Raw genomic sequence first — 72,089 nt, 5'->3', positions numbered from 1 at the left:
TAAGCGAGCCAGTAGCGAGTACTCGCTAGGCCTTCGCTAGGCGAAGCAGGGGCGAATGAGACAGTGGCTGTTTCATTTTTTTGCTGTTCTATCTTATGTTTGTCTAATCATGAGTTATTATAATTCTGCATCATGTGGTCTGAGTTCATGATTGTTGTGTTTATTTTATGGTGCAACTTTCAATTATATTTTATCTCGATGCTCTAATCCGTGTGTTGAATTGTGTAAAGGTTTACATGTTTCCAAGGAAATGGCCGGCTAGGCATTCCACCTTATGGGTGGGATACCCTTATGGAGATTCAATCTGAATTATTCAATTGGTTTTAATGTATTAATTTTATGGCAAAGATCCACCCTAATGGCTTAATTGTTCTTAATGTATTGGTTTTAATATGAACCTAATTACCTACTTGATGACGGCTACCTAATTAATTGTAAAACCTTGTCTTTAAATAAATGATCTCAGACCTCTCTTTGTTACCCTACGACTACGGTATTACGGTCATGTCCCGCGAACGTGGGGATGCACTTAGCAAAGACCCTTCGGTTAGATCATCATAAAATAAATCATGGTCCCTCGGATGTTGCCTTCGAAAATACGATTTTGTCCCTCGATGACCCTTCGGAGTAGCCTACAGTTAAATGATGATAGTCTCTTCGAATGCTAAGGTATCCTCACAACTGTTGCCTTCGATGACCGATCAATGACCCTTCGACGACCCTTCTACATCCAAAGGATAAAACTACTTACTTCTCAATAGTAAGGACAGTTTTACCCTCATAAGGATAGGAAATGCCCGGAAAGACCTCGGACAGGTATGACCCTTAATTGCTCATTCATAACCTAAAATACTTTTCACACCTCACACTTTTCAAAACATCCTTTTTTAGAAAATCACCACTTAGCATACATCCGTACTAGGATCATTGCCGAGTTATATTTTTCTGAACAACGTTCAAAACTAAACGAGATAACCACTTTGTATACATTCATACGAGAATCATTACAAAGTTAAATTCTCCTCTTCAAAACATTTCCTACACATTTCCCAACCACTTTTTCAAACTAGGAAAACATAAATGATTGAGCAATTAAGAGCCCATGGATAACCATGGATACAAATGGTGCTAACACCTTCCCTTTGTATAATGTACCTCCCGAACCTAATAATCTAAATTTAGGTCTTTCCTGTTCTTTTCCACCTTTCCTTATGGGATAAAAGAAAAGTCGGTGGCGACTCTTGCTAACCGCGACATTGCGATTAAAAATACATAAAGTCAGTTCACCGTATGACAGAACTGGCGACTCTGCTGGGGAATACAAAGAGAGGTCACCTAAAAAAAAATCATTTATGTTTTTTAATTGTTCCTTCTTTCATGGGTATTTTTGAGTGAAAGATCGTACACCCGGATCTAGTGTACCTTAGGCAAGTAGCAATAGATCATCGCGACTATCCGGCGTATACTGGAATGGTTAAAATGATGGCTACGGTTAATGTGACACTTTGGATGTCCTGATGTTCCTCATGTTTACTTGAGGAGAAATTTGGCATTCGCGTGGTGTCATCAAAGCATTAACCAGACCTTTAGAACCCTAATTGACTCATCCTAGCCAGTAGAAAGTAGTGAGATGACTGACTTCGGTTCCGACTGGGGTTGGTTGAGACTCGATACTACACTCTTTGAGATTGGACTTTAGGGAAGCTTTGGTCAACCACTTGGTGTTGCACTGAAGTGGACTTAAAGGAAGGTCAATGATTTGAGATCCTTCTAGAACCCGGTTACTATTCTAGGACAGGTTGAACCAACCAAACTTCAGTGGGGAGGGTACTTACCTATGGAACTCATGCAAGCCTTAAAACCTAGGAATGATTGTTGTGTGACTTGCTTGTGCTTGTTATTTACATAACATCATAACATCATAACATCATAACAGCATAGCATTGTACTAACCATTTCAAGGACTTTAAACCTTGAAAACATTTCATACATTGCATAGCATAACATCACATTGCATAACAGGTACTCTAAAGGGATCAATGTTCTCACGGTTTTCCTCCAAACAGAAAAATGGACCTCGAACAAACTGTCAAAGATCTCCAGGCTCAGAATGCTCAATTCCAGGAGATGATCTTGAACTTATCCAAGGGGCAGGAGGAACTGAAGGCTCTCTTGCTCGAGAAGAAAAAAGACAAGAAACCTGTGAGTTACATTAACCAGGGAAGAAGGCTTAGAGGACAGGCCGCAGGAGTCGAGATTAGAATTCCGAAGGATCAAGAAGAGGAAACAGAGACAGATTCAGAAGATGAGAATGTTGATCTCTTCAACCCTGAGGACGACGATGAAGATTATGAAAATGAACAGTACTCTCCAAAAGATGATAAATATAAGTTGCTGGAAGAACGCATGCTAGCTATGGAGGGTCAGAAGGTGCCCGGTCTGGATTTCGAAAGCTTGGGTCTAGTCTCTGATGTGGTCATTCCCCGCAAATTCAAGGTCCCCGCTTTCACTAAATACGATGGGGCATCTTGTCCTCAGATGCATCTGAGAGCTTACGTGAGAAAGATTCAGCCGTATACCACTGACAGGAAACTATGGATCCATTTCTTCCAGGAGAGTCTGTCTGGCACATAGTTAGAATGGTACTATCAGCTCGAGAGCTCTGACATCCACACCTGGACTGATTTAGCGATAGCTTTCTACAAGCATTACCAGTATAATTCTGAATTAGCACCTACTCGGCTACAGTTGCAGAATATGACTATGGGATCTAAAGAAAGTTTCAAAGAATATGCTCAGAAATGGAGAGATTTGGCTGGCAGAGTCAAACCCCCTATGACTGATCGAGAATTAGTAGACATGTTCATGAGCACACTGACTGGCCCATTCTACAGCCATCTATTGAGGAGTTCCTCATTGGGTTTCACTGAACTTATATTAACAGGTGAACATGTTGAAAGCGACATTCGAAGTGGAAAGATACAGGCGGCTACCCCTGATCCTCCGGAGACTCCTAATGTCATCATTGCTCCTCTGCCAAATCATGACAAGACTGTTAATGCTATAGAAGATGCTGATAGCGATTATGACTTGGATAGCTGGATTTTCCCAACGATTGGTGACGGACTCAATAATTGGAAGGCTGAAGACACTATCCCGATTTCCTTTAGTCAGGAGTAATTGTTATTGCTGTTTTAGCATTTTACGACATTGTGTCTATGCCCGGGGCACAATAGCTAACTTTTCAAGGGTTTTGTCATTTTCATAAGCATATTCACATTCAATGAATCAATGGACTTTTAGCATTCAAATATTGCGCTCTTTATCTTTCCTGTCATTTTTTTAAAACAAAGCTATGTATTCTTGCACACACTCACATAACAATTTGCCGATCCATATCCACTCTGGATCCTGTTGGTAATAACTCTTCTACTGTTTATTATGACTTTGAAAATCCGATCTACCAAGCCGAGGATGGAAGTGAGGAAGATTGTGAAGTACCTGGAAAGCTTGCCAGACTACTGCAAGAAGAAAAGACTATTCAGCCGCAGGGGGCATCGATCGAAATCGTAAATCTGGACCACGTCGCCCGATTTAGCTCCCATTTGACCGCTACTTACAAATCCATCTTCAAATTACTGAGGCAAAATCAAGAAGTGTCTCCAAGACCCTCCAATTCTGATGCCACCGGTTGAAAGAAGACCTCTAATCATGTATCTGACCGTGTTAGAAAATTCAATGGGGTGTGTGTTGGGGCAACATGACGAGTCTGGTCGAAAAGAGCATGCAATATACTACCTTAGCAAATAGGTACCGACTGTGAAACAAGATACTCACAGCTCGAGAAAGCTTGCTGTGCTTTGGCTTGGGCTGCTCGCCGACTAAGACAGTATATGTTGAATCATACCGCTTTATTGATTTCTAAGATGGATCTTATCAAATACACATTTGAGAAACCTGCTGTCTCCTGAAAGAGCTATCACTGATAATGGTGCTAATTTGAACAACAAGATGATTACTGAACTTTGCACGCATTTCAAAATAAAACACCATAACTCTTCTCCATACCGGCCAAAGATGAACGGCGCCGTGGAAGCTGCTAATAAGAATATCAAGAAGATCATACAAAAGATGACAGTAACATACAAAGACTGGCATGAGATGTTACCGTTTGCTCTCCATGGTTATCGCACTTCAGTGCGCACTTCGACAGGGGCAACTCCTTTCTCCTTAGTCTACGGAATGGAAGCCGTCTTACCAGTGGAAGTTCAGATTCCCTCTCTAAGGATCATGAAAGAGGCGGGCTTAGATGAAGATGAATGGATTCAAACTCGACTCGATCAAATAAACTTGATTGATGAGAAGAGACTTGCGGCTGTTTGTCATGGGCAGATATACCAGAAGCGCATGACCCAGGCATTTAACAAAAAGGTCAAGAGACAGATGTATCAAATTGGTAACTTGGTAATAAAGCGTATCATTCTACCACAAGGCGATCCCAGAGGCAAATGGACTCCCACATACGAAGGGCCATTTGTAGTTAAGAAGGTATTCTCGGGTGGAGCCATGATACTTGCTACGATGGATGGCGAAGATTTCCCGCATCCCGTGAACGCAGACATAGTTAAAAAATACTACGCATAAAAGAGATCCGCTAGGTCGACATACCTAGGCAAAAGTAAGGGCATCCCGGCGAACCAAAAGGGTTCGGGCAAAAATTAGGGATAAACATATAAAAACGTACACCCGGCAAGTCGAAAACTTGAAAAGGCAGCTTGGGCAAAAAAGGGTATCCTGGTGGACTGAAAACCTGAAAAGGAGGTCCAGGCAAAAATTAGGGATTAAAGCGTATGACTATGTCCCGTTCTCCGTCAGCTTCAACCAAGCTCAAAGGACTGAACAAGCCAATCACTTCCATCCGACGGCAAGGGAGATGAGATACTTGAAGACATAATGGCAGTAGTGGAATTAGAATCGATAGGACTTTTTCGGCATAGCTTTCTCTTTGTTTGCCTGACAATTTCCTCTTACTAGGATTTCTGTCTCCTTGTACACAAATTGCCTGTTTATAGGCCCTCTTTCAAAATCAATACAATTTTATTTCCAAAAAAAAAAGATGCTTTTGTTTTCACTTTTTCTGTTTTGTTTGCGTAAACATCCATTGATTTAATTTGAATTGATTTATGCATTTGAATATGATCAATGTTTACAAATAACTGCATGCCTAGAATGGTAATAGCAATTACTATACGACTTCAGGATCGAGGAGAAGGTCTAACCATGCTTTCCAATGCTATTCCCCGGCAAAGTCGGTTATTCCCCAGAAGAAATCGGTATCACAAGACAGACTGATCATCTTCCATCCCCAGCCAGGCTCTGTTGAATGTTTCCATCGTCAGACAGAAATCAAGTATCCCCCAACTAAGAAAAGACCATCAATACAGATACCTCCGACCAGAAGACTGGGATGTATTTCCCCAGTAGAGTCCCCTGGAAGAACGTTTCAGGCGCATAGTGCATCCATTACATCATTTCACATCACATACCTGCATACGATGTTCACGTTTATTTCACTCCGCATCATATACTTTACATCATTTCATAGCAGGCGCATGCATACATTATTTGCATTTATTAGCATAAAACATCTCATGCATCGTGACGTGGCATGAAGCTAACTTTGTTTTTCAGGTTAACTATCCTCCTGATACAGTCAAAACAAAGGTCCATTCAGGCGGACATCTTTATCAATTACATTCAGGATTCAACTACATCTTTCAGATATACTCCATGTCAGCATTCATTCTGACATCCTCCTAACGATGGCATCTATAAGCCCATCCCAGACATTTATTGCAAATACAACATATACAAATACTATCAGATATAGCCTAGCGTACGGTTCATTCTGATTCAGCTCAACATATGACTCTTTCAACTCAGATGCGATCTAACGTACGATCCATTCTGACCTTCAACAACTCCAATACGGTCTAGCATACGACCCATTTGGACCTTCAAGGCCTCAAATGCTACCTAGCGTACGGTACATTCTGAAGTGTAGTCTGGCGTATGACTACCCCCTTCATCATCAGGTACAGCCTAACGGACGGCTCAGTCTACAACTCAGATACGATCTAGCATACGATCCATTCTGATCCTTCACCCCCAGTAACGATACAGCCTAACGGACGGCTCATTCTTCTACTCATATACGATCTAGCTTGCGATCCGGTCTGACCTTTATTTCATCAGATGCGGCCTAACGAATGGCTCATTCTGCTGCTAAGATGCTACCTAGCGTATGGTACATTCTGACGGGGTCTAGCATACGACTACCCTTTCATCCTCAGACGCGGCGTGATAGACGGCTCATTCCGCAACTCCAATGCGGCCTAACATACGACCCCTTTGGATCTTCAACTCGGATACGATCTAGCGTACGATCTATTCTAATTCCACCTTCCTCAGATACAGCCTAATGGATGGCTCATTCTGCAACTCAGATACGATCTAACGCACGATCTATGCTGATCTCTCATCCCCGATGGAGTCACCCGCCTAACAGACGGCTCATCCTGCAATTCAGATACGATCTAGCGTACAATCCATTCTGATCCCTTATCCCCAGCAGTATATAACACACTCTGACTCCCCCGCGAAGTCGACAGCCTAATAGGCGACCCACTATACGGTCTAACGTACGACCCGGTATGACACCCATGTCTTCAGATATCGTCTAATGTACGACGCACTCTGAAGCTCTCATCATCAAACTTCCTGGATGGCATCTTTAAGCCCATCTCCATCAAGACTAATTGACAAATGCAAATTTTTGGGGCATTCTAGTGTTCAATAATCTTCCACCTCCAGACCACGAATGGCATACTTGCCATCCTAACTCTCTCGGTTCAAGAATATTGAACAGGGGCAGCTGTCATACCCCAAAATTCGCCCACTAATCTTATAAAGATACTCTGACTTATTCTGCAAGGCACTAGTCTTCAAGGGACAAAAGCCCAGCTCACAACAGGCCCAATCCAGAAAATGGCCCAAACTGGCCTGCTCGCTAGGCGAGCAATTCCTTCGCCTAGCGAACCCCTCGTTATGACACTCGCCCCAGCGAAGCACCAGATCCAGTAAAAGCCCAAAATAGCTTGCTCGCTAGGCGAGCAACTCCTTCGCCTAGCGAAGCTTGCGAATATCAGAATTTCTGGGCTTCATTCTGAGCCCATTAGGTCACAACAAGAGCATTATAAATAGCCAAGCTTCAGTCATGAAAAAGGACGGGGGAGGACGGACGAGAACAGACGAAGAAGAAAAGCGGAGACGGAAACGAATGTGAAAAGGAGAGCTCTAGCAAGCAAACCCTGATACTCATTGGAGGCAAACCTTGAAGGAACTCGGCGGCACCAAGTTCTACTTCTGCCCAATTCAATCCGATTTGCTGATTCAAAGTCACAACTCAGCTGCTAACAGGTTTACATTGCTATCATTGTCTTATGTTCTTAATTCGCATATGACTTTATGATTAGATTTATGAAATACCTTAAGCTTGGCATGTGAACTTTAGTATATACCATGCATACCTTAAATGATTAATCATATAATTGCAGTAATGAGATCCATAAGGCATAAAATTGGTTGAGATTGTACTGATATCATATTCAGAAACCAGCAGCCGCTCGCTAGCACATCGCTAAGCGAGCCAGTAGCGAGTACTCGCTAGGCCTTCGCTAGGCGAAGCAGGGGCGAATGAGACAGTGGCTGTTTCATTTTTTTGCTGTTCTATCTTATGTTTGTCTAATCATGAGTTATTATAATTCTGCATCATGTGGTCTGAGTTCATGATTGTTGTGTTTATTTTATGGTGCAACTTTCAATTATATTTTATCTCGATGCTCTAATCCGTGTGTTGAATTGTGTAAAGGTTTACATGTTTCCAAGGAAATGGCCGGCTAGGCATTCCACCTTATGGGTGGGATACCCTTATGGAGATTCAATCTGAATTATTCAATTGGTTTTAATGTATTAATTTTATGGCAAAGATCCACCCTAATGTCTTAATTGTTCTTAATGTATTGGTTTTAATATGAACCTAATTACCTACTTGATGACGGCTACCTAATTAATTGTAAAACCTTGTCTTTAAATAAATGATCTCAGACCTCTCTTTGTTACCCTACGACTACGGTATTACGGTCATGTCCCGCGAACGTGGGGATGCACTTAGCAAAGACCCTTCGGTTAGATCATCATAAAATAAATCATGGTCCCTCGGATGTTGCCTTCGAAAATACGATTTTGTCCCTCGATGACCCTTCGGAGTAGCCTACGGTTAAATGATGATAGTCCCTTCGAATGCTAAGGTATCCTCACAACTGTTGCCTTCGATGACCGATCAATGACCCTTCGACGACCCTTCTACATCCAAAGGATAAAACTACTTACTTCTCAATAGTAAGGACAGTTTTACCCTCATAAGGATAGGAAATGCCCGGAAAGACCTCGGACAGGTATGACCCTTAATTGCTCATTCATAACCTAAAATACTTTTCACACCTCACACTTTTCAAAACATCCTTTTTTAGAAAATCACCACTTAGCATACATCCGTACTAGGATCATTGCCGAGTTATATTTTTCTGAACAACGTTCAAAACTAAACGAGATAACCACTTTGTATACATTCATACGAGAATCATTACAAAGTTAAATTCTCCTCTTCAAAACATTTCCTACACATTTCCCAACCACTTTTTCAAACTAGGAAAACATAAATGATTGAGCAATTAAGAGCCCATGGATAACCATGGATACAAAGGGTGCTAACACCTTCCCTTTGTATAATGTACCTCCCGAACCTAAGAATCTAAATTTAGGTCTTTCCTGTTCTTTTCCACCTTTCCTTATGGGATAAAAGAAAAGTCGGTGGCGACTCTTGCTAACCGCGACATTGCGATTAAAAATACATAAAGTCAGTTCACCGTATGACATTGATCAATGCTTGTATAGAAGCATGATAGGTAGTCTACTATACCTAACTGCAAGTAGACCTGACATTTCCTATGCAGTTGGAGTGTGTGCTAGATACCAAGCAGATCCCAAGGTGAGCCACTTGAATCAAGTCAAAAGGATTCTCAAGTATATCAATGGGACTTGTGACTATGGTATGCTATACTCTCATGGCGCTGAGCCTGTCCTATCTGGGTATTGTGATGCTGATTGGGATGGGAGTGCTGATGACAGAAAAAGCACATCAGGAGGATGTTTCTTCTTAGGAAACAATCTCATATCATGGTTCAGCAAGAAGCAGAACTGTGTATCTTTGTTCATTGCAGAGGCTGAATACATAGCAGCTGGAAGCAGTTGTTCCCAACTGGTGTGGATGAAACAGATGCTTACTGAGTACAATGTCTTTCAAAATGTCATGACATTGTTTTGTGATAATCTCAGTGCCATCAATATTTCCAAGAATCCCATCCAACACAGCAGGACCAAACACATTGACATTAGACATCACTTCATCAGAGATCTGGTGGAAGACAAAGTGATTACCTTGGAACATGTAGCCACTGAACTTCAACTGGCTGACATATTTACAAAGGCTCTGGATGCTACTCAGTTTGAAAACTTAAGGGGCAAATTGGGAATATGCCTCTCTGAGGACTTATAGCAACCAATGATGTTTGGGATGTATTGTTTAATATCTCAACCTATTAAACAATTGAAAGTGTGCTATGACTGGACAACAGTTCACAACTATGTTACTCGCTGCAAGTGTAGTAACAAGATGTTAAGGGGATATCCTAACATAGGTCGGCTTATGTGCCTGCTGGACTTCAAGAAAGTGTTCATGCAGGAGTGGTTCAAGATGTCAGACTCAAAGTCATGGCATTTGATATGGGTGTAAAGCAAGAATGTGTGACTACTTGATCAAATCTGTGAAGCAAGATCAAGTGGGTGATGTCTTGATTGAAACTATGAAGTAAAATCAAGTTTGTATAATTCTGTTTATGTTATGTTGGTCTGTAATTTAAAGTGTTGCTTTGGCAACATTTTTGACAAAAAGGGGGAGTATCACCTGTGATGCCCCAGGACAACAGATTGTTTTGCTAAACAGATATTCAGGACAGATATTCAAGATCCTCTAATCCAGAGGTTGTGCTGCAGCTGATGTTCCACTTCCATGAGTGTGAGTGTGTTTATGTGTGCTGCAATTAGAAGTTTTTATTTAACTTCTGTATGTGTGCTGATATGTGAAGTTTTTATTTAACTTCCATGTGTGTGAGTGTGCTGCTACTCTGAGTGTATTAGTTAGGTTAATTTCCTGCTAGATGTGAGATTTCCGCTGCTATGGACTCTGTTGTGAGACCAAAGTGTTTTAGCCAAAAATTTGCCAAAGGGGGAGTTTGTAGATGTTTAATTGGCTGCATTGTATGGTAAAACACTAGCTGGATTCTAATGTCTTGACTGATGTCATGACATGCTGTGGAGATGTTTGTTTGACTGCATTGTATGTTAGAATATCTAGCTGTACTCTGATGTCTTGGCTGATGTCATGACATTCTGAGAAGTATACTGCAGGTTTAGCTAATACATGATTTATTAAATGTCAAACTGGATGTTATGACATTCATCCATGTCAGCAGATACTGAGGAATAGAACAGTTGGTGTTTTGCTATAACTCAGTATTTATTTTCAGTTTGTCTATCAAGGAAATAACAGACCTGACATAAGGCCTACTGTCTGAATGTCAAACTGGATGTTATGACATTCATCATTGACAGCATATACTGAACAATAGGCAGATTGGTTTTCTGCTACATTTCAGTATGCAGCTCAGTCTGCTTATCAAGAGGATAACAGACCTGATGTAAGGCTCTATGTGTGAATGTCAAATTGGATGCTTTGACATTTATTAATGTACGCTGATACTGAAGTATGGACAGATTGGTCCTGTACAGTACAACAAGTTTGTACAGTCTGTTTTCAGGAAAAACAGACTTAGCATATGGTCTATGTTTTGGACGTCAAACTGAATGTTGTGACATTTATTCCTGACAGCGTATGCTAAATTGTAGGTTGTTTAGTTTTTCTGTTTCAGCATTTTTCTCAGGCTATTCTTCAGGAAGTCAACAGCTGAGCTAAAATCCAGGAAACCAACAACTAAGCTACAATAAATGAACCTAACAAATAGCCTATTTGTTAGTAACCTAGTTGTGGAATTTATGTTAACTCGCTTGGCCTTAAATTCAGGAAATACAAGTACAAGGCCCAAGTGCTGCAATATAAAAGGATGGCAATCCTTCTTTCAGAACTCGGGGATTTTAGGCGTGAAGATTTTGTGTGTCCATCATACTTCACTGCTGTATTTTTGTGTGTCTTGTATTAGGTGTAACTTGTAAGCCAAGCTATTATCACTGAGATGATTGCATTGGTATAGGGTGTTCATTGAGTTGTAAGTGTTGTGTCACTCTAAGCTTTTAAGCGTGAGTGCTGTGTATCTTGATTAAAGCTGTTAAGCACAATCAAGAGTTGTTTGAAGTGTGACTTCACAATTGTCTTTAATCTTAATTAAAGGTTGTAATCACTGAGGTGATTGAGGGGGAGTGAGTAGGAACTCTGATCTTAGTGTAAGATTGAAATTGCATTGGGTAGGTATTAAGTGATAGGGTTAAACAGTTGGTTTAAGGTCTGAATTAATACTACTAATAGTGGATTTCCTCCCTGGCTTGGTAGCCCCCAGACGTAGGTCATGTTGGACCGAACTGGGTAAACAATTACTTGTGTTATTTACTGCACTTACTTTTTAAGTTCTGCATAATTCTTGTCTGCGCAGAATTGGATGTCATAACAACCCGTATCGAAAGTCTGATAACTAGAATTTCAGCAGATTCAAACATTTTTTGAAATTCTTCAGACCTTGCAACATTAAATGGAATAAAATTATTGTAAAAAAAAGAGCAATATCCTTACATGCCCCATCCCTCAAATTCTGCTTATAGTTACCGTTGATTGTGGTTTGTTTTAGTGTATCAGTGATTCCTCTTTTGAACATATCCTTAAGTGCTATTTGTATCCGACTTTTCCTTTTTCCACTTAAATAACCAGCAACTTCAAGATCATCATTGGCAACAACACTACCACCTTCAATGCTAATTTCTTGTGATTTTTGCAGCAAGTTCGTTTGTAATTTGTAAACCTTATCCAACATTTTACTCTTGACGTCATCTGGAATAACTAAACATGGCTTAACATTTTTTTTGGTTCCGTTAAAATGATGCTTCAAACGATAAACACCTCCTGTAACTTCACCCTCACAGAATTTACACTTGACTCTTCTAGAAATTGGGTCAAGTAAAACACAATACTCCCATGCTAGATCAATTTTCATTTCACGATAATTTTATGCAGGAGGAGTGGGAGCAGAAGCACCACTTTCAACTGTTGATGAAACATTCTGTTTATTTGAAACCATAGGTTGAAGAACGGTGGTAGGAAGGTGAACACAAAGGGAGAAGAATGATGGTAGGAAGAAGGTGAACACAGAGGGAGAAGAACGAAGATGAAGAAGGAGAAGAATTGATATGATGATGATGGAAAGTTGCAGAGAGATATCGTTAAAGGAGGAGGAGGAAGAGTAAAGAGACAGTCCTTTTGTCTTTTGGTGGTTTAGGGGTAAGACTTAAAGAGTGAGAGCTTAATTAAAAAATGGGGTCACTTAAAAAAAACGACCTGGTAAAAAGCCCAACAAAACAGGCCCAGGTGCCCAACACTATATTTTTTACGATCTTACTATGAAAAACTCGATCTTGACTACTAAGATACACAAAAAATATTTTTTCAAGATCATAGCACTAAAAGATAAGTTCGGCACGTAAGATCTTACGATCCAACACTCGATCTTGACTACATTGCTTATGAGTCAAATATGCAATTGACTCACATCCCTTAAACGCATACCAGAATTCAATCACATAATGAAAGTGGAAATGTATCTGAGTTTTCCATTAAAATTGTGGAAGGTTTGCAGGTATGTGATCTTTCGATTTGTAGAGTTTCTTAGGATTTTTTAAATCTCTTCTGATGGGGATGAAGAGAGAATATCGATAAACCGTGTATTTCTATATAGTCTACAAATGGATACCGTAACCTATATAAATAATACTAGGGTTATTTCTTAGTTTTCAATATTCTAATTTGATCCCTCATCAAATTAGATATTTACTTATGATATCTACTCAATAACCTTACCTTTCTTGACAATTATGATTTTAGCGACAAACTTATTTAATATTAATTAGACCCCATAACACTTTAATTGTTACATTTGCGACTCAAAATTCTAACACTAACTCCTAAAAAATTGTATGAAGACTTAGCAAAAGAAAGATAATAAGCATTATCAACGTCCCAGAACGCCTCAGAAAAACACTCAAGTACTTCAATTTCCAAAGACCATTATGATAGAACCTACAGAAAGGCATTTGAAACACGAGAGCATTTAAGGTACGAGTTTCCAATGACGTCAACGACACCTCTTGGTTTTCTATTAAAGTCGGGTGACGGCCGGAGGGAAAGGACAAATGCTACAAAGCCCTTGCACAGCAAAGCAGATGCAAGAGTTTGAAGACAAATTTTCCTGACTGACCAGAAGTAGGCATGACAACGGGACGTGGATGAGTTTTGTCCCCGTACCCAAACCTGAATCCTAGTTAAATACTTGTTCCCCACCCTAAACTGGACGAAGATAAATAATTAAACTCAAAACTCATCCCAAATGAGTTCGAGTATCTCCATTCCATCTAATTCCCGCATTAGAATCAATTTTTTAAATTGAAATGATCAATTTTCCCCAAACAAATAATTTGTCATGAACTCTAACAAACATAAGAAATTAAAACAATCATAAATTTTTTTAAATATAAATTCCAAATATTTCAAATAATAAAATACAACTCAAAATATCAATATATTAATCAAATAATTAATATTATAAATTATCAAAATAAAATATTTCAAATTATCAACGTAACGGATTCGGGGTGGATACTAGTATTTCTATCTTTTAAAATCAGGGAAAATCCAAATCCATACCAGAACCCAGTCAAAGCATATTTTCTCCGTCAAACTCGGGGTGGGTTCGGACGAGTACCCGCGCGTACAAATTTCGTTGCCATGTCTAACCAGAAGGCACAACAATCGCGACCCATAAAATACAAAACCCCCTAGTCACTTGCAGAGTAGGAGTGTTACTCTGGGTTAGTCCGCAAGCGATCTGAAGTCAGGATCCATCCAGCGGCTCCTCGTATCCGACGTCTGAAGATCAACCACTAGTTATAACTGTTCTATTATATAAGAGAGAAGCACATCATTTTTCAGATACAATTCAAAGTCAAATTTCATTCACTCATCTTACTCACATACTGATTTGAGCGTTGAAGTGTTATCTTTGTAAGTCAGCCCTTCTCTTAGTATCAAAATTTATCACATAGATGTGGGTTTTTAGTAAACTAGATGTGGGTTTTTAAAATGACAATCATATTATATCCACAATTATGTTATACCATAACTGGCTCCTATTTATGGAATAACATAATTGTTTAACGTTTATACATGTATACAACTCATGGAAAGGACTCTACAACCTTTAGTATCTTAACCCTGCTCGTACCATAATGCCTACCAGCATTTATATGTCATTGCTCAACTACCCAACATAATAATACTGTCTAATAGTAGTATCTTGCTGTATGCCACAAGCCTACAAGTTAAAAATTCAAAGTTAAAAGTAGAATTTATTCTTACATGTTAATTAGGTGCACTTATACAATTATCAAAATCTTCATGAACAATTTTAGATAGTTATGTTATCTAAGGAAAGCTAAGATCATATTGTGTTATACTCCAATGTACACGAAAATTCTTTAAGCTCCAGGGCCAATAAGAATCTCTTCAGAGCTGTAGGATGTCATACCCACCATGGCTTGTCTATTAGATCCTTGGAGAACATGTACCTGAATCTAGAACTCTGAGGCCGCCATTCTATGATTTGAGATGATTTTTTGTTGGACTTACGATCAAGGCATTTCTGTATCGAATCATGCAGTTTCTTGTCAACATTTTCCATGATCCATCCAAGGATATCATCAATGGTGATTGATGCTTCTCTGGAAAATCTTTCCACCAATTTAGGGAGAAAAACTTTACTAGACTTCTTTACAACTACATTTGCCTGTAGAAACTCTCTCTTGGCAGCATTCAGCTCTTCTATTAGATTTGAAGCTGAGTAAACTTTTAGCTGCAACATTGCATCAACTACTTATTGATCAACTATTAAAATTAAGAATAAAGCCCTACATAACCAACATTCACATATCGTGGTATATTCAAACTACAAAGAAGTAAATGGGAGAAAAATTTACCATAGGATCTGATATTGATCCGGTGCAAAGGGCAAAGATGACAAGAGGCTGGGAATCAGTAATACTCAATTTTGAGTTGATGAGTTGTTTTTCTTCACCACTTTTCTTCCTAAGGGCAGCAGACACAATGCTTTCAAGCCACTGTGTTTGATAAAAACACAAACGATAATCAGATGAAACACTGAGATGAGATGTAATTTTATCATCAAACTATGTTAGATTTTTTGCTTCAAATGCTTTTAAAGAAAAAGGGAAGTGTAATATAGTATCAATAAGTGGAATTAATGTCGTAATGAAGGTCTAAGCATCCCACTCAAATAATAGACTAATGTCTTCCTGCAGCAACATAGTATTGTTAACAGCAGAAACAAATCATGGGAAGTATCAGTAATTTGTAAGCCTTGGCAGCCCAAAACAGAAAATTATATTTAGAGGTTGGGCTATTTAGACCGATCAATATGTTCCACCATTAGACTTTCGTGCATCCATATATGAACCTGACAACACTTCGCATATGTGTATATGTGTGAATATGTATGTATGTATATACATTTATAGGTGCCATGTTTTTAACATTAAGAACAAGTGAGTACCCGTCCAAGGCGAGGTGTCCGGAAGCAAAATATTGCTTGCTCTATGGTATTTGCACTTATAGTATGACCGCCAATGTTGTAAGCAGCCTGCACTACACAACTGCAATCGTTAATTCATTTTGACGTGTGATGAATCGATATAATTGTATTCTTAAACAAAGATGCTATCAAGAATAAAACTGTATATATGAGAAAAGTGTATGATTATGACATCAGATGTCAAAGCAAGTTATCTTGGAGCACAGGTTAAATGTCCTACAAGTAATTTATAGATGATACAAGCGCAAATGGATTTTTCTTTTCTTTTTGTACACTGGTACAGATGAAGGTGTTGGTTGTTGTTTATGTAAATACAACAGTGTTTGCAATCCATCCAACTGATAGAAAAATTCAACACATAACTGTCGCAACCTGAAAAAATACAGTGCGAAAAAAGACAACCGGCGAAGAAAAAAGACAGGAGAGTCGCCACCGTGCGTTATTTATCCCAAAGGAGGGAAAGGAAACGCTCGAAGTAAACCTGAAAATAGGAAAGAAAAAGACAAGGTCTCGCAACCAAATCTTGGGTTCGGGAGTCGGTTATGCGAAGGGAAGGTATTAGCACCCCTACGCATCCGTAGTACTCTACGGGATCCACTTATGCGGTTTCTGTTTAAAGGGTATGGTTTTGCCTAATGTGCTATTTACTAAAAAGGTTAAGAGAAATGACTCGCGCGGATGTCGCATCCACTGCATACGTATCTCATCTGAATATGAGAATCAGAGTCTTCGTAGCTCGGCTGACCTATGGGTTGGGGGTAATTGTGCTCGCTAAGACGTCGCGTCTTATGCCTACGTATCTCATCTGGAATGAGAATCAGAGCAAGCCGTAGTTCGACTAACTACGGGGTTATGGATTATGTTACGGGGTGAACGACGTTACTACGCAATCTACCGGATGCTCGACCTTTGGAGACTTACTCGCCTGTAGTAGAAGGAGTAAACGTGTTGCTTTGGGTTTTAGGTTTTGTTTGCGTTGTAGGAACGCGCATGCAAAGAGGAAGTCCTAGGCGGAGGAACAGTGCTACCTAAATTGGCATGCAAACGGGAGGCTATGCGAAGCCTCGCATCCTATGGGGAAACAATCACATCACACAAAACATATATCTTGAAATAGAAAAAATGCCACCAAGGGGCTCAAACATTGCCTCCTATCGAGGTCTTCCAGCTAAGAAACCGTAGAAATAAAAGGGAAGAAGTAAAATACCACACGGATCAAGATCCGAAGTTACAGCAATTAAAGGATAAGCAACCCTGAGATTCTCCCAAGCTGATGCCATCAAAGAAAACCAATCAGTACGGGAAATCGGAATAAACCTCCGGAGGGTATCCCTGCGAGAATATGTGAGCCCTCACAAAAACTCAACAAAAGGGGTTAGGCAAACAGGATTGAAATCAAAAGATAACAAGGCCATGGCAACACAAAGAACAGGTTAGAACAAAACGGAATAAAGCAGATACTGTCACATTCGCGACTGCTTCGCCTAGCGAAAGCCTAGCGAAGCTTCGCTGCGTGCTCGCCTAGCGAAGCGGCTAGCGAGCACCTGCGGGATTTGGATTTCCCATTGGTACCTGCACGATGTTAAAGATTCCAGATCCTATGGCATTCACCTCATAAACGAAACTGTTAAACAGTCAAGGCATAAATCACATATTCATACACAAATATAACCCTGAGGGCCAAGCCTGAGGTTACCTCATATATTCAGTATTCAACCCGAGGCATAGAGTAATAGGAACAGAGGCATACCTGATGAGAGACCTGTTAAAATTGGAAGGCAAGGCCGGATTGGCGAAGTAACGTTTAGGGTTTGCGTGAGGCGGAATGAACTTCTCAGGGCTGCCCGAAGGTTGCTGCAGAGTAGTTCCTAGGTTTGAAACTCCACGTGAACTCCAAGTCTATTTCTCAGGGAATTTCCAAGTGTCTGAAACCCTACTGAAACTCTTATATTTATAGCTGATTTTCGTGGACTTGTGGGCTTGGAATGAGGGAGACCCAAGTCCAAAATAATTTGTTATATTTTAATTATTTATTTAATTTTTTTTTTTTTTTTTTTTTTTTGAAAAACTGAAGGGTAAATTTTGGGGTATTACAGCTGCCCCTATTCAATCAACTGGAGACCCGGAAGGAAGATGACAGCTGCTTTCGTGCTTTCGAGGTATCAAGGGATTGAATACAATAAAAGCCCAAAAAATTTGCACTGAAGTGAAATGAAGTAACAATGTCTGTCAGAATCGGCAAAGAGGTGGTCTTGAAAGAAGAATCCGTCTGGTACGGTGAGAGTCAGTCTGAATAAAGAATGCTAACTTGCATACCAAAATAAATGGTAACACAGAAATAACCATGGCCGGAATGTCGCTCATCAGTCTGAATACTGGAAAGGACTTCGATCTGAATATCGGAAAACTGACCTGAATGCCACTTCGGTCTGGATACCGGAAAACTGGCCTGAACGCCACTTCGGTCTGGATACCGGAAAACTGGCCTGAACGCCACTTCGGTCTGGACACCGGAAAACTGGCCTGAACGCCACTTCGGTCTGGATACCGGAAAACTGGCCTGAATGCCACTTCGGTCTGGACACCGGAAAACTGGCCTGAACGCCACTTCGGTCTGGATACCGGAAAACTGGCCTGAACGCCACTTCGGTCTGGATACCGGAAAACTGGCCTGAACGCCACTTCGGTCTGGATACCGGAAAACTGGCCTGAACGCCACTTCGGTCTGGATACCGGAAAACTGGCCTGAACGCCACTTCGGTCTGGACACCGGAAAACTGGCCTGAACGCCACTTCGGTCTGGATACCGGAAAACTTCATGCCTGTCAGCATCGGCAGAAATAGGGAACGATAATAGAGGCGGCGCCTGGGCCAATGACACAAAGTTAAGTCATGAACAATCTTCAGTCTGAGTACTGGAAACAACTTCTAGCTTATCACTTGGGATACCGAGAATGTTTTATGTTTACATGCATATGTTTGAATTTTTCAATGGCGTAATGCTCCATGAAAATGGAAATGCTACGCGATTTGGAAGGATGCAATGCAATATGATTCTACATGCAGGGATGCGAAATGCTGGGTAGAATGCCAAGCCGAGGCAAGGGGATCTGCTGGGGAAACGATCACCATCTTCTGGGCTCTGGCAAGGCTGTTGGAGATGCACAGCGCAAAGAACTCTGTGGGGAGATGACTAGCCATGCGGTGTTCTGGCCATACCGAGACTCTGATCGGGGAAAGAATGGCATTGGAAGCCTGCTGCTGAGGAAAGCTACAATGGTTTTGGCAACCACGATTTGCGAGAGATGACTCAGCAGGGGGAGCAAACACTGATACGGTACCGAGGTTCTGCTTCAAGAAAAGAACCCATGGATCTGGCATTGGGACTATCGATCTGGCATCGAACTCTAAGGAGCAGCCACTTCTGCTGGAAAGATACAGTCTGGCGCTGTCAACTCCGCTGGGGATATATAGTCTGGCACTGTCAACTCTACTGGGGAGTGTATGTCCTGAAACAACCGCTTGGGGAAGTACGGTGGTGAGAAACTGCTGGGGATTGAAGAATCCAACACTCTGATCAGCTCTGCAGGGATAAGACACCGAATTTGTCTGTTGGCGACTTCACTGGGGAAGATATTCACGATCATCTGCAAGGGGATTTTAAGGAAATGCCCCGAGGGTATCTGTTCTGAATAGACGATCCAAAGCACTTAAAATTTACAGCAATTTTAAATGTTTATTGAGCATGTACCTGTAAAGCCCTTATGTGTCATGATGCAATGTTTATCAAAAATTCGGACGTCATTTTTGCAAACAAAACAGTAAAATGAAAATGAAAACAGAGATATACTGAATAACATGATTTTATTGATTGAATGGCCTCTGAATAGGCATTTACATTAAGAGGCAATCCCTGGAAAGAGGTAATCGCACAATAGATAAAACAAAAATTAATCTAATGGCAATGTGAAGTGGATTTCTATTGGGTTCCAATTCGGCTATGACTTGCCCGTCTTCAAGATCCTCCAGATGATCAGCTTTCTGAAAGAGTGATTGGATTGTTTCCTATCCTTCAAAAATTTCCAGTCATTGGCACGAGATGAGATTCAGAGCTACTCAGAACGCAGTCATTCGCTTAATCCCTAACTTTTGCCTGGATCGCCCTTTTCGGGTTTTCGATCCACCGGGATACCCATTTTTGCCTAAGTTGCCTTTTCAGGTTTTCAACTTACCGGGTGTACAATCTTTTTTTATTTTTTGATCCCTAATTTTTGCCCGAACCTTTCCATTTTCTTGGTTCGCCGGGATGCCCATTTTTGCCTGGACTATTCTTTTTACTGTCCAGCGGGTCTATTTTATGCGAAGTATTTTTTAACTGCGTCTGAGTTCACAGGGGAAGCGAAGTCTTCGCCCTCCATAGTTGCAAGCATTAGGGCCCCACCATCAAAAACCTTGGTGACAATATACGGTCCATCATAGTTAGGAGTCCACTTGCCCCTGTGATCTGTCTGAGGAGGAAGGATCCTTTTCAACACTAAATCTCCGACTTGGAAACAACGAGGACGCACCTTCTGATCAAAAGCTCTCTTCATCCGACTCTGATACAACTGCCCATGACAAATGGCTGCCATTCGCTTCTCTTCGATAAGACTCAACTCATTGAACCTTGTCCGAATCCATTCAGCTTCGTCTAGCTTGACATCCAACAAGACTCTTAGGGAAGGAATCTCCACTTCAACAGGTAGGACTGCTTCCATACCATACACAAGGGAGTAGGGGGTTGCCCCGGTCGATGTACGTACTGAAGTACGGTACCCATGCAAGGCGAAAGGTAGCATCTCATGCCAATCTCTGTACGTGACGACCATCTTCTGCACAATCTTCTTTATGTTCTTATTTGCCGCCTCAACAGCGCCATTCATCTTAGGGCGGTAAGGGGAAGAATTGTGATGCTGAATGTTGAAGTTCTGACACAACTCCTTCATCATTTTGTTGTTGAGATTAGAACCATTATCAGTAATGATTCTTTCGGGAATCCCATAGCGACAAATAATTTCTTTCTTGATGAAACGGGCAACCACATGTCTGGTGACATTCGCGAACGACGCTGCCTCGACCCATTTGGTGAAATAGTCGATGGCAACAAGGATGAAGCGATGCCCATTGGAAGCAGTCGGCTCAATCTTTCCAATCATGTCAATACCCCACATGGCAAACGGCCACGGCGAAGACATCACATTCAGAGGATTCGGCGGTACATGCACCTTATCAGCATAAATCTGGCATTTATGACACTTCCGAGCATACTTGAAACAATCTGATTCCATGGTCATCCAATAATAACCCGCTCTCAACAATTTCTTAGCCATCGCATGTCCACCGGCATGAGTACCGAAGGAACCTTCATGAACTTCCTGCATTAACATGTCCGCCTCGTGTCTGTCCACACATCTGAGCAAAACCATGTCGAAGTTCCTCTTATACAACACATCGTCTTTGTTCAAGAAGAAACTGCCTGCCAATCTTCTCAAAGTCTTTCTGTCATTGTTGGATGCCCCTGCAGGGTACTCTTGATTCTTCAGAAAGCACTTGATATCGTGATACCAGGGCTTGTCATCGACTACCAGTTCAGCAGCAAACACATACGCGGCCCTGTCAAGGCGCATCACATCGATCCTGGGAGCATGGTTCCAACGAATTACCTTGATCATGGAGGATAGAGTAGCAAGTGCGTCTGCCATCTGGTTCTCATCACGAGGTATATGATACAATTTTACCGTTGTGAAGAAAGTCAACAGTCTTCTCGTGTAATCTCTGTAGGGGACCAGAGTGGGCTGGAGAGTATTCCAATCACCATTCACTTGATTAATCACCAGAGCTGAATCTCCGAAGATGTCCAGAGTCTTGATTCTCAGATCAATGGCTTGCTCAATGCCCAAGATACAGGCCTCGTACTCAGCTTCATTATTTGTGCACTCAAAAGTCAAACGAGCGGTGAAAGGTATGTGGGCACCTTTCGGAGTTGTAATGACAGCACCAATTCCATTTCCTCTAGTATTGACAGCCCCATCAAACAACAAAGTCCACTTTTCGTTTGGATCAGGTCCCTCCTCAACAACTGGCTCTTCACAGTCTTTCATCTTGAGGAACATGATGTCTTCATCAGGGAATTCAAACTTCATTGGCTCATAATCATCAATCGGTTGCTCGGCAAGGTAGTCTGACAGAATACTCCCTTTGATGGCCTTCTGTGACGTGTACTGAATATCATACTCTGTTAAAATCATTTGCCAACGAGCGACCCTTCCGGTGAGAGCTGGCTTCTCGAATATGTATTTCACTGGATCCATCTTAGAAATCAACAAGGTAGTATGGTTCAACATATACTGCCTCAGTCGGCGAGCAACCCAGGCCAAAGCACAGCAAGTTTTCTCAAGCTGCGAATATTTGATTTCACAGTCGGTAAACTTTTTGCTAAGGTAGTATATGGCATGCTCTTTTCGACCAGACTCGTCATGCTGTCCCAATACACACCCCATCGAGTTCTCAGTCACTGATAGGTACATTATCAGAGGTCTCCCAGGAACTGGAGGTATAAGGATCGGAGGTTTCTGTAGATACTCTTTTATCTTCTCGAAAGCCCTTTGACAATCTTCATTCCACCTGATAGCCTGATCTTTCCTCAGCAATTTGAAAATTGGCTCACACGTGGTTGTTAGGTGAGAGATGAACCTTGCAATGTAGTTCAACCTCCCTAAGAAACTACGGACTTGCTTCTCTGTTCTTGGCTCAGGCATTTCCTGTATTGCTTTTACTTTGTCGGGATCCACCTCAATCCCTTTTCCGCTAACAATAAAACCCAGCAATTTTCCCGATCTCACCCCGAAAGTGCACTTGTTCGGATTAAGCCTCAGCTTGAATTTCCTCAAACGCTCAAATAATTTCTGCAAATTCACCAAATGTTCTTCTTCTGTCTGAGATTTGGCAATCATATCATCCACATAAACCTCGATTTCATGATGAATCATATCATGGAACAGAGTTACCATAGCTCGTTGATATGTTGCTCCGGCATTTTTCAGACCAAACGGCATCACCTTGTAGCAGAAGGTGCCCCACGGGGTTATGAAAGTTGTCTTTTCCATGTCTTCTGGTGCCATCTTGATTTGGTTATAGCCAGAAAAGCCGTCCATGAAGGAGAATACCGAGAACTGAGCTGTATTATCCACCAAAACGTCGATGTGAGGTAATGGGAAATCATCTTTAGGGCTAGCTCTGTTCAGATCCCGATAGTCGACACACATCCGTACCTTTCCATCCTTCTTAGGTACTGGGACGATGTTTGCAACCCATGGCGGATAATTGGTGACTGCTAGAAACCCTGCATCCAACTGCTTTTGCACTTCTTCCTTTATCTTGACAGCCATCTCTGGTCTTGTTCTTCTGAGCTTCTGCTTGACCGGAGGACAACCTTCTTTGAGAGGCAAGCGGTGTACCACGATGTCTGTGTCCAGCCCAGGCATGTCCTGATAAGACCAGGCGAAGATGTCAATGTATTCTTGCAGCAATTTAATCAGCCCTTTCTTCACATTGTCTTCTAAAGCAGCCCCTATCTTGATTTCTCTCTTGGCGTCTTCGGTGCCGAGATTAATCACTTCAACAAACTCTTGATGCGGTTGAATAACCCTTTCCTCTTGTTTCAACAACCTGGCAAGTTCTTCAGGGAGTTCACAATCTTCATCATCCTCTTCTTCAGCTTGAAAGATTGGATTTTCAAAGTCGAAGCGAGCCATAGCAGAACCGTTATCAATAGGATCCGGTGATGTGCATCTGCATGAGTGATGGTATGTGCTTATGAGTGTGAAAAAAAATATGGAAACTAAACAAAACATTGCCATTTTTTTTTATTATTATTTTTTTTTTCTTTGAAAAACTGCAAAAATAGAAAGACAAGGAACGAAATATTTGAATGCAAAAATACGTCCTTTATTTATGATAAAAATGCAAGTGTCACATAGATGGGCCCTACAATGAGTCATTACGCCCTGGGCGGAACGTAAGACTTGGATATGCATGAATAAACAAAGAAAATTACTCTTCGAGAAGAGTGACTTGAACAATCTCTTCAGAAGACCAATTGTTGATGACTTCACCCGGGATCCTCGGACGCACCCAGTTGTTGATGTCGCAGTCACTATCCCCATCTTCTTCGTTGACTGCAGAGACTTGACCATACTGAATGATGCCAGCACTAGAGAAAGTGATCGGCCCCTGAAGAGTCTGAAGTGCTGAAGTTGTAGAAGTCAGAGTTGGCTGGTACCCAATCCCGAACTTATCCTCTTTCACTGGTAATTCCAACAGACGCCCCCAACCAGAAGCAACACCTGAATCCACCACGGCCCGTGCCTGCTTAAAGGATGAGATAGAGGCACCCGCTTTAACCTCTTCCACCGGAGCTGCATCCTTGATTTGAACTGACTCAAAAGCCTGACATAGAGTCTCATGAATTTCACCTCCTACTTCTACATACTTGAATGTAGACAGGTTACTGACCAGGATGTCCTCCTCACCACAGACGGTGATAATTCGTCCGTTGACCGGAAACTTAACCTTCTGATGTAGAGTTGAAGAGACTGCCCCAGCATTATGGATCCAAGGCCGACCCAGCAGGCAACTGTAGGAAGGACTGATATCCATCACGTAGAAGACAGTGTTGAAGGTTTGTGATCCAATCAGAATTGGCAATTCCACCTCTCCAAACACCGATCTCTTAGAACCATCGAAGGCTCTCACCATAAGATCTGAAGGTTTCAAGACCAAACCCTCTACTTCTAACCTCGACAGGGCCCTCTTGGGTAGCACATTGAGAGAGGAACCTGTATCCACCAGAACATGAGATAACATGGTGTCTCTGCATTCCAATGAGATGTGCAGAGCCTTGTTATGATTGCGTCCAGCTGGTGTTAAGTCAGAATCAGTAAAACCCAACCCGTTGCTTGTATGGACATTGGCAACGATCCCTTCTAGTTGGTTCACTGAGATCTCCTGAGGTACATATGCAGCATTAAGAACCTTCAGAAGTGCCTCCCTGTGTGCCTCCGAACACAATAGGAGTGAGAGAATGGATATCTTGGACGGAGTCTGAATCAACTGATCGACTACCTTGTAATCGCTTTTCTTTATGATTCTTAGAAACTCGTCCACGTCCTTTGCAAAAGTGGGCTCAGAACCATCTTGGGGTGCAGAGGTACCCTCATTCACGACTTGCTTGCCTTTGGTTTTCGCCACAGCATCAGCATTATCAGCTTGGGTAACCGGTGGTGAGAGCAATCTACCACTCCTGGTGAATCGCCAGATTCCACCAACATTATCCACTGCGGGACCTTCAAGTTCAGGCTTCTGACCCTCTTCTACTTTTAGTGGCCGTTCCACCTTATGATCGTGCGTATACACGCTCCCCCCATAATGCCATGGAATGGCCCTTTCACTGGTGAAGGGTAAAGGACCAGGGGTTGTGATGGTCATAGTAGGTCGTCGCATTGGTGGCGCGGGTTGCGCTTCTGGCACACTGATCTGATTAGTTGGATAGAAAATAGTTATAGTTGCAATGTCACAGTCGTACTCAGAAACCTCATTTGTTGGAGCATGAACATCCGAAACATCGGAATCAAGTTCAAATACAAAAGAGTCAACCGTATTGGAAAGAGTAAATACATCATCATGGACTGCAGAATCAGCAGGAACAACATCTAGGAACTCTTCAGTAGCACCTTCAAACCCTTCTTCCTCAACCCCTTCCATAAACTCTCGGACAGACAAATCTTCAACCTGGAGGATACCCTTGTCGAGCAAGGCCTGGATACCTTGCTGTAGTTTCAAACAACCCTTCTCCTGTGCAGCACAATCCAAACAAACTTTCCCACAACCGGGGAAAACATCGGCCTTCAGCAAGCATCCTTTGATATCCGACACCGGAGTCTTCAACTTCAACACATCCTTAATGAACTTGGCTCTTCCCTCTACCATGTTAACATTCGCACCACCATGCTGGGGCATGGGATTGTTAACGACATTCGGAGCCGGTGCAAGGTCGATGGCCTTTGAATCTATGAGGTCCTGAACTACGTGCTTAAAAGCTTTGCAGTTCTCAATATTGTGGCCAGGTGCCCCAGAGTGGAAGCTACACCTAGCGTTGGCGTCGTAACCCACCGGAAGTCTACCAACAGGAGGAGCCAGAGTGCGCAGTTGCACAAGCTGTAGTTGTTGAAGACTAGAAAGTAACTGGGCGTACGACATTGGAATAGTGTCGAAACGCCGGTCCATCATCCTTTGTCTCTGTTGATAAGCGGGTCTGTTACCCGGTTGTTGCTGCTGTTGATACTGAGCTGGTTGACGCTGCGGTGGTTGTTGTTGTAGTGGCGCTGCAGCTGGAATGGTCACCGTCGCAACATACGGTTGTTGATGATAATTCTGAAAATTATTCCTTCTAGCACCTCTGTTCTGATAGGAAGCCAAAGAATTCACTCCCCCCTCTCTTTGCTTATGTCCTCCAACGAACGACTTTTTTACCCCTGACGAAGATCCTCCTCCACTTTGGATCTTGCAGGTCTTCAGGTAATTCTCCACCCTCTCTCCGGTAGAGACCACATCAGCAAAGTTGGAAGCATTGCACCCCACCAGGCGCTCCAGATAAGGTCCAGGCAACGTATTCATGAACATGTTGGCCATTTCTTTCTCCAGCATAGGGGGCTGAACACGGGAAGCTGTCTCCCTCCAGCGTTGAGCGTATTCCCTGAAGCACTCATTGCTTTTAAGAGACAGATTCTGAAGTTGAGTTCTGTCCGGAGCCATGTCTGCATTATACTGATACTGCTTCACGAAGGCCTCCGCCAAATCCCTCCAGCAACGGATGTGGGCTCTGTCCAGTCTCATATACCATTCCAAGGATGCCCCAGCTAGGCTGTCCTGGAAGAAGTACATAAGTAGTTTCTCGTCATCAGAGTATGCAACCATTTTACGGAAATAGGCTTGCACGTGAGTCTTGGGGCAAGAGTTGCCCTTGTACTTGTCAAAGACCGGGACTTTGAATTTCGGTGGCACTCTCACACCTGGGACCAGCCCTAAGTCAGCAACGTCTACTCCCAAAGGATTCTGTCCTTCCACTGCCTTCAACCTCTCTTCCAATCTCCTGAACATGGGGTCTACGCCATGACCCATGCCAAAGTCTTCCTGAAGTGGGGGAAACTGATCGTCCTGATCATCATGAACGGGCTGTTGACCGGGGTTGGCGTGCGGGATCGGGATAGGCCCTGGTCCACTGGGTCCGTTAACCTCTCCAGCCGGAGGATCAGTCACTGTCTCTGGTTGAGCAGGGGGATTCCCCTGTATTATCTGCCTGAGCTCTTGTTGTCCCTGAGCCACCCCTTCAACCACATCCATGAATTGGGTCATGCGGGCCCTCATCTCAGCGAGCTCTGCTTGTACACCTTCCATTGCTCTCTGTTGATTCCTCCGGGTACCGTATCGGTGAATGCCTGAGTCAGCTATCCTGCTAGTGGAACACCAAACAATATGAGAACACCGCAGCGGTACCTGTTATGCAAGATATGACAATGAATATGTAAATGTAATGACATGTTTATCAATTCCAAAAGGTATTCTACCCCCTTGATTCCAGTCTCACATCAGGTGGGTAGTGCAAGAAGGCCGAGTCATGGATAAACTTCTGAGATCAAGATGTAATAAAGGGAAACCATCATACAAATGAGTTCAAGGAAAGGGCCTTAGCCAAAAATACATCAAAGGAGGATCTCCACAACAAGCCTGTGGATCATCACTACATAACACCAAAGCAGTAAGTAAAGAGAGGAACAAGCAAATCAGAAATCAGCCTCCTGTATGCAACCCATAAGGACCGTTCCTCACTTCATCCAGTAGCGCCACCGTGTCAGGATGATCTGGAGATTCTGTCAAACGCCGGATGAGCAGATTCCTCTTGTGAATGATCCCATCCAGTTCGTTGATGTGTTCTCTGTAGTAATTCCCATCATCTTCTCCAAATACCTCTTCAAGTCTGGATTTCTTCAAACTTGCCAGCGTCTTGAGTTCTTCGATATATCCTTGAGCCTCATTGAGTTGATCTGTGATATAACCATTAGTTGATCGGGTACACAGCAGCTCATGGTTCTTCCCCTTCAGCAAAGTCTTCAATTTCTCTATCTGACCAGTCAGTTCAGCCACCGTCTCTTCCTCCTTTGTCTTCCGAGAAGTTGAAAATGCATCCCATCGCTCTTGCCACCCAGCTAATTTACCACGAGCATCCATTAACTGCTGCTTGACTCGCCTCAACTCAGAACTGGATGATCTCAAGGCTTCGTCTGTCTTCCTGAAGAAATTCACCTCCACAGCAAATTTCCTTTCAGCTTCCTCTCGCAATTTGACGGCTTCCTCCTTCTGATATTCTGACTCATGGAATCGATGCATACAGTCTTGCAATTTCTCCCTTAACTCCGAGTTCTCGATTTGAAGTCCTTCCGTGGTGTTCTTCAACTTGTCATACTCCTCTCGGCTCACCGTTGCTGACTGCTCGAGAGTAGGTGAATACAAGGGTTCTTCAATAGGAAACGGTAGACCAAACTCTTCGATTCTTCCTTGAAGCCATTCTCCATACTGAGGGTAAGCTCTACAATCTCCTTTCCCAAGAACAATTCTTCCTTTCTTGATCACCTTGAGCCAGGCCTCAGCTGCCTTACGGGATACCGTCAAATCAGGCGAAGAATGGAAAAACAGAGACTCTTCCACATCCTTTTCCACCGGCGGAGTTCTTAAGGCATATCCAAACTGTCTAACTGCCAGAGAAGGATTATAGTTGATTCCTCCTTTTCTTCCTACCAACGAAACATTCGGGAAGTTCCCACAACTGTGAATAATATCTGCCCGAAGCAAACTCCGGTCAGACCACCAAGAAATATCTTCAGCTCTCAACCCCATCAATCTCTTTGACCAACTCAACGAGTCCTTGACATCAATGAATGCTCCTGACTTGGGTAGGTGAGAACTGAACCACTTATAGAACAAAGGCGCACAACAATTCAACAATCCTCCTTTTCTATTCTTATTCTTGTGGTGCACTGAATGAAAGAAATCTCCCAGCAAGGTCGGCACTGGATTTCCCAACACGAAGAGGCGTATGGCATCTACGTCTATAAATTTGGCGACATTAGGGAACAAGACAATCCCATACACACAAAGAGCCAACACAGCATTGAAACCCCTCTGGTCACCATCTTCAAGCTTCTTCTTTGCTTCTCCCAATAAGAAACTCAGATGAAAACCGTTAACTTCTCCCTTCTGACACATATTAGCCTTCAAAACTGATTCCCTCAAATATGTGGTTGAAGCAACCATGCTGAGATCGGGCAGACACTCCGAGCTGTAGAATAGCAACTGTGACTTGATGGGAATTCTGAGAAAACTGGCAATCTCCTCCAAAGTAGGGACCAAAACATAATCCGGGAATGTGAAGCACCTCAATGGAGGGTCATAGAACTGCAGTAGTGTGAAGAGAGCATCATGTTGATCTTTGGAAAGAACCGCGACGAAACTTAGAATTAAACCGTAATCCTCTCGGAATCCTTCTAGAGAACCAGGATCCATTAACTTCATCAGTTGTTGGATGGGCTCCAAACAGACCACCGGAAACTTGTAGGCGACGAGTCTCTTTCTGCCAATATCCATCTTAAGAGAACCAGGAAAAACCCCGACCGGAATCAAGAAGAAGATGTAAACCCCCTAGAAATGGATAAACATGTGTTAAATGATATGAATGCAAATGATGTGATGATGTGAATGCAATGCAGCGGCGTGTCAATCAGGATTGCTGTATCTGCTTGAGCATTTGTCAGGTTGCACTGTCTGAAGAGAAAACCACTGAGGAATATAATACGAGATCAAAGCACTGCTCCAGAAAACCGGGTTGGTTGGAGGTTAAGGTTTCCTGAATTTAGCCCGCCCCTCACTTGTAGGTTCTAAGAACAGAAGTTCGTCAACTTCAGCCCTTCAGTCGCGAATAATACGTTTACCACTGAAGGTTTGGCATTATTACGGAATAAAAGACCTCCACTGACTCCCCTCAACAGGACATCCTAAAGCAAGTTCCCAGTCTCGGGGTCCTCGGATTGATCAGCGAGAATGCGCCCACCAGAGCTAACATAATCACGTCTCGGAGGAGAGGCCTCGACTGAGTTCTCGGGAAATGGTCACCAGAGTCGACAATTTCTAGGGGAATATTATGTCGTTACGGAACATCCGTAGGACATAGTATATCCAAGAGAAACCTCGTCTGGGTGTGGTTCTTCACGAACGACTTAACGCAGCAACATACCACGCAAGCCTCATGAACATCCACTCTAAAACCTGTGTGTACACTCAAGCCTGGGTAATGGGCTTATCTCTCGTAGAACATCCCATCAACAAACAAACAAACAGCAGCAGATACAGCAAACATATGTACATGAATGCAATTAGGCAAATAAGTAACTGCACAAAAGAATGAACACTCAATAAACAAGAAAACACACAAGCTAGGAAGGACTCGCTTAGGGAAGATGGACCAGCAAGAGGTCAACTTCTAAAGTCCCCAGTGAAGTCGCCAGCTGTCGCAACCTGAAAAAATACAGTGCGAAAAAAGAACAACCGGCGAAGAAAAAAGACAGGAGAGTCGCCACCGTGCGTTATTTATCCCAAAGGAGGGAAAGGAAACGCTCGAAGTAAACCTGAAAATAGGAAAGAAAAAGACAAGGTCTCGCAACCAAATCTTGGGTTCGGGAGTCGGTTATGCGAAGGGAAGGTATTAGCACCCCTACGCATCCGTAGTACTCTACGGGATCCACTTATGCGGTTTCTGTTTAAAGGGTATGGTTTTGCCTAATGTGCTATTTACTAAAAAGGTTAAGAGAAATGACTCGCGCGGATGTCGCATCCACTGCATACGTATCTCATCTGAATATGAGAATCAGAGTCTTCGTAGCTCGGCTGACCTATGGGTTGGGGGTAATTGTGCTCGCTAAGACGTCGCGTCTTATGCCTACGTATCTCATCTGGAATGAGAATCAGAGCAAGCCGTAGTTCGACTAACTACGGGGTTATGGATTATGTTACGGGGTGAACGACGTTACTACGCAATCTACCGGATGCTCGACCTTTGGAGACTTACTCGCCTGTAGTAGAAGGAGTAAACGTGTTGCTTTGGGTTTTAGGTTTTGTTTGCGTTGTAGGAACGCGCATGCAAAGAGGAAGTCCTAGGCGGAGGAACAGTGCTACCTAAATTGGCATGCAAACGGGAGGCTATGCGAAGCCTCGCATCCTATGGGGAAACAATCACATCACACAAAACATATATCTTGAAATAGAAAAAATGCCACCAAGGGGCTCAAACATTGCCTCCTATCGAGGTCTTCCAGCTAAGAAACCGTAGAAATAAAAGGGAAGAAGTAAAATACCACACGGATCAAGATCCGAAGTTACAGCAATTAAAGGATAAGCAACCCTGAGATTCTCCCAAGCTGATGCCATCAAAGAAAACCAATCAGTACGGGAAATCGGAATAAACCTCCGGAGGGTATCCCTGCGAGAATATGTGAGCCCTCACAAAAACTCAACAAAAGGGGTTAGGCAAACAGGATTGAAATCAAAAGATAACAAGGCCATGGCAACACAAAGAACAGGTTAGAACAAAACGGAATAAAGCAGATACTGTCACATTCGCGACTGCTTCGCCTAGCGAAAGCCTAGCGAAGCTTCGCTGCGTGCTCGCCTAGCGAAGCGGCTAGCGAGCACCTGCGGGATTTGGATTTCCCATTGGTACCTGCACGATGTTAAAGATTCCAGATCCTATGGCATTCACCTCATAAACGAAACTGTTAAACAGTCAAGGCATAAATCACATATTCATACACAAATATAACCCTGAGGGCCAAGCCTGAGGTTACCTCATATATTCAGTATTCAACCCGAGGCATAGAGTAATAGGAACAGAGGCATACCTGATGAGAGACCTGTTAAAATTGGAAGGCAAGGCCGGATTGGCGAAGTAACGTTTAGGGTTTGCGTGAGGCGGAATGAACTTCTCAGGGCTGCCCGAAGGTTGCTGCAGAGTAGTTCCTAGGTTTGAAACTCCACGTGAACTCCAAGTCTATTTCTCAGGGAATTTCCAAGTGTCTGAAACCCTACTGAAACTCTTATATTTATAGCTGATTTTCGTGGACTTGTGGGCTTGGAATGAGGGAGACCCAAGTCCAAAATAATTTGTTATATTTTAATTATTTATTTAATTTTTTTTTTTTTTTTTTTTTGAAAAACTGAAGGGTAAATTTTGGGGTATTACAATAACGAGAAATAGACAAGTTATTTGGTTATGATCCTAGACTTTTCGCCACAGCAAACAATGATCCGTTTGTAAAGAGAGCTTTGGTGACAGTATTTAAATAATCCGTCTAAAAGTTTCACTAACATCGAAGTGTTAGAAAATCCCTTCATCAAAGACTTAAAGAACTTGCCACCAATTGATGATAATACATACTATCAAATAAATACATAAATCCTACCTTGTGAAACAAGGCCAACCTCCTTAGAGAGTTTTGGGGAATTCCATATGCTAAATATGCCTGTCAGTAGCAAAAACAAAATTATGTGTTGAAAATTGGTAAATCAAAACCATGGCTATTCATATGAGTGTGAATATTACATGCATCACAAGAGCATTGTGAATGTTGATCCAGAACGCAATTTTCCCATCACATTCCATTTGACTGATATTCACTCTTTCAAGCTGTTCGACTAGCATTCTGAAAGAAACAAGTCAACAGTTCAAAAAGAATGTCAGTATAAACTTGTCTATGCCTTTTTTAACACACTGCCGCGTTTAGCTTACTTATAGAGGCAACTAAAAAATAATTGAATTTTGATTTTTAACACTCAATTATATGTAAAGCACCGTTTTGAAATTCTATGCAAAGAACCAACCTGTAGTTGTCCATGGCGTAAGAAGCATGAGAAGAATGACGTTTTCGTGTAGCTATCCAAGATATTTCCACTGCAGTTTTGCAAGAACATTCTCGATCCTCTACAACACCATGTCTAGGTTGTATGGCATTGGTAGAGGACCTTGACAATATAGGTGACCTACTATTTTCAGCATTGGTAGATTTTGCACTACGGAGCCAGCAATATATAGTTGCCATACACTTCACCATCTCCTCAGAAAGCCTGCTTGGGCACTGGTGTAGATGGTCTTTTAAAGGTCGCAATGCAGGGGCTTTCTCGATTGAAGAAAACTTCTCGTGAACCTAACATAGGATTAAGGTGAGAATGTTGGATAGGACAAACATCCTAAGAGTGTCTTTACAATGTTATGCATAAATATTTTTGTTTTTCCATTTTGAGCTATTGCAAATGAAACAATCAACTAGAAACTAGAAATATTTTGATACATCATACATCCTACCTTGGTGGTGGAATCGGGAAAAGTCCTTCCAAAAGAAACTTTGCCTTTTCCACTTGATAAAGGAGCATGACTTGACCTGAAGATTCTATTTTTCAAATCGTTATTCGAAATAAGAGCTTGCAGGGGTCGCAAGGGGAAGTTTTTTGATGAACAGAAAGCGCTTGAAATTACGCTTGGGTGCTTCCTAGATTCGTGTTTTGTATGAGCAGGTGAAGCCACACCAGAATTCTGTTCAGAAGGTGGCTGGCTAACACACTGTTCAAAAATACTCCTGTACATCGAAAGCACGTGCTGCTCACGGCTTGTAACCTCTTCTTCAAGTAACTCAATTTCAGCAATTAAGTCTTTTGTCTAAAAAAGGGAGAAAATTAGAAATAGTTAATTTCCACACAACAAAAACTAATATAAATCATAGGTTTCATGAGAAAAATTATGCTGTGCTTTCACATGCCAATCAAAATTTAAATTTAAGGAACGAGACTCTTAATGATTATCAGTTATCATCAAACTACCATCCTTTACATTCGAATTAGCTCCTTTAGTCCTAATTCCTAACAACTTATTTGTGAATGTCTTATTCATTGTCGAGTCCAGTTTATCAATGAAGAACCAAGTTAAACTGAGAGGTTATGTGCTTTGGCGAGTACCTAAGAAAGGTTCATGTCTCGCTCACGCCTACTCCTATCGTAACAGCTTCAGATATGAACAAGCACAGGTTCATCGGCCATTACCTCTGAACAGAAAATGTCAAATTACCTGAGAAGCAAAGTTTCTGTGCCCAGGTGATAAAGTACTCGAGGCTCGGCCCATTGCTCTCTCGAGTAAGATACGCATGGATTTCTCCTGCTGCAGGCATAGCTGTAGCTGCTCAACCTGCATATCAATATGTCTCGGAATCAATAAAATACTATGCTGTGGTTATGGTACAGGAAAATAAGAACCTATGCCATGAAGAGTTAAATTTTCAGATTTAAAGCCCACCATGTTTCTTTCCATGTGTTCACATGGAAAAGATAAAATATACATCTCTGAAAATGACAAGGAATATAGTTTCTTAACCGTTATTTTATAGGTTTTCCCATTGTGAATTCACTTCAGATGCTTCTAAAAGTTTGCGTCATTGATTTAGGCTGTTTCAGGAATTGCCTCTCTGATCCCATGAAAAAACCATTTCAGACTTTTTATCATGTGAAAAGAGTATGCCAAATAGATTTAGTCAAACACATGATATCAATAATCTCCAAGTATATATAATCAATTTGTTAGGGGTGAAAATGAGAGTACCGAGAAGCGAAAATTAACCTATTATGAGTCATCGCGGTCCATACAAAACCAAACAAAAATTTTCAAAGGAAACATTGCAGTTAAGAATCTAGAAATCCACAGATAAGATCTACTAGTAGACCAAACCATAACGAGAGACAAGATAAGAGCCATTATTAAATTCGAAATACAAATCTTACATCTTGTTCCAAAGATGCTCTATGATTCAAAGAAGCGTTCTTGTTTAAACACTTGAGATTCTCATGCAACGGAGTCTGTATCCTGGAAACCCTAAGCGGCGATGCCTGTTCAAGTCATTGCAAAACCATTGAATTACTCAACTCACATTGAAAAAAACTTCAAGATCAAATAAAGAAACTGCATTCTTAAAACAACTCACAATAAATTCATCCTGGTCGTTCCCTATAGGATACAAAACTCCACCATCTCTTGAGAATTTCAAGTTCCTATCAGAAGCACTGAAAAACACACAAACAGAAAACAGTTGAAAACAGTCATCATAAGTTGTCTAAAAAAACACAAACAACTGTAATTAAAACAAAACAAAAAAACAAAAACCTGTTAGATCGTCTGTGTCGAGAATTTGCAGTATGAGAAACATATCCAGCAGTTTCTTCTGCATCAATGTTATTTTCAGAAACACTCCGAAAGTCGGTCATCATAAATTCTGAATTAATCTAGAAAATCATCACATTCTTGTTCTACTTAACATAAATCGAAGGAAGAGAGTGTGGGACTCACGTAATTAATTGGAAAAACAAAAATAGAATTGAAATAAACTAGTATAGTGGTTACCCTAGAAAGTGTGGTAGTGATGAGAGTGAGACAATGTAGGTGGTTTGTGGTCACAGAGAATTGAATTCGATGAGGAGTGAGTAGTTGAGAGCATTCAATGTCGTTGAGAGTATTGATTCTGTTCAGATTCAGACAAAGGCACTAGTGTGGATTTTGAAACGGAAATAGTATTGGTTTCTGTGTACTTTTGTTTGCTATAATTTGATTTGATTCATAAGTACCCGCCAATGTGTTCAATTCTTCTTACCCACTTTTTCTCCTTTTGAACACCTTCCTTTAGTAAAATGAATGTTCCTCCCTCCCTCCAAAAATAACCGTTTGTAATATTTAAAAGCTCTATAAATAATATTTTTAATACTACTACTATTTAAGTATTTTGTAGACACCTAAGTTATTTAGGGGTTTCTAAATAGATTTATTTTATATAATTAGGTTAATGAACTAATACGTTTTTTTTTAATTAGATTCTTCTATATACAATGTTAGTCAAATTTCAATACTCTAATTATAAATTTGATAAAAATATTTTTAGTTTAGAGATCTATTTAAAAATATCAACCTATTGTATAATAAATCTTAATAATATGTAAATATTATTAAATGATATAGAAATTATAGGTGTTATTACACCTTGTTAATGCGGAAGTTATTTGAGAGAAAGATAGAAAGAGTGTTGAAGTGGAAGGGAAGAAAAGTGAGAGTAAAGAATATTGAGTGAGAAGAGATGATTGTTATGAAATGGAGATTATTACAGACCTACATCAATAGTTAATATACATACATTTAAGTAACTAACTAATTAACTAAGCTTGAATTGATACACAACATGCTCACTTAATTCAAACTTTCACTAAGTGATACACATCAGAAATTGATACTTCAGACTCTGCATCTTCAGACTCCAGCTACGTTTCAGAAGCTGCTTCAGAGGCCAGAGGTTCAAAAGTAGTCCACACCTCTAACTCCTTCAGAGGTTGATGATTCAAAAGCTATCAAAGCTTCAGAGGCCATATGTTTATGCTGGAATTTCGTAAACAACCGCTAGTATCTTAATTAAAGGTTACAGACAGGAACGATTAGTGAATCCTAGGACACAATGCTAAAATTCTTAATTTGTGATTTTCTTTGGAAACAAGACACAATTTCGATTAGGTCAAAATACTCATATGAAAATGTAAATGTGCAATCTCGACAAAGATAATGGAATAATGCAACATAACAAGAGTAAAATGAAAGTATTAAAATGGTGTATGAATGAAACTAACTGAAAAGTAAACTGAATTGAAAAGACTTTTACATTAAAGTGAAGATTGGTGTTTCATGTTCCATACATTCTCTCAATGAAGACTTTTTTCTCTTATCACTGGTACTTCGAGTGTAAGTGAGATTTTGTGATGAAATGAACATCCTGAATTCTACAAATAAAAATCATATGTATACTAGTGAGAAGTAATTGTCTTTAATGTTTAAATCTTCAACTTTTATCACGTAGAAGCCTACATTCCCCTTCGCCTCACATTTCTTCCACGTGTCCTTCAGAATGCAATTTCAAAGTAGTTATCCATATTTAAACGTGACATCTGCGCGCCTAAATAACCATTTTTCAATGCAATTGATGTTGTCGAGATGTTTCCATAACATTCCCAACAGATACTAAGTCCCAATTTATTTTCGCTTGAGACCTAAGAACCATATACACGTCATCAAACAGTCAACAGGTCCCTACCTTCAACATGCCTTTTGAGGTATTTTCCCTTGTAAAAAATCCCAGCTAACAAATTCCCCCTAAAAGACCTCTTTCGACAGACTAAAAAATAGGGGCTTCTTTGACCTTTTTTGACATTACTCATCTAAATGAGTTGACGTCATCAACATCATGACCTTTCAATCAATTGTCACCTCGAAATCGTGTTTTTCCACTATCATCATAACTTTCATTATCATGGCTTCGATTTCGTAGGGTGGTGTGGCTACGTGCACCAAATCTTTTGATCTCCCCTCTAAGGAAATGACATGTGCCACTTACTTCGCGTCATTTTTCAAGTGCAAAGACTGAAGAGTTTTTTTTCCTTTTTCACTATAAATATCACTTTCTTCTTTCTTCTTCTTTTTTCCTTCATTTTTCTTTAGAAACTTTGACTCCAAAGCTTTTCTTCAGCAAACTTTCAAGAAATCTCAAGCTCAGAACAATGGCAACCAAATCCAAGAACGCTAAAGCTACCAAAGACTCTCTCCCCATGGCCAACATGTTTCAATGCGCTATTGTGATCGGAAACCAAGAGTACGTTTCTGAACCTCCCAACTATGAGGAAAATTTGCGCATTTATAAGTCTCAGGTAATAATTCCATGCTCTATTTTTTAGAAAACTCATGCGCTTATGGGTCCTATGTATGACCCAACTGCAGATCTTACTAATATCAAGGTTTTCTTCCCTTCTTACCATAGGACGAAACCCATAGTTAGCATTGTATGCCCTTTAAACTTAGAGTATATGACCGCTTCATTATGAGTCTTTCATTTAGCTCCCCCACTAAGAAACATGAGGATTACATCCTCTGGCTGAACAAAATTGAAGGAAAAAATAATGAATTCTAGAAGGAAAAAGGTATTTTCGACCTTATCCAGTTGTTCAGGATGGGTCCTGCCTACTGCCAAAACATGTTGGCCGCTTCCCTGTATTTTTGAGAAAGCATGACTAATACCTTTCAACTCCCATGTGGGATGCTGACACCCATGCTATTTGATGTGGCGACCATCACTAGCTTTCGCCCAACCGGTGAAATCTTTGATCCAAACGAGAGTGACGAAGATACCATAAACTTCGATGGTAATTGCGCCAGCTTTGGTTGATATATCGAGGATTACCATGTCGCTGAAGACGACTAAGTTTCCAACTAAGAGCACATCGCCTTATTTGTGTTGTGGCTATCAAGGTGTATTTTTTACTGTAGAATTTTGAAAATGGAAAAATGATACATTACCTTAGTCAACCAGATACATGAAGGGAACGATGTCTTCCTTAGTCAATTGATCTTATGGTCCCTTTATGAATCCCTAGGGTTAGGAACTGAAGCTTTAAGGAATATCCATCCAAAAGATGGCTTATTATCATCTGGACCTTTTTGTCTACTTCAACTCTAGCTCAAACCTCCCTTTGAGATTTCTCTTGATGCTAAACTTCCGAATGGAACCGAAGAAGCTCTCAAGGATCATCGCATCAAGGGAACTCGTTTGAATATACTGACTCCGACTGACAAGAATAGATCAGATCGAGAAGCTTGTGTATCTTATTTTGATTGATCTTAATGCCTTTTTTATACACCACAAATCCCAAGAAGTCACATGGCCGTTCTTACATGAAATTCAGGTATGCAGATAACAAATGTCGTATACGATGTCACGACACTATGATCAGGATATGTCACACCAAAAACAAGTACACATATCACAGATGTCGTATACGATGTCACGACACCTGGATCAAGACATGTCACACCAGAAACAATTATAGTGTAAAAAGCAGGAAGTAAATAACATAGGTCAATTGTTAACCCAGTTCGATGCAACGTCACCTACAGATGAGGGCATCCAAGCCAGGAAGGAAATCCATTATAATAGTATTAGTTTGAAGTTCTAAACAACCTCTAGTTTTACAAACTTCTCACCTAATCACTACCCTTGGAATTTCTATCTAAGAATCTCATAGATATGAGATCATTCTCATTTCCATTCAATCACATAACATTGATAACAACTTCTAACAATAAACATAAAACACACTTCCAATGAAACAAAATCCACTCTTACTTAAAAGCTCATGAGTGATTCACATTACAACTCAAAAACTCAGTCCAGTTCAAGCATCTAAGTGATACCAGAATGGCTCACAAATAACAATGGACAAGCTAAACCCTAACAGAGGCTATTACATATGCAACTTCGATGTCTTCTTAGGTTTTGAGTCATTCTTTAAATAGCACTAGAAAAGCATGGGCTTCGGGCTAAAATAAACAACATATCAAATCAAATTAAATCAAATCGGATGTCTCCTTAAATGTTTTGACATTCATTTTGCATAATCAAATCTAATGTTTCCTTAAATGTTTTGACATCCATTATGCATAATATTCGGCGGAATCAAATCTAATGTTTCCTTAAATGTTTCGACTTCCATTCTGCACAATCTTCTGCAAAATCAAATCAAATGTTTCCTTAAATGTTTCAATATCCATTATGCAGAATCTTCTGCAGAATCAAATCAAATATGATCTAATGTCTCCTTAAATGTTTTGAAAACCATTCTTAGATAACATTGCACTAATGGAACCGATCTTTGAGCTTATAAAATAAGCACTTTGAACCGCAGAATGCATGGAACACATCATCAAAGAATCTTTACTAAACACATGCTGAAAACCAAATCTTCTAATAAACTGAAACAACAACACACCATGATGTCGTACAAGCATGTTAAGACATTGTGTCCAACATCTTTCTATTTCACTTGTTTTAACAAAATGTTGCTAATCACAAAATACATAACCTAACAATCTCCCCCTTTGACAAATTTTGGCTAAAATAACCTTTGCAAGACATATCGTGTAAACACCAATAAACACACGAGAACTTCTTTAAGATACAACAGAGGCATACGTAGGAGAATAAGATAAAACTAGCATCACAAAGAATGTCACATAAGAGAGAAATAAACTCTCACAACATAAACTTTCTGCAGAGAAAAATGAATTCTCCCAGATAAGATGTCAAGACATTTGGTCTGACTTCACATCAACCAAACAACATATATGAACTAGCATGTTATCATTAAGCTAGAAGAGAAAACACATAAGCTCCCTATAAATAGAAGAACAGAGGCAGTAACTACTCCCTCTCAATGGGCAAAAGGTAAAAGAGAGCAAATACCAAATAACCACACCACTAAATAACCACACAACTACTCCCCCTTTTTAGCCAAACAATTGACAAACAACCACAAAAAATAGAGGTAGCAAAGCATACAAAATATTATGTTACATACCAGAAGCACTAAAAGCACTCAAATATGCAGGGCATATTCCATAAAATAAATACAAAAGCAATAATCAAACCATATCAGATTTCATAACTGGCATCTGTTTCAATAGCAACATTTGCATCAACATTCTCATCCTTTGAGGTTGAGCTGGAAGTTTCCTTACCATATGTCATGACAATGTTTGGGACATGTGTCCCTGCAAAAAACCTATAATGCAAGGATAAAGAAGATTCCCTCTTGCTACATCAGAATTGATCAAGATCCTAGGGTGTTAACTCAGAATTATTCCACAAATTAAAGAGGAAAAAGAAATAGGCATTTTCACAGCAAAAGTACTAGCGTGCTTCAGGGTTTGCTCAAAGACATAAGACCTAAAGTCAAACTTAGTTTTGGTTCCAACAATGTAAATGAGTTTACCCAAAGTTTTAGCTATGGTTGAGGTATGATTTATAGTAATCCAATTGGCAGCTCTTATCCTATGAAGCACAACATACTTCACACTCAACTTGCTAGCTGATGGCTTGCCCTTTCTTGGCCATTGCGACACCTATTTGGCAGTGACTTATTTGCAAACAGTGTTATTAGTTACTTCTACTTCAGCCTTCTCATCCTCACACCTTCCCATAAACCTGTTAATCACCTTAGGAGAAAACTCCACACGTCTACCTCTCACATACACCTTTATGTACTCCTTACTCTTCTTATTGTCACAATCCGTAGGAATGATCACAATGAACTCCTTTACTAGCATTTCATAACATATACCAAACCCAGCAACACTCTTCATTAATCTTGCATTCTCAATAAGACTTACTACCTCCTTACACTCAAGGGCATCCTTCCCAAGTTCTCTTTCCAAATCTAACCTCTTTTGGTATATAACCTTCCATTTTTCAACATTCTCAACAGAGTGAAAAGAGATGTTTTCAATGGGAACTTTAGGCACATTAGCAGAGACCTTTTTCCCAACAACTTTCTTTAGAGGCACGATGTCTTAAAATTCTGTTTGACATTATACTCATAGTCACTTGAAGGTGCTTCCTTCCTTTTCTTAGTAGGATCCATAACCTTGCTCCAACCTTTAGCAGGTCCAACATCATCACTGTTCTTGGGAGCCTTAGATGGCTTGCTTGCAGACGTAACAACCTTCCCTATTCTATTACTTAATCTTTTAGCAATAATCGGAGCCAATCTCTTTACAATAGGCTCATCATCAGAATCTAGATCATCTACATTTACAATATTAATAGACTTATCCTTCTCCACACCGGTAATATCTTTTTCTTCAGACATATTTTTCTCCTCCTCAATAGACATACTGTTATCATCATAGTCATCTTTCTTACTATCAAATGGAGTTTCGTGCACCACTAAATGTAGGGAAGAGAAAATATTATTTACACGCCTCCACATCAGTAATTTTTATAACTCTTCAAACATGCAAATTCCAAATTCACCCCTTAACTTCTCAAACTGATTTGCATCCAAAGCTTTAGTAAATAAATTTGCCAGTTGCTTCTCGGTGGCACATGCTCAAGAGTAACAATTTTATCCTCAACAAGATCCCTAATAAAATGATGACGAATATCAATATGCTTTGTCCTGCTATGTTGAACGGGATTCTTGGATATATTGATTTCACTTAGATTGTCACAATATAATGCCATGACATCCTGCTTAACTTTATATTCCTTTAGCATTTATTTCATCCAAATCAATTGAAAGCAATTGCTTCCTGCTACAATATACTCAGCTTCAACAGTATACATGGACACACACTTTTGCTTCTTGTTGAATCAAGATATACGATTATTTCCCCAAAAGAAGCATCCTCCAAGAGTATTTTTCTCTCATAAGCATTAATCTAGAATTCACCAGTCAAGTCTTTCTTCACATTTTTAGGTTCAGACTTTGAGACAAAGCAAGCATTGGATATCACATATCTGAATCTAGTGGTGATCCCTTCATTAATATTTCCAATAATGAGTCCCTTTGGATGATCTTTCTGAATTCTGATAGAGGGACCTTTGTTGGCTTGGGGGTTATCTGATTCAGTCCTTGCTGGCTCAATGTTGGACTCAATGTCTTCCATATTTTCTGAAGCATCAGTCTGCTGAGATGATGTTCCAACATCTTCATCGACATCTGTCCCTTTTACAATAATTGAATCATCAACCACAACATTAATGGATTCCATCATGCCCTTGGTTCTGGAGTTAAATACCATGTAAGCTCTATTGTTTGTAGAGTAACCAAGAGATATCCCTTTGAGATTCGGATGTCCAAGCTTCTGGTGCCACAACTTGACTTCATCTTCCTTAGACAGTATGCATGTGGAAGAACAAGTAGTTTCTTGTGGTATATGTAACGCCCCAATTTTATTTAAATTATTTTTTCGTAATTTAATTATGCAATAGTTGTGGTTGTATTGTGTTGATTAGTGTTTTGATATGTTGTGTACCCTTAGTGTGGGGTAGTTGCCTTAGAATTTAAAGTGTTAGGGAGTGTGTGAGTAAAAGTGTAGAAAAGGTGGTGTGGTGAGTAAAACTAATTAACTATTTTAGTTATTATTTAATTTAATTAGTTAATTGAGTGGAATATTATTATTATTATTATTATTATTATTAAGAAATTAGGGATAATATAATAAGTTAATAAAATAATAAGAGTTATAATAAAAATAGAAAAGGGGATTGAGGAACAGAAACTCAAAGAATGTAACATTTGAGAGAAAGGGAGAAGAAAAGGCTAGGGCTCAAGGGGAGAATACACTATTGTTGAATGTCAAAAAATTTATTGATAGGACCTCTAAGGTAAGGGTAGGATTCTGATTATCTAAGGGTTAACATGATGATGATGGGTATATTCTGCCATGTAGGTTTTGTGTTTTCTTCTCTATGTTCATGATCATAATGATATTTGTTGACTGTTGAATTGTGTGAATGATGAATTGTTGTTGTTAAAATCATAAAATTGATTGGATTGGTTGTTGTTAATATTGTATGATTGATGTTGTTTCGGGTCAGATTCAGAACTGAGTTATGAATGTTTTCGGTGTAAATAAGTTGGGGTTTTGAACTTTGGAAAAGTGATTTTCGTGTTAAAATATGGTGTAAGTGATTTGTAAGAAAAATGGGGTTTTGGATGAATTTCGGATGTTTTTCATTTTGAAAAAGTTGCAGAAAAGTGATTCTCCAATAGTGGAACCGGTTACCAGAATTGGAGTAACCGGTTACACTGCTTAAAAACACGTTTCTGGGCAAAATTTGAGGGATGTAACCGGTTACAGGTTTCTGGGTAACCGGTTACTCTATGTAACAGAGGCCATGCAAGGGCTGAAAAGGGGGTTGTAATTTGTTACAAGTTTTTGGGTAACCGGTTACCGTGTGTATGTTGGCAGTGGGTTGCACTACTGGATGTAGTGTAATCGATTACTAGTTTTGGGGTAACCGGTTACACTGGGAGAATTTTCTTAAAAACTTTAAAAATTCATAACTTTTGTTCCGAGTGTTCGATTCGAGTGTCGTTCAAAGCGTCGGAAAGGTGAGAGCATGTACTGTCATTTAAAATTGGTTTCAGTACCTAAAAAGGAATATTTTTCTGTGTGATGGTGTTAATAGGCATTGAAATGTTTATGCGGTGGTGTGACATAACCTTAAATGCATTTTTGTTGCTTGTTATGTTGTATCCTGATGTTGTTGAGTTGTATAACATATGTTTAATGCATGATGGCCAGTATTGGCGGTGTACATTGACTACGGTGGTGGATCATTGTGCATGATGTTGTTGTTGCATGTATAATATGTTGCACGCATCCATGACGTTGGACAAATTGTCTGTTGTTGGTGAGCCTCAACTCCCATTGTGTGGATTGGACCGGTAGCTGATTTCGGAGGTGATGGAATCAGTGAGATGTTATCGGAGGTGATGGTAACTAATTGGTGACTTTGATCATAGGATGTGAGAATCCAAGTGGTGAACTTGAGTGTTCACGTATTGGTACCACATGTATTGAGTCGGGTTATTGAGTCTCATTGCATTGTATATTTGTTGCATTTGTTATTGTGTTGGATGGTTGATTGTTTTGTTATTATGTTGGATGGTTGTTATGTTGCTATTATGTGTTAATAGTCGTTGTGTGGATTATGTGGAATTATGTTGTAGAATGGGTGATGTGTATCTTATAATCTAATGCTTACTTATTATCATGCTTTCCTTTATATAATTATGATATCTCACCCATTCTGTTTGAATGTTGCCTCCACGCGGATAACATGCAGATAATCCGCAGTATGAGCTCAGATGTGAGTGGAAGATGAAGTCTTCCATTTTATTTTTATCGGCGTCTGCTCTAATGTGTAACACTGGGGAATTTGAACGTTGTGTCTTTCTTTATGTTTTAATATTTCTTATATGACATGTTATGTTGATGTTGGATATGTTGAGTTAATTGTTTGTTATTGTTGTTCCACTGTGATTTAATAAAAGTTAACATTCAGACATGTGATTATTATTACTATTTTTATAATTATAAAGTGTTACATATCTTTTCGATTAATCAAATTGATTGTATGTTGTAGTGTGGACTCTGCTGGGTTAAACCTTGGTAATTGCATTACATTGGATCCCAAGGAAACTCAAGACCGCACATTCAAGACTCTAAAGACTCTGGACATCAAGACCTTTATCACTATTGTGCTTCATCCTTCAAGCACACCATGCCTGCAAAACAAAAAGACTCTTCTCTTGCAAACACTTGTTAGTTACGATGCGAATTATGCGCCACAAGCCTTAAGTAGTAGAGAAGTAATGAGAGGGAGCATTCTTATCCTTATTCTTAATATCTTTGGATACGGGAGGCCTGACCTAGTTATTCAAAGTATCACCTCCATTCATATACGTTAGTGCAATTCAAATCAAATAACTTTCAAGCTTGTTCCCCACAAACAACACTGTAACCATCTTCATCCATAATACCTTTGCTCTTTAGACCAAACACAATTATCTTTGGATATCCATACATTATTTGGGTTGATTACCTCCTCATGGTTAATCACCTCTCACGGTTAAAACATTTTTCATGCATGTTTTCCTTGTCAGACCTCGTGCTTAGGAAAACCCTTTTTTCATGCATGTTTATCTTGTCAGAGCCACTACTTAGACAAACCCTTCTCTTGCATGTTTGCCTTGTCAGGCCTCGTGCTTAGGCAAACCCCCTTCTCATGCATGTTTTCCTTGTTAGACCTCGTGCTTAGGCAAACCCCATTTTCATGCATGTTTTCCTTGTCAGACCTCGTACTTAGGCAAACTCATTTCTCATGCATGTTTGCCTTGTCAGACCCGATGCTTAGGCAAACACCCCTTCTTGTAAGTATTGATCCCCGGATCTCGACAAAACCCTATAATTTTATATTGGAAAATCACCATCTATTGGTTAAATGCCACACTCTTTGTTTCAGATGCACCTATCTATGGGTTCAAACAACACAACCTTGGTCCAAACAATACTTTCACAACATCCAAATAACACTTTTCTCATTTCACAACTCTTTTCCAATTCAAGCAATTTTTTCTTTTTCAATTCATACAACTCTTTCCTTTTTAATTTAATTAAATCAACCTTTCTTTTTCTTTAGAACCATTTTCAAAACAGACAAATCCTCTTTTGATAAAAGAACTGTTATAATTTGTTCCTTAGCAGTCATACTAAAATCTTAGAACACCTGAACCAGGGTCAGAATCAGTTAACATCAAAGCACTTATAGGATACGATTATAATTGTTCCCTAAAAACAACCAAAAAATCCGTAGTTTTCTACCACAAACTAAGGAGCTTTTATTTTCTCATTTCACTATGAGAATACGTAGGCACGAGGGTTCAAATCCTTGGTGAGCATTGTAATTAATAAACTTATTTCCACCTTTTATCATTTACAAGTAATCTTTAGATATTAACACTCATTCACACAAAGAACAATCAAAATGGTTCTTGTTAAGTACAACGGATGTGAGGGGTGCTAATACCTTCCCCTTGCATAACCGATTTTCTTACCCGTTTCTCTTCCCTTGGGTTTTATTGATATCTTCCATTTCCTTTTGGAATAAATAAAGTTCGGTGGCGACTATGTTGTATCTTCAAGCGTGCGATGCACTCAGGTATTTTTTACGGAGCGACACATAATAATTAAAATACCTTGATATAAGTTATGCAAGTCTTGCTTCCTGACCAACATTCTTTTGGCACCTGATTACTTAAATTCTTGGTAGGACGTCTATTTAGAACATAAGCAACAATAGGTACTACTTCATCCCATAAATTATGAGGCAATGACTTTTGTTTCAGCATGCTCCTAGCCATTTCAACCAAGTTTCTATTCCTTCTTTCATCCATACCATTATGTTGAGGTACGTAGGGGGTTACTTCATGTAAGATGCCACTTTCATGATAAAATTGCTTGAATTCATGGGAATTATATTCCCTTCTTCCATCTGTCCTGAGTATCTTAATCAATTTTCCACTTTGGTTTTCAGTCATAGCCTTAAACCTTTTAAACATGTTTAAAGCTTATCCTCTGGTCTTTATCAGGTACACCCATAATATTCTGCTGAATTCATCTACAAATGAGATGAAGTACTTTCTTCCTCTACAAGAAAGGGTTTCAAAAGGACCACAAATTTCATATGAAACTACATTTAGTACATGTTTGGCTCCCATTGACAACTTCTTCCCAAAAGGTAACCTACTTTGCATACCAAGCATACACATGTCACATGTTTTATCAAGTATCACTATCTTAGGCAATCCTTCTACTAAATTCATAATATTTAGCTTTGATACACTTCTAAAATCCAGATGCCCATACCTTTTGTGCCAAAGCCAACTTTCTTCATCAATAATTGATGAATAAAGACAGTGTGATTATGAGGCCTTCAAACTAGCCTTCCAGATTATGTTTCTAGTAATAGTTGATTTTAGAACCACTCTTTTCTACTTGTCATATAGCTTCAGTGAGCCTTCTTCCATGATTATTGAGAATTATTTCTTTACCAGTTGACCAATGCTCAGCAGATTACATTGCATACCAGGGACAAATAACACATCTTCTATCAATGTTGTTCTGCCTTCCTTTATTTGTATGATAATCTTGCCCATGCCTTCTGCCATCAAGCTTCTGCTATCTTCTAGCTTCACGCTTGTATTCTTGTTTGAGTTAAAGTCAGCCAACCATCCCTTTTATCCAGTCATGTGGTTAGAACAACCAAAGTCTAAGTACCACACATAAGAAGATGAAGCCTTTTCAGAGGTAGTTATTATCAACATGACATAATTTGAATCTGAATCATCTTTCACCATGTTAGTTTCCTCTGCCAGTCTTTTTCTTTCCCTTTCCAAACCAGCAATCTGAAGCAAAGTGACCATACTTCTCACAATTGAAGCATTAAATCTTTCTCTTTTCTTGAAACTTTTTCTAGTTTTGAAATTTGATATATCCTCCTCCTCCTTTAGAGGATTCATATCTTTCTTCAAACTTTTTCTTTTGTTTGCTATCTGGCGTGACTTCTCTTTGGTGCTTTCCTTTTTTATGCTTCCACCTTCTCTTCATGTCATTTGAACCTCCATTTCTTGAATGAGCAATCAGGGCCTATTTAGAATATTTATCTATCTCTCTTTGATTCAATCTCAGTTTTATGGCTTCAAGATATCCTTACAGATCCTCCATCTTCATTGTTTCTAGATCTTTATTTTCCTCCATTGTATATTGAGGAGTGAGACTTCGAGGTACCTTTTCAACCTTCATTTGTTATGTCTAAAGGTAACAGAAACACAAGAAGGGGGGGGGGGGGGGGTTGAATTGGGTTTCTATAATGAAAATATTTTTCTTCCCAAAACAACAAGGAGAAAACTTAGAATAAAAGTAATGAACACAAATATTTTTATCCTGGTTCGTTGTTAACAAAACTACCTCCAGTCCACCTGCTAAGGTGATTTTGCCTTATCACATGGAGTTAATCTACTATAACCAAACTTGATTGCAACCATAAAGACTAACTGTCAATGTCTTCTTGAGAAATTATGACTATATCCTAGTCTCTCGAGGAAATACAACTCAAAAGTTGAGAAACAAAGTGTCTTACAAGATGATTTTATGAAAGCAGATTACAAAGATTTACACACAAAAATGTTTTCTATGAAAGTGTATGAACACAAGTTCCTTGCTTGTACGCTTTTCTTTCTCTCAAAAGTTTCACGGTATTGCAATGTTCATGTAGAAGTTATTCTCTTGTTGGTTCAAGTTCCATTTTTTCAAGACTCCTTTATATAGGCAATACAAAGATTCGTTGGAGGGCAGAAATGGAATTCCACAAGTAGTTGTATCCTTGCATAACGACTTGTTAAAATGGGAGACAAAATGGTACACCAGTACAATACTTTTCCCACGAAATTAATGTAGTGGAAATAATATTGATCTTGTACTGTGTACTATTTTCTCACATAAAACTTTTTTATCTTATCTTATAATATTCAGAGGCTTCAAAAAGAGAGTTAATGAAGCACACATAGAAGAATCAAAGTTTATACGAGAGAGTCTTCAGAACCTGGTATTTAGAGTATTGATATAGAGTCTAGTGACACAGTTCACCAGAGTTGTTGAGCGCAAGACTTTAGAGCTTGATAACGTTAGAGGATTATCTTATCAAAGTCATAAACCAAAGTTTTCTAGATGAGAAATGATCAGAAGCATTGAGCAGAGTAATCCAGAGTTTGAGTATTATTGTAGAACACATATCTTTTACTTCTTTGAACTGGAGTGCACTAGGTTCAAAGTCTGATGACGTCACACGTCACTTTCTCAGAGTCAGAACTTGTGTCTAGTAGTTGCACACTTAACAAAATCATTAGTTTACAAAGTTTTTCTTTAAGAACCTGTGTATTGTTATCATCAAAACTTAATGCCATATGCAGAACCAAATCATGTTCTTATAATCTCCCCGTTTTTGTCGATGATAAAATCATGTATGTTGATGAACAATTTTTACTTGGTTTAATTACATAAAACTTTTCAGAGTAAGCTAGTAAGCTCCCCTAAGTTTTATACTATCAAAAATTTCATACATAAAACAGTTTAATCAACATGAAAGTAAGAACTTCTCTATATGAGAGTTTGATTAACATTTCTTGATTCCTTGTATCAAAATCAAAATCTGGCTTGTATCAGAGCTTGATGAAGCACAAGATATTGGTCTAATCTAAAGAGTTATGACTTTCTGATTCTTGGTTCATAAATATCAGAAAAGTTTCAGGATAGTCTGGTTCATAATATTTTTCAAAATTCCTTGATCATTCAAAACTGTTAGAGTCGGATGTTTGGGATTAGAGAGCAATATAAGTATATACAAATCATATACGTATTTCTTCCCCTTTGTCATCGATAAAAAAAATACAAAAGGAAGAAAAAAAATGAAACTTCATTGATTAAAATAGATAAATATACGTAATCACAAAAAAGGAAAAGTTAGCTAATCTTAAAAACTTAAACAGAAAAACAAAACAAAAAAAGTTTTAGGTATGGGGTGGAAGCCTAAATAGAATCACTTGAAACATGCATTCAATTTTGGTGTTGGTCTGAGTTGGTTCATTCAACATCTCATCTTTCTTGTCCAAACGAGATCTAACAATTTCGCTTTCCTTCTTGAGTTCCTGAGAGTCCTCAGAACAACCAGAGGCATAAAGTCAGATTCAAAAGGCTTCTCAGTTCCAAAAGTAGTTCCAATCTCAGACTGATAGGTCATTGTTCATCTCTAATCATACTTTATCATATAAAGACCTAAGCTCTATTTTCTTCATAGAGTCGGCTGGGATACAACTGGTAATTCCTTTGGTAGCAAAGGATTTTCAAACTAGCCTTCACATATCCTAACAATTTAGTGAAACATCCCAACGTCTCTTTTGAAGTTTCTCAAGGGACTTTTATGTGTTGCATCTTCAACGAATCTCTTTCTTCTCTATTTAAAGAGCTGAAAGACTTGAAGAAAAATGCCAACGATGTTAATGAACTTCAATTGACAAAAAAAGAAGTTACCCTGTCAAAATATAATCAGAAGTAAAACTTAGGATTTCTTATCCTTGTATATCTTAGAAATCCTTAAGTCTTAAAAGAGTTTTATTATGTTGAATTATTTATACACCTCTGATTATGTATTAAGTGCATTCACTCAATAATAATTTATCTGATAGGTAGATTGTTAGAAGTCTCTTACTAAGTGTTTGAGCATAAACTTGCTTGTGTGCTTGAGTAAAAAAGTCTCTTACTTATGTGTTTGAGCAAAAGAAGTCTCTTGTGTGTGTGATTGAGCAAAAAAGTCTCTTACTTGTGTGTTTAAGCCAAAGAAGTTTCTTGTTTGTGTGTGTATACATGCGTTTTCGACGCCATAAGATTAGTATGCAAAATGGTTCCTTCGATGAATGACGCCATAAGAGTTGTTCGCCACTTTGACAAAAGTGATGGTTCGACATTTCGACAGGATAGTTGCAGATAGCAAAACGTCTTTGACAAACACGGATGATGCTATAATATTTCAACAATTCGACAGAGTATGGAGAACGACGTCATTTCGACGTGAAGTATAAATTCAAATTCAAAAGAGTTGTGACGTTCGGCAAGAGACGCGTGGAAGCATCTGGCGAAAGGAAGAAAGCCAAGTGTCACAGTTTTTGGATTTGTTCGTTAGTAGCAGTTATTTTGTTTGTATATAAATAGGATAGTTGTTATCAGAAAAAGTGTGTGAAAATTTACGTGTACAAAATTTCTGAAAATACTCAAAGTACCCGTGTGAGAGAAAAGAGTCATATTTGGAACATGTATGTGTAAACAAACACCAATTCTTTCAAAGTTTATTTATAAAGTTTAAAGTTCTTTATCGATTTCTATTTACTTCTACTAGTCAATTACTGTTCTGCATTTCGTCTTTCGACACCTTATGTTTCGTCAGTTATTTTCTGCCATTTATCTTATCTTGTCAAATTTACATCTATTTAAACGTTTTTAATCAACACCTTTCGACATAAGAACTTTATAAGCAAAATGAAAGGTACAAACGCCGTTCTAGAGATTTACGAAGTTATTTAGATTTGCACATGTCCTAGGATTTGTGTGGTTGATCCTGCAAGTAACCCAATTCTACAAGTTTTGGTAAACCAGAGGTTGTTCGCCAAAATTCACAGCGAACAAATTGGCACGCCCAGTGAGACAGTGCAGAAATCTAAAACTTAGATAATCGTTAATCAAGGTTTTTTCTTCGTTGTATGAGACTAAGAAGCGGTAAATTAGCCGTATCTGACGTAGAAAGACCTAAAAGAACAAGAGTAAGGAAAATGGCAAATCAGCCAAATAATCCAAATGAAGCCATACCAGTATCCAACCATATCCCTTCGACGGGAGGCAATGTAGGATCAGTCCCTGTGTCAGAGGCTATGCCTTCGTCAACAGGATCAATACCAGCGGTTTCAATTTCGCAAAATGCGCCTAGCTCGTCCGTTAGGGCGCAACAAATGCCTGTTGGGACACCCCCTCCTATGGGAAACACGTCTAGGCCTTTTGTGACGAATTTCACCATGCCTCCGCCCGGTAGGGAACAACCATTTGGAATGCCAACTTCAATAATGGCAAATCTACACAATTCCCCGGTAGTGTATTCTGATTCTATGGCCAATATGTCTTCACGTTTACAAGGGTCAGGATATGGCAGAAACATGAGTAGACTAAATCAACAACCACTTTACGTGCCGCCGATGACAAATAATTCGGCACAGGTGATTAGACAACAAATGGACGAGAGTAATCATGATATGGTCCAGATGTTGACACAACAAATGGGAGCGGTGTTTAATCCTCTAATTCAAAATACCACCCAAACAAACCAATTGTTGGCAGCGCAGATGACGCGCATTGCTGACTTTTTTGGGGTCCCTCAAACTCGACACAGAGAACAAGTGGTTCATAACCCAGTGGTAGCGGTCCAGGAAGAGCCTACGATAAACCAAATACCGTTAGACAATCCTCAGACAAACGTCAGAAACCAAGAGGATATAGTCGAACAGCCTCGTGTCGAAATCCCCATTTCACAAGAACCTAGAAGGATAGTAATCCAGAGAGGCCAGGACGCGGATGCTGTGTTACAACAGCGAATCCGGTATAATAACCCTCCTGTCGAAAATAATTTAGCGGCCATGGTCGAAACGATAATGGCACAAAATGGGATGAACATGGGATTACAATGGCCCAATTACGCTTCCCCACTATCGGAATATATTCTGCAAGAAGAACTGCCACCAAGGTGGAAAGTTCCTAAGTTCACAAAGTTCTCAGGAGACACTAGTGAGTCCACCATAGAACATGTGGCACGTTATCTGATCGAAGCAGGGGAGATAGCCCGTAATGAAAATTTGAAAATAAAATATTTCCCTAGTTCCTTGACGAAAAACGCGTTCACTTGGTTTACATCTTTGCTTGCAAACTCAGTATATACGTGGACCCAATTAGAAAGATTGTTCCATGAACCATTTTACATGGGGCAAACAAAAATAAGTCTGAAAGAATTAGCCAGTGTTAAGAGAAAACACTCAGAATCAATAGATGATTATTTAAATAGGTTCAGATTGCTAAAGGCTAGATATTTCACTCCGGTGCCAGAACATGAGTTGGTCGAAATGGCCGCAGGGGGACTAGATTATTCTATAAGGAAGAAACTAGATGCCCAGTATCTGAGGGATATGGCACAATTAGCAGATAGAGTGAGACAGGTCGAAAGGTTAAGGGACGAAAAATTTAGAGCAAATAAGAATAAAAAAGAAAGGGTGGCCTACGTAGGGGTTCGCCAAGATGATGAGTACGATGAAAACGAACCAAGTAATTTCGACGAACAAGAGATTGATTTAACAGAACTAAAACACGGCCCACCTTATTCGTGTAAAGTACTAACTCCGTCGAACGGAAACCTAGTCGAAACAAATGATAAGTTCCCTAAAAGAACTTATACATTCGACATCACCAAATGTGACGAAATTTTTGATTTGTTGGTTAAAGATGGCCAATTAATAAAACCACCAGGCGCTAAAGAACCGCCTATGGAACAACAGAAAAAGAGAGGTTTTTGTAAATACCATAATTTTCTGGGCCATAAAACATCTCGCTGTTTCCTTTTCAGGGATCTCGTTCAAAATGCTATCCGTGACGGAAGGCTGAAGTTTGGCGATAAGCCAAAACAACATATGAGGATTGATTCGAATCCTATGCAGCCAGTCGAAGCCCATTACGCTGAACCATCCATTGTGAACATGGTGGAGGTCGAAGTTTCTCCTGATGGCAATTTTGAAATGGTGGAAGCTGTTAGAGAATTCGACACAAATATCAACATGGTGGAGATTGCTGATGATCTCGCAAACCAGAACGAAGTTGAAGTTACTGAAGGCTTCGACGACCAGAAAAAGATGGAAACTACTGAAGGTTTCGACAAAAAGGACATTGACAATACTGCCGAAGATGGTTTGGTTCGACAGGACGAGAATTGGGACTGCTTGGGACAACCAAGTGGGAAGTACGATTATCTCGTGAAATACAATGCGCCGACAAGTTCTCAGATCGACATCAACACAATCCAACCAAGCGGTTGGGGAGATGTCCCTCCAGACAACAACGGAAAAATATCTGAAACAATTGAGAATTCCCCTATTATAAAAAGGAAGGTTACTGAAGACCTCACCATTGAAAACAAGGCTACTGAAGGCCTTGATTTTGATCAAACGAAGACAAGTGATGTTGCAAACTGCGTCAACACCATGGGACCTTTCAGCAAAGAGGTCACAAGAATCAAAACAGAAGTTGTGAATGGTCCTACGAAGCCTATGACCAGTGGAATCTTGCGCAAAATAATGGAAGACCCCAAAAGAAATTGGAACAAATGTTGTTGCAACATGGTCCCAGGAACATGTCTTGGTGCTGCTCATCAAGAAAATGAACGACTTGAGCATTGCTGACGAACAAAACGTTGGAATAAACATGGTGGAAGTAACTCAGGGAGACCAAGCTGAAGTGAGTGAAGATCGGCGTCGAAAGGAGTACCAAAGGCTGGCGTATCCTAAAGAGGAGGAAAATCTAATAGAATTCATCAAGAGGTGCCAAAAGATGAGGACCAAAGTAATGATGTGCCCACGCTGCAGTGCAATCTTCGACAGGAAGGCAGCGACCAATCTGGAAGCAGTGGATAAAGCCAAGAGGAAAGAGAATTGGGGGACAACGAGATATGACCCAAGGAGAAGTGAGCATCACCAATGGAGGCATGGAGAAAGATACCACAACACTTACAAACCATCGAACAAAGCAATGGACGACAAATGGGTTCATCCCATTAGAGATGCCCAAGGGCAGAAAAAATGGGGAAAGTTCGAGGTTCAGAGAGGCGCTTCAATGGAAAGCAAGAAGGAAATGGAAAAGCACAAGCCAAGACCATATCCTTCAGAAAACTACAAAGGAAAAAAACCTATGTCAAGATCCCAATGGAGAAGATTCTAGAGGCAGAAGAGGGCAGAAAAAGAGGCGGCTGCAGAAAAGAGCGTAAATGGAAAAGACACTGACAGCAAAGACAAAGCAGAGTCTAGTAACAATCGTCAGATAATGAGCAGAAAAGAGACTTCCCTCCAGATCAATCCTAGCAGCATCGTCGAACCAGTTGTGTCGAAAGAGAAGATGCAGGAAGACGACGAAATAACTGACAACTTCGAATCTGACTCAGAAGCATCCTTTAATGTGGTCTGCAACGTGGTCTCTGTTCTCCCTAGAGATTATGACAGAGTCATGGAGGTCGAAGACGAAGAAGATGAGATGGAAGAGGAAACAATGGCACACAGGCCCGTCTGCTACTACGTGATGAACAATGGGTGCGTCGAAGAGCAGAACGCTTTCTTCGAAAGGCCAGATGATTCCATGAAAGCACATTTGAAGCCTTTATTCATAAAAGGAAAGGTGGAGAATGTTGGTGTAAACAAGATACTGGTGGATGGGGGAGCATCAGTAAGTTTGATGCCCCATTTTATGCTAAAGAGGATTGGGAAGGATGATTCAGACGCAAAACCCCACAACATGGTGTTGTCGAACTATGAAGGAAAAGTAGGGACCACTATGGGCGTTATCCAGGTGAATTTGACCGTTGGAACCATAACAAGACCAACGATGTTCATGGTCATTGCTTCAAGGGCGAACTACAACCTACTGCTGGGAAGGGAGTGGATTCATGGCGTGGGAGTTGTACCGTCTTCAATGCATCAGCGAATAGCCATATGGAGGCCAGACAGGATCGTCGAAAACATTGAGGCGGATCAAAGCTATTTCATGACAGAGATAAACAATGTCAACAGTCAAAGCTTCGACAAGAACCTAGCTCACATATCTCCGTGCAGCCTAGCCGAATTCGACTTAAAGGCAACAGACAACGCCTACTGCTCCATGTACCTTCATCCTACACATGGTTTCCAGTGGGACAAAGAAGTGATTGGTGAATCTTACATGTGGGGAACTACTCATATAGCGCCAACAGGATGGGGAAGCGAATTTGACGATGACGAGTAAAGAATCAGCGCTCGAAAAAATTACGGCTTACATAGCCGAAAACAAACTTAAAGAAGCCCTTGAGGCTGAAGTAAAATACATGGTTGTCGAAGCCAACAAAGAAAATTCCAACAAACAATGTCCCCAAAGAGACGTTGCAGAAGATCATGATAACAACCAAATGGACGAATGGCAGCACCAAAAGCTTAACGCCATTTATGACGACGAACCTCTAGGGTTCGAAAAAGATCCAGTGTCAACTAACGAGAAGATGGTGGCGCAGGATCCATTAGAAGAAATAAACTTAGGAGTGGGGGAAGAAAATAAACCAACCTACATAAGCGCAAAAATGGACCCCCAGTTCAAGGTCGAAATAGTCCAGTTGCTGAAAGAGTTCAAAGACTGCTTCGCATGGGATTATGACGAGATGCCTCGTTTAGATAGAAGTTTGGTCGAACTGCAGCTACCAATAATGGAAGGAAAGAAGCCAGTAAAGCAGACTCCACGACGCTTCGCACCAGAAATTCTGTCGAAAATAAAAGAAGAGGTCGAAAGACTTCTAAAATGCAAGTTCATCCGCACAACCAGGTATGTCGAATGGATTGCAAATATTGTTCCTGTAGTTAAGAAAAATGGCAAACTTAGGGTATGCATTGATTTTCGAGACTTAAATTCGGCTACCCCAAAGGATGAATATCCTATGCCAGTGGCAGAAATGCTTATAGATGCTGCAGCAGGCCATGAGTACTTAAGTATGTTAGACGGATACTCTGGCTATAATCAAATTTTTATTGCTGAAGAAGATGTTCCTAAAACGACCTTCCGCTGTCCTGGAGCAATAGGAACGTACGAATGGGTAGTAATGCCTTTTGGTTTGAAGAACACTGGAGCAACTTACCAACGCGCTATGAATTCCATCTTTCATGACTTTATTGAAACTTTCATGCAAGTGTATATTGACGATATTGTGATTAAGTCTGTTTCAGGAAAAAGTCATATAGATCATCTTCGACAATCCTTTGAAAGGATGAGGAAGTTTGGTTTAAAAATGAATCCACTTAAATGTGCTTTTGGTGTGCAGGAGGGTGATTTCTTAGGTTTTGTGGTCCACAAGAAAGGGATCGAAATAAATGAAAACAAAGCCAAAGCCATAATGGAGGCGAAAGCGCCATCAACAAAAAAGGGGTTGCAGTCTCTGCTAGGGAAAATCAACTTCCTCAGAAGGTTCATCTCCAACCTTAGTGGAAAAATGCAAGATTTCTCTCCTCTACTTTGTCTAAAGAAGAAAGACTTTGCATGGGGGCAAGAACAGCAAGCGGCCTTTGACAAAATCAAGGAATACCTGGCTAGTCCCCCAATCCTGATGTCTCCTTGCAGAAAAAGAAGTATGAGATTGTACATTTCGGCATCAGACAAAACATTAGGAAGTATGTTGCGTCAAGAAGATGAGAATGGCGTCGAAAGGGCCATTTATTATCTCAGTAGAGTCCTGAATGATGCTGAAACTAGATATAGTATTATAGAAAAACTATGTTTATGTGTATATTTCTCTTGTATGAAATTAAAGAATTATATAAAACCTGTTGATGTATATATTTCCTCCCATTTCGACGTAATAAAATATATGTTGTCTAAATCTATTTTACATAGTCGAATTGGAAAATGGGCTTTAGCATTAACAGAATACTCCTTGAAATATCTGCCTCTAAAGGCTGTGAAAGGACAAGTGGTTGCTGATTTTATAGCTGACCATTCTATAGACGAAGATGTAGAATATGTCGGACTAGAACCATGGAAACTGTATTTCGACGGCTCCAGTCATAAAAATGGAACTGGCATTGGGATGTTGATTATTTCTCCTGACAGAATTCCAACAAAATTCAAGTACAAAGTTGAAAGTCTGTGTTCAAATAATGAAGCAGAATATGAAGCTTTGATTGCTGGACTTGAAATCTTGTTGAAATTGGGGGCAACAAGAGTCGAAATAATGGGCGACTCTGAACTGATGATAAAGCAATTGACCAAAGAATATAAATGTGTGAAGGAGAATTTAATCATGTACTTTGTAATAGCCAATAGACTTCTCAAGGAATTCGACAATGTGGCTTTAAGGCACATCCCCAGGCTGGAGAATCAAGAGGCGAATGATCTTGCTCAAATAGCGTCGGGATACAAAGTGTCGAAGGAAAAGTTAGAAGAGGCTATTGAAGTCAGAGGAAGAGTCGTATCCACCAAGTTGTCCCCATTGGATTTGGAATCAATAAGATTAGGATACGATGACAAAGAAAACTTTGAGATATTCAATATAGATGATTCAGGAATTGCAGACTGGAGAAAGCCTATCAAGAATTATCTACAAGACCCAAATCAGAAAGCAGAAAGAAAGATAAAATACAGAGCTTTAAGTTATGTACTTTTGGGAAATGAACTGTTCAAAAAGACTGCAGAAGGAGTCTTGTTGAAATGCTTAGGTGAAGATGAAGCCTACATAGCGTTGTCAAACATGCACAGTGGAGCGTGTGGCGCACACCAAGCAGGTCATAAAATGAAATGGTTATTATTTCGACAAGGAATGTATTGGCCAACAATGCTGAATGACTGTGTCGAATTTGCAAAAGGTTGTCAGGAATGTCAAGTACATGCAGGCATACCCCATGTTCCTGCAAGTGAGTTGCATTCAATTATAAAGCCTTGGCCATTTAGAGGTTGGGCTTTGGACTTGATCGGTGAAATTCGACCAGCCTCGTCAAAAGGGCAAAGGTACATTCTGGTGGGAATAGACTATTTTACTAAGTGGGTTGAAGCTATACCATTGGTAAATGTGGATCAGGAAGCAGTCATAGACTTTTTCCAAAAGTACATAATTTACAGATTTGGGATACCGGAAACAATAACAACAGACCAAGGATCTGTGTTCACTGGCAAAAACATGCAGAAATTTGCACAAGAAACAGGTTTTAAACTCCTTACTTCGACACCTTACTACGCTCAAGCTAATGGACAAGTGGAAGCAGCCAACAAGGTGGTGATAAATTTGATCAAGAAGCACATATGGAAAAAACCTAGAAACTGGCACAAAACTTTAGATCAAGTTTTGTGGGCTTGTCGAACGTCTCCAAAAGAAGCAACGAATTCGACTCCATTCAAGTTGGCTTATGGGCATGATGCAGTTTTACCAGTTGAAATATATTTACAGTCAGTTAGAGTGCAAAGGCATCATGAGATTCCATCAGATATATATTGGAGTATGATGATGGACGAGTTAGTTGATCTAGACGAAGAAAGGCTGCGTGCGCTAGATCTAATAAAGAGACAAAAAGAAAGAGTCGAAAAGTTTTACAACAAGAAAGTAAAATTCAAGACCTTCTCAATTGGTGATCTTGTTTGGAAAGTAATCCTTCCTATGGATCGAAAAGACAAGTTAATGGGAAAATGGTCTCCTAAGTGGGAAGGACCTTTCCAGATTTTGAAAATATTTTCAAATGGCGCATATGAGATTGAAGAAATAGGGAAGGATGAGAGAACCCTAAAGATAAATGGTAAATATTTGAAAAGATATAAGCCAATATTGCAAGAAGTAAAAATAACAGTCGAATAATTGAAAACATAATTGTGATAGCTCTGCCAAGTGAAAATGGCACTAAAGTTATTACAAGAAAGCCCCAAAGGGCTGAGAATTGTTAAAATTAATTCGACTACAGATTGAGATTAGCAAAAGTTTCTTTCAACGTGACAAATTTCTTCCTCTGAAACTGGAGTCGATGGTCACAAAGACTTTTGTGAGTGGAGAGAGTCTCAATCTCTTGACTAAGTTGCTGGCCCTTTTCTGCGTGTCGAATACCCGCTTTCAGTTCGTCGTCAATCTCAGTCTGCTTAGGTTGTTGTATAGATGCCTTGCGTTTTTTTCTCTTGAGAGATCTTCTCTTGAAGTGCTGCTATTTGTTTCTCCCATTTCTGGATATTATCATCACAAACGGCAACTTCTTTGATGTAAGTTTTAGAAAGCTGTTGTAACTTTAAAACTTTATCAGTCGAAGTTGCAACAGCGTTCCATTCAGCAGTTTGAGCTTCAGATTTTGAGGAAATTTTCTGGGTAAGATCTCTTTGACGATGAAGGTCTGCAGTTGCCAAGTCAATAAGGGTCGTCAGCTCCATCACAAAACTACCAACCTCAGCAGAACTTTCCAAGACATTGACTTGCTTCAAAATTTTCTTGAGGTCAATATGGGCAAGGGCGTTTTCTTCCAAGACTTTGAACAAATCGACATCAAGGATTTTCGTCTTAATCTTGGTCAACAGGTTGCCAAGAGTTGGTGCTTCAGAAGTGGCCCCAGAAGTAGTCGAACTGCTCTGTGAAGAATCTTGAAAATTAAAACGAGTACTAAGCATAGCCTTCAGATACTCTAAGGGTCTCTGCACTTTGAGATTTTCAAGCTCCTCGCGAGAGAAACTAGTCGAACCAGTTGATTTGCCACTTCCTGAGGTCTGGTCAAGAGCAGATGGAGTGTTTCGCTCTAAAGTTTGTTCAGCCTCCATTTGTTTCGACGGGTCTCCCACATCTTGGGCAATTTCGTCTTCATGATCATCTTCGACCCCAACTTCCGTGTCAGTATCATCACCCTGAGTTGCAGCATCTAATCCTGGATGAGGAGGAGATTCATCTTCAGAAGCTTCACCCCTTGTAGTGTCGAACTCTGCTACAGTTTGCCTGACAGGATCACTTGTGGGGATATCTTCTTCTTGGATTGTTTCCTCCAGAATTTTCTCAGGTGTTCTTTCGACAGCCACTTGTTTCTGCAAAATAACTCTAAGCTTAGAAGAAAGAGAGGCAAAAAAGATGAATAATACAGTCGAAATAAAGATTTACCTCAGGAATCTCAGTGTTAAAGCTAGATTTCCCACTCTCCGTATCCTTCGACTGAGGGTTAGCAGGGGGAGTACTTGTAAAATCCTTCCTAGTTGATTTAACAATGGATCTTTGGGAAGAGACTTTTGTGAGTTTCTTCTTCTTCTGAGGAGGAGGGGGGATTAGCTCTGGAGATTCGTCACCAGATTCTTCATTAGGAACATTATCCTCTTCTCTCTCCTTTTCACTCTTTCTCTTTTGGATTGTTGGGGGTTTTCGACTTGCCTAGTCATGCAGACCAAAGCCAGTTAGTTTCTTAAAAAGGAAACAAATAAATGAGAAGAAGTGATGTGTTGTACCTTTGTCGAATGCTTCTTAGCAGCACTGGGTGACGCTTCGACAAAAGTTTTCTTGGCAGGAATCCTCACGGCTAAGGAAAGAAAGGAGATTCAGAAATGGATATAAGAAATACATGATAATACAGTTAGAATAACAAAAAAAAATCAATCATGTTTTCTGTGAACACCTTCAAGAGTGGGATCTTCCACGCGAACGTGTTCTATTCCAATATGAAGGTGTCCTTGGTATTCGTCCAGATGATACTTAGTCGGAACCACACGCTCAGCAGGTTTTTGGTACTGTTGACGAAGAATTTTCATAAAATTCCCACAAACGAACCAATCTGGAAATGGAGGGCGAAATGCCACGCCAAATTCAGCAGTTGGCAAAGGAGGAAATTTTGGTGGATGACAACTGAAAGCCAGGTCATAGCGCGCCTCTGGTCGAAGATTTGAAGGCAATGACAATTTTTCAAATTTCTCCGTCAATTTACGTTTTAATTCTGCTGCTGCTTCGTGTATGGTTCGACTAAGATCATCAGGTCTATACACAGTTTCGAAATATTTTTGAAATTTCTGTATCTCTCTAATGTATCTTTGAATACCTTTTTTCGTCCGATCCTGCACAAAAGCGAAGGCATTTGTTAAATGTGTAGCAAAGGCAGCTACGTCGAAAAATCTGTTGGAATAATAATCTTTCCACCATTCATCGAACTCAGGAGTACAGAGGAACGATGGTCGAAAGATCACTGGTCAGATGTCGAGAGAGTCATCAGTCAGTTTCTTCGACAGTTCTTTGCCCTCACCTTCAGTATGAAGGGAGTTGTAAAAGATGATGGATCCTTTCTTGGGGAATATAGGTCGAGGTTTTATCTGGATCAGGCCAAACTGTCTGGAAACAAGGTTGGGTTGATAAACTATCAAAGCAATTTGGGTTTTAGTGGCGTTACGGTAAGAAAAAATGAGCCTAGGAGTTAAGAATGATTCCCAAACATTCAGAAATATATTTTCATCCTTCTTCATTTCCAAAGGTAGTTGTTGGGTAAACCATTTAGGTCAAATTTTTCTATCAGCAAAAGGTGCCATGGTCGAAGTAAACTGATACCTCTTGGCAAACATCATGACATAGCTTTTGAAAGCTTGTCGAAGGCTAATCCCTTCATCAGTTGGCGTTATTAGCACCAACCTTGGTCATTCGACAGTCCTATTTTTTACTTCTTCTTCATCTACTTCCGGTGCTACAGGAAGATTGGCTTCAAATATGGCATTGAGCCATAATTGCAAGAGCCAGAAAGGTCCTGATAAGTTGATTTTACCTTGGGTTTTGGCGTTTTTTAGAAGATGTACGCTCTCACTCAGAGATTCATAAAGGTTCGCCAAAATCATTTCGCTCAAGCATAGTTTTGTGCCTGCATGAAGCTGATTGACTATGGTGATGAATCTCTTAGCAACCTGGAGGGAACGAGAGCAAAACACATATTTGGATAGCCATAGAGTTAGAAAAGCTATCTGTTCGACATCTGAAACTTCAGTAGTGCTCTTGTCATGATAATAGGACATAAATAAGGAGTATGGGGCGAGGCTAGTCTCGAAAGCGATGGTATCTTCATTTAAGACAGTAGGGTCGAAATCTATACTGTTGGGGTGAAGGCCAACAATGGCTGTTGCGTCGAAAAGAGTGGGCGTAACCATCCCACAAGGGAGGTGAAAGGTGTTGTAGGTACTATCCCAGAAGTAGAGAGAAGCCAAAAGCATATTTGGACATATATTGGGTCCTACTCTCGACAATTGAATAAGGTCGAAAATGCCTACTTCTTTCCAAAAATCCCCTTTAACCTTTTCGATTTTATCTAGCCAAGATAAGTAGTCAGAGGGGTCTTTCGACCAGGGGCAAGTTCTAAATATCCTGGGGTAATTCAAATAGGCTAAGTGCAACTCTCCAGTATCCGTCGAACTCGATGGGTCATTTTGTTCTACAATTTTCTCTTTAGGCTGAGGTTTCACTCCAGCGCCTATGGGTTTTGTATGGAAATAAGATGGAAAAAATTCTCTTAAGCGATCTGGTTTAATTTTTGGGTTTGGAAGAGAACCTAACATAGCGTGACAGTTTCCAGAAATAAGAACAGGAATTAATACCTGGGATTTATAGATGCATTCTTTTTCTTTCTCATTTGGAGGTTCATGAACATACTGTTGATTTCCAATGGTCATTGGTACCTTCAAATCATGTACAGGGGGAAAGCTAGATTTTGTTTCTTCTTGGAATGTTTGCTGCTTGAAGGTTTGTTAGGAGCCATTGTTAGGAAGAGCGAAGGATTTTTCTCAGAAAATATGAAGTTTTAAGAAATGGGTATGAAGAAAAGTAAGCTGAAGCGTTTAAAAAGTTTTCAGAGGAAACAGGTTTATGGGTATTTATAGGAGGAAGATGAAGACGCTTCAGAATGGTAATGATGATAGTGGGACACGTGGCCGATTTTCGTGGTGATGTTGAAAAGGTGGAAGTTGAAAAGAAACCATGATGTGAGGAAATGATGGAAGTAGACTCTGAACGTGGGCTAGACGTGACGTCTTGGAGAAAGTGTAATGATGAAATCTGTATTGGAACTTGAGACTGGAAAGATTTGGAATTAATAAGATTAAATGACATGGCATCAAAACACTGGTTGACAACAAATGATTGTTTCTCCAAAAAACAGTCGAAACATCTTTGCTAGGGGACAATTTGTATACATGCGTTTTCGACGCCATAAGATTAGTATGCAAAATGGTTCCTTCGACGAATGACGCCATAAGAGTTGTTCGCCACTTCGACAAAAGTGATGGTTCGACATTTCGACAGGATAGTTGCAGATAGCAAGACGTCTTTGACAAACACGGATGATGCTATAATATTTCAACAATTCGACAGAGTCTGGAGAACGACGTCATTTCGACGTGAAGTATAAATTCAAATTCAAAAGAGTTGTGACGTTTGGCAGGAGACGCGTGGAAGCATCTGGCGAAAGGAAGAAAGCCAAGTGTCACGGTTTTTGGATTTGTTCGTTAGTAGCAGTTATTTTGTTTGTATATAAATAGGATAGTTGTTATCAGAAAAAGTGTGTGAAAATTTATGTGTACGAAATTCCTGAAAATACTCAAAGTACCCGTGTGAGAGAAAAGAGTCATATTTGGAACATGTATGTGTAAACAAACACCAATTCTTTCAAAGTTTATTTATAAAGTTTAAAGTTCTTTATCAATTTCTATTTACTTCTACTAGTCAATTACTGTTCTGCATTTCGTCTTTCGACACTTTATGTTTCGTCAGTTATTTTCTGCCATTTATCTTATCTTGTCAAATTTACATCTATTTGAACGTTTTTAATCAACACCTTTCGACATAAGAACTTTATAAGCAAAATGAAAGGTACAAACGCCGTTCTAGAGATTTACGAAGTTATTTAGATTTGCACATGTCCTAGGATTTGTGTGGTTGATCCTGCAAGTAACCCAATTCTACAAGTTTTGGTAAACCAGAGGTTGTTCGCCAAAATTCACAGCGAACAGTGTGCTTGAGTAAATTGTAATCTTGTGTGATTATAGTGAAAATCTGTTGTAAGTATAAGGGGATTGGATTACTCTCAAGTTGTGAGAGGAACCATGATAACTATGTGTGTTATTCTTCTTTCTTGCTTATTATATCTATTGTCTACCTCTGACTGAAACATATTCTACAACCTTGTATTTAGAATCAGACTTTATATTTTTAAAAGTAAGAAAAAGTCAACACAATTCAAACCCTTTTTCCTGTGTTTTTCTCACCTTTAAAATTAAGGTTTAAAAGTCTCAAAAAATTTATGGGAATGAGAAGGCTAGTTGATTTGAATTAGGAAGAGCACTGACATTGTAATGCATGTTAAGTGAGAGTTTAATTGTGTTGCAAGTAAGTAACTTACAACATAAACAAACGGTTACATACTAATAGTTTTAAATGTTAGTTGATAAGTTATTTCTCCTTCTATGTCAATTTTTGCATCTATCTAAATTTAAATTATATATATATATATATATATATATATATATATATATATATATATATATATATATATATATATATATATATATATATATATATATATATATATATATATATATATATATATATATATATATATATATATATATATTATATATATATATATATATATATATATATATATATTATTTGAATTTTATTCTCCTCAACAATACTCCTGAGTTTTTAATTGGAACTCATTAACTAATTCCAATAATTTAGTTTGTATGCAGTATACCTTAAACTATGAATAATACAATTTGGTGAGCAAAGTTGAGCTATTCCACATACTAAGGTCTAAGCCGCCCAACCACTCATGATCAGTTTCAATAATAAAAGATGATGGTGAAATGGAGCATTATCCTTACAAATATTCTAATGTCTTTTAATGTTGGCCTCCTCATTCAAAAGTAGAAAGAGAGGAAACTCAATTATCAATTGTCAATTTATGAACGTTGAGTGTATATAATAGTCGATTGACAATCATTGGAGATTATGTACCATGAAGATGATAAGAAGACCTGTTCATCTCTCATTGTCATAGTCGAAAATATAACGCCCCATAGCCCTATTTATTGTCACACTTATCATCATTATCATCGTCATTTAATTTAAGTATCATTTTGTTCTTTTAGCTACCTCAAAAATGACGACACATATTTTTTCTAATGATAATGAGTTTACTTTGATTTCTTTAATCATAAAAGTATCATATTTAAGTGGTATAGTAATTGTGTTGATTTGTAAGATGAGAATATTCTACTTAGAATTTGTCAAGTTTGAGTTAGATGTGCTAAAATATTTAAAGTCTAATATGCATTTTATTATAAATTTATTTTTTAGATTAAATAAGTTCAGCTAATATTTAAATATATTAATGAATTAAAAAATTAATAAAATTAAATATTTATATGCATTAACTTACTCGTGAATTTATGAAAACAATTTACTATAACATTATTTATAAGATTTTTTAATATATTTTTATAAATATTTTAAAATAATTTTTTTTTTATATTTTAACTCAAATTACAAAATATAATATAATAATAATAATAAAATTAAAATTATTTTAAATAGATCATTTGATAGGTTAAAAAAATCTTTTTTATGGTAAGTAATCTAGTATTTTTAACTAAAAGATTTATAAATAAATCTAAGTTTTTTTTATTTAAAGAAAATAAATAAAATTTTAGTATAGTCTGAATTTGTATGGACTAGATTGTATGTGTGTATTAATTTGTTCGACTTATTTACTTTCATCTTTATGTACATGAACTTACAATTGAAAGGACGTGGAAATCCGTGACATCCTATTTATTTATTTTTAATAGATGAAATTTAGTCACTAATTTATTATTTCAAACAAAAATTATGTTAATATTATTAATATAATATTTTTTATTAAAACATTATTTATTATTTTGAAACACAATAAATAGTAACTAATAACTAATACTTAATTAATATTTGAAATTTGAAATTATTTTGAGACATTTAAATATTATAAATAAAACATGTATGATAAAATGGAGGGAGTTATGTGATTAAACTAGCCTTTAGTTTGCTGAAATTGCAACAATTTAGTTTTTCAAATTGTGGAATCATAATTTAGACCTCAAATCAAATAATGGCAAACAATTTATCAAACTTAATACATCCATAATATTAAAAACTTTATGTTTGTCTTGATGCAATAATAGTCTCTTCAAGACAACATGTACAACTTTTATTAATTTTAATAAGAGTTTTTAAAAATAAAAAAAAGGTGGACAAGTTCATTGATTAATCTATTTTGATTTAGAAAACTATATTGTTATTTGCAAATTTAAAAATGCTGATTAACGAGAATATTCGATTATTGCATGCTTATCCACACACTATTTTTCAAACACCCCAAATTTCTTTTTCGATTGATTACTAGTTTAATTAGTTGTCATTATACTCATAATGAATAAAATATGTATAATAATAGTACAACTTTTGAAATGAAGAAAAGGATTAGAGTGGTTAGTTAGGTCCTAGCATTTTAATCAAGCATTATCTAACAACTCATGTGGTTCATGGACGGTGCAAGGACAACATAGAATAATGAATAATAGCCCTACTTTTCACAATCATACTCATTTTAATATTGTAAACTCTTCATATATATACCATTGCAAATATTTCTTATGCAATGCATCATCAATTAATATTGATCGATTAAATAGGTTCAAAAAAACATCTTAGTCTTTGGTTGATTAGTTAGCTCTTGTTTTCAAGTGAATTGCCAAAATGGTGAAGATAACTCTTGGTACCTTTGATGACTCTTTTAGCATTGCCTCACTTAAGGCCTATCTATCAGAATTTCATGCCACTTTGATTTTCGTGTTTGCTGGAGTTGGATCAGCCATTGCTTACAGTAAGTAATGATCAAGTCTGACTAGTTAAATGATTTGATGCAATACACGAATTATAACTGACCAGCCTCGTTCATGTCATGTCAATAACATGCGAGACACGTGTGCGTTTTTGTCACGAATGCGCCTAATAAGATTTTATTTTGTATTATGCAGATGACCTAACATCAGATGCAGCTTTGGATCCAGCTGGTCTAGTGGCAGTAGCTGTGGCTCATGCATTTGCACTATTTGTTGGTGTGTCCATAGCAGCCAACATCTCAGGTGGACATTTGAACCCTGCTGTCACTTTCGGATTAGCTATTGGAGGCAACATCACCATCCTAACTGGTCTCTTCTATTGGATTGCCCAATTACTCGGCGCAATCCTTGCATCTCTCCTCCTCAGCTTCGTCACCGGAAAGGTATATTAAAAATTAGAATTTTGCCACTCATTATAGTCATACACGATAATTCGTATACTAATATTATGTTGGATATGTATTTGCAGAGTGTTCCAACACATGGAGTTGCTGCTGGATTGAACCCTCTTGCAGGATTAGTGTTTGAGGTTATTATTACATTTGGGTTGGTTTACACTGTTTATGCCACAGCAGTTGACCCCAAAAAGGGTTCATTGGGAACCATTGCACCCATTGCTATTGGGTTTGTTGTGGGTGCCAACATCTTGGTGGCCGGTCCATTCAGTGGCGGTTCAATGAACCCGGCTCGCTCATTCGGTCCAGCTGTGGTTAGTGGAAACTTTGCTGATAACTGGATCTATTGGGTTGGACCATTGATAGGAGGAGGCTTGGCTGGGTTGATTTACGGTGACATCTTCATTGGTTCATATGCTCCAGCACCAGCAACTGAAACATACCCTTAAATGAACTTTTGTTGTTGTGGGTCCTTTCAAGATGAAACTTTGTTCATTGTTTGCATGATGTCTTGAACCTTAGGGTTTTTTTTTTTCTTTCAAAATTGAAAATTGTAATGTTTATTCTCTATCCACTGCCTGTAATAAATTTGTAAATTATTAAGGAATGATTGAAGGTTTCTTTGTTTTGATATGAAATAATGTTACATTTTCAACCACAACTACAAACTAAAGTTATTACTCTGTATTAGTAATCACTATCGCCTATATGCATAAAAACTGTACTTCAAATTAATATCAATTCTAGAGCAAATAAACATGTTAAAATCAAATTAACACATCCCAAATCAATTTTAGATTGCTCCAAACTTAAAACGACCTAGACTAAGGGTTTCAAAGTGGAATTAAGAAACAGGAACATTATTTAGTGAAGTAACAGTTAACCACTACAGCACATTCAAAATCAGCTGTGAAGAAATGCAATAATAATTCTTACTGAAATAACTGCAACCTTTGCTCGGTGGAAAAATGAACCATATCTAGTAAAAAAAACAATCCAAATAACCTAATCCAATGGACATACAAATCTGTAAACAAACATGTGATTAACTATCATTCAACAAAATTCTTGCATTCCAGTGATAACGAAAAGTCAAAAAAGGATGCATAATTCCCAAAATATACCATGGGGGTTAATAACACTAAACAACAATTTTTCAATGTAAAGAAATCTTCTAAAACCCCATGGATGTTTGGTTGCCTAGGATAACAATGCACAGATGAGCCACAACAAATCAACCCACATTGAAGTTGATAGATGTTTGGTTGCCTCTGATAACATTGCAAAGAGGCACAAATCAATAATTTTCGCAGCAGTGTTAGCCGGAAGCATCATTAATAAAACCTTCCCTGCGACCTTCAAAGCCAGGCCGTAATAGCTTTTTCTCTCTCTTAGCAATCTTCCTCTTTTTCTTATCATTAATCCTCTCAGCTATATTAGCCGACCTTTTCTGTTGTTTCTCTGCCTTCAACTGATCCCTTGATTGAACTCTTTCTTCCCATTTCCCTGCATTTTTCTCGTGTTTCTTCTTCCCCTTCTGTATGCTCTTTTTTATCAGCTTGGGATCATCGTGGACCTTAACTCCTGAAGCTCTATTCATCGCTGTTTTCCATGATTCCTTTTTAGCAATTGCTTCACCCTTCTCAGGATCATTCTTCTTCACTTCCTCCAACTTTTTAGCCCTTTCAAGTTCCTTGTGCTTTGAAACTCTTCTCTTCTTCGCCACCAGCATTTCGTCATCCTGAAGTTTAACCTTGCCAAACACAAGCTCCTTTGAAGCCTCTGCAGCATCCTTCTTCACCTTCTCTTCTGTCTCATCAACCACAGGCTTACTTTCCTCAGTCTCATCATCCCTCTTACGTTTCTTCCCATCATAATGATATCCTCGCCTAGCATCTCTCTCTTCCCTCTTCTTGGCAGCCTTTTCTGGATCAGCACAGTTACGACTTGACTGAAACCCTTCAAGCTTGCGATGAAGCCTTTGGCGAAGCTCTTCATATGTCACAGACCGATCATCTCCTTCCATCCCCGAAACAAAAGGCTTAACCACATCCTTATCCTTATTACCATCATTCACCTTTTCTTTTCCCAAACTTTGCTTCCCTAAACTTTGCTTGAGAAGTTCAAGAGTGCTCGCAGAAGGCTTATCAGGATCCAAACGTTGCCTCCGAGACTTCTTAATGTTTTCTTTAGTTTTTTTCTTAGCCTGCGCTTTCTTCTTCTTATTGAGACCCTGAAACCATGGCTTCTCATCACCATCAGTTGGTAGATAAAACTTAGCCGGAATGAGCTCAATCAATTTGTCAAAAAAATTAGCGTGCTCATGAATCACAGACTCCAAATCTTGACCAGCATCAACAACCTCTGCAACAACATCCTTTTGCTTCTTCCTGATCCTCATCACTCCAAAATCTCTCCCTGTAACAGCGTGAGATAGTAAATCATTTTTCTAAGAACTAAAATATAAATAAGCAGAATGAAACATCATACATATATATCTGATTTTCAAATTTTGTATATGCTAGGTTAAACTGAAAAGGATATAATCAAACTTTGCACCATCGATGAATTATTTCTTCGTAATAACTAATAATATGTTGAGTAAACAATTAGAATGCTGAGAAAATTTGCGAGAATCAATTCAATTTGGTCCAAAAAATACAAAAACCCTAAGCGGTTGTTGAAAAATATAAAAACAAAGAAGCTGATAAGAGTGGAACTCCGAAACCCTACCTCCGGGAAAAAGAGGCTGAGGAGGTGAAGTGACGATGACAAAAGCGGCGTTGGACGACGGCGGGTTGGAGTCGACGGTCGGTGTGAGTGGAATGTAAACGGTAGCAAGCTAGGGCTTGCGTGTCTGCGGAATGGTTAATCGATAGTGAGGAGAGACAAATAGGGCTTCTGTTTATTTCGTAGAATTTGTTTTGCTTAATTATAACTTTGGCCCGATACTTTCTTAATTTAACAATTTAGTACTCCTTGCTTCTTTTAGCTATTTTAGATCATGTTTATCCCTTTTTTTTAAGTTCCGTCTTCGTTTTCTTTAAGAGATGGGCGAATTCCAAAAGAAAAAAGATTACATAACAATCAATTTAAGGGTAGAGTCTCTAACACAATTAATTAATAAAGGAGAGAAATTTGAGTAGGAACTTGCTCATAAAACATCAAATTAGGACATAAATCACATGTGTTGGCAAGGGCACATTGACAAGTATTCGACTCATAATAAATATGACAAATTCGCGCTTTCGATCCAGTTTTAGCAATTTTTGAATTTGTTGTATCAATCACATTGCAATCATACTACCCTGTCCAGAATTTAAAATATTTTGAACAACCACTTTGAAATTTATATGAAGCTCAATAGCTCAAAACCCAAACTTTTTTCCTAATTTTAATTATTCTAGTCACTCACTCGTACAACCTCTTAAAAGACCTCCAGATTCAGCTATCAGTCTATTCTTACTAGCTTCATTTGTTTTCAATCTCACCGACACGAAGGAGGAGAAGTCCGTCTTATTTTGCTTAGCCTATTGAGTCTCCATCTTACTACCATACAGCTCCGCAGCTAAAAAAATACTCATGAGCAACTTTAGTAACATGCCGCCACAAAATTCTATGTCTAAAAAAATTCTCAACATGTTGTTTTTTATTCCTCTACATACAAAATACATGACAAGAGGTTGCCCAACATTTCATCCATGACGGATCTCCATTAATACCAAAATTCAAACGCAAATTAGTATTCACTCA

At 39.2% G+C, this 72,089-nt stretch overlaps 4 protein-coding genes across 14 annotated transcripts; 1 reads left to right on the top strand and 3 right to left on the bottom strand.

Annotated features, from left to right (window-relative positions):
- Positions 1 to 14,675: 14,675 nt before the first annotated feature.
- LOC127120604 (uncharacterized) lies at positions 14,676 to 35,658 on the bottom strand. Of its 11 annotated transcripts, none has more exons than XM_051051095.1 (11): positions 35,407 to 35,658; positions 35,228 to 35,306; positions 35,028 to 35,132; positions 34,321 to 34,437; positions 33,565 to 33,915; positions 33,084 to 33,406; positions 32,806 to 32,905; positions 32,666 to 32,725; positions 16,023 to 16,109; positions 15,430 to 15,570; positions 14,676 to 15,305 (listed from the first exon to the last, which is right to left on the bottom strand). In XM_051051095.1, the coding sequence occupies exons 1-11, from the start codon at positions 35,508 to 35,510 to the stop codon at positions 14,976 to 14,978; spliced, it is 1,797 nt and encodes a 598-aa protein (XP_050907052.1). In that variant the 5' UTR covers positions 35,511 to 35,658; the 3' UTR covers positions 14,676 to 14,975. The 11 variants fall into 11 exon arrangements, with proteins under 11 accessions (XP_050907052.1, XP_050907054.1, XP_050907046.1 ...); XM_051051097.1 differs by lacking the exon at positions 35,407 to 35,658 and adding an exon at positions 34,624 to 34,714 and having other exon boundaries at positions 35,228 to 35,309; XM_051051089.1 differs by lacking the exons at positions 14,676 to 15,305; positions 15,430 to 15,570; positions 16,023 to 16,109; ... (4 more) ...; positions 35,228 to 35,306; positions 35,407 to 35,658 and adding exons at positions 19,909 to 23,891; positions 24,157 to 27,609 and having other exon boundaries at positions 32,806 to 32,881.
- A 5,583-nt stretch (positions 35,659 to 41,241) lies between these two features.
- Positions 41,242 to 42,906, bottom strand: LOC127123841 (uncharacterized). Its single transcript, XM_051054019.1, has 3 exons — positions 42,555 to 42,906; positions 41,691 to 42,049; positions 41,242 to 41,562 (listed from the first exon to the last, which is right to left on the bottom strand). The coding sequence occupies exons 1-3, from the start codon at positions 42,904 to 42,906 to the stop codon at positions 41,242 to 41,244; spliced, it is 1,032 nt and encodes a 343-aa protein (XP_050909976.1).
- Positions 42,907 to 67,645: 24,739 nt separating this feature from the next.
- LOC127120603 (probable aquaporin TIP2-2) lies at positions 67,646 to 68,974 on the top strand. The gene is made up of 3 exons (XM_051051085.1): positions 67,646 to 67,922; positions 68,077 to 68,324; positions 68,411 to 68,974. The coding sequence occupies exons 1-3, from the start codon at positions 67,796 to 67,798 to the stop codon at positions 68,783 to 68,785; spliced, it is 750 nt and encodes a 249-aa protein (XP_050907042.1). The 5' UTR covers positions 67,646 to 67,795; the 3' UTR covers positions 68,786 to 68,974.
- Positions 68,975 to 69,364: 390 nt separating this feature from the next.
- Positions 69,365 to 71,297, bottom strand: LOC127120602 (uncharacterized). The gene is made up of 2 exons (XM_051051084.1): positions 71,070 to 71,297; positions 69,365 to 70,754 (listed from the first exon to the last, which is right to left on the bottom strand). The coding sequence occupies exon 2, from the start codon at positions 70,735 to 70,737 to the stop codon at positions 69,655 to 69,657; it is 1,083 nt and encodes a 360-aa protein (XP_050907041.1). The 5' UTR covers positions 70,738 to 70,754; positions 71,070 to 71,297; the 3' UTR covers positions 69,365 to 69,654.
- Between the last annotated feature and the right edge of the window lie 792 nt (positions 71,298 to 72,089).

Source organism: Lathyrus oleraceus, chromosome 2 (genome assembly GCF_024323335.1).
Source record: "Lathyrus oleraceus cultivar Zhongwan6 chromosome 2, CAAS_Psat_ZW6_1.0, whole genome shotgun sequence".
NCBI lineage: Eukaryota > Viridiplantae > Streptophyta > Magnoliopsida > Fabales > Fabaceae > Lathyrus > Lathyrus oleraceus.
The sequence above is the reverse complement of the archived record's forward strand: the minus strand, read 5'-3'. Positions and strand labels throughout refer to the sequence as shown.

Excerpts from the sequence above, each read along its gene's own strand:
- LOC127120602 (XM_051051084.1), bottom strand. The coding sequence starts at position 70,737 with ATGAGGATCAGGAAGAAGCAAAAGGATGTTGTTGCAGAGGTTGTTGAT.
- LOC127120604 (XM_051051089.1), bottom strand. The coding sequence starts at position 27,554 with ATGGAAGGTGTACAAGCAGAGCTCGCTGAGATGAGGGCCCGCATGACC. Across the intron at positions 23,892-24,156 it reads CAAGTCACTCTTCTCGAAGA|ATGCACATCACCGGATCCTA; the intron begins GTAATTTTCTTT and ends TCACTCATGCAG.
- LOC127123841 (XM_051054019.1), bottom strand. The coding sequence starts at position 42,906 with ATGGTATTTAACTCCAGAACCAAGGGCATGATGGAATCCATTAATGTT. Across the intron at positions 42,050-42,554 it reads TGTGAAGAAAGACTTGACTG|TGGTGCACGAAACTCCATTT; the intron begins GTGAATTCTAGA and ends CCCTACATTTAG. Across the intron at positions 41,563-41,690 it reads CAAGTGACTATGAGTATAAT|GTTATATACCAAAAGAGGTT; the intron begins GTCAAACAGAAT and ends GAAAAATGGAAG.
- LOC127120603 (XM_051051085.1), top strand. The coding sequence starts at position 67,796 with ATGGTGAAGATAACTCTTGGTACCTTTGATGACTCTTTTAGCATTGCC. Across the intron at positions 67,923-68,076 it reads TGGATCAGCCATTGCTTACA|ATGACCTAACATCAGATGCA; the intron begins GTAAGTAATGAT and ends TGTATTATGCAG. Across the intron at positions 68,325-68,410 it reads TCAGCTTCGTCACCGGAAAG|AGTGTTCCAACACATGGAGT; the intron begins GTATATTAAAAA and ends ATGTATTTGCAG.